The sequence below is a fragment of the Pleurodeles waltl genome, chromosome 3_1 (assembly GCF_031143425.1).
Source record: "Pleurodeles waltl isolate 20211129_DDA chromosome 3_1, aPleWal1.hap1.20221129, whole genome shotgun sequence".
Lineage (NCBI taxonomy): Eukaryota > Metazoa > Chordata > Amphibia > Caudata > Salamandridae > Pleurodeles > Pleurodeles waltl.
The window spans coordinates 1,824,637,625-1,824,709,713 of NC_090440.1; positions in this window are offsets into that span (position 1 = coordinate 1,824,637,625).

Below are 72,089 nucleotides of genomic sequence, written 5' to 3' on the forward strand. Positions count from 1 at the left end.
CCACTGCAATGGTATGTTGGCGGTCTTCAGCACGGCGGAAACCGGGATTTACCGCAGGGTTGTAATGAGGGCCATAATGTTAAAATGTGATACAATCTCTTCAAAAATCAAAAAGTGTATTTCTTTAACATACTGAAGCATTTTCCATTAAAACAACAGATTATATTACTACATAGGCAGTCATTTCTTAGAAGTGAAACATTCGTAGCTCGCCTCTCAATGAAAATGCCATTAGTGAACTAAGAAGCAAGCCTGTAGTCACATAAACCCTAAACAGGGCCTAGATTATTATTATAGATGAAGCAACATTACAGTCTATTAAACAAATATAAGTTGTGTTTGTACACCCCATATCCTAAACTCAAATATTTAAAAGTGCACTTATATGGATAATAATAAAGAGAAAGGAGGCTCTGTGAAAGAAAATATTTTCATAGAATGACACAATTTGGGTAAGCAGGGAAGCTGGTATTGATTCCAGGTTATCTGGATTCACATTGTGAAATTCAACCACCAGAAGGTTCTCTCTACCTCTTTCTATCTTGTTTGCATCAAAGATCACTGTTTTGTCTTAGATTCTTGGCTCATATTGAGAAAAACCAACACAGAGATTACAGACCTGATTTAGGACCCCCAGTCCCAAATGCCAGGCCAATAATTCTTTCATTTGGGATGTGTCACGCCCCAAACACCCACTATGAAGCCATGCCCTGCCTAACCCATAACCTTCTGCAGTGCCAGTGGCAGCTACTGGGCAAAAGGTGGGTGCCAGCACGTATTAGTTTACAAATTAAGCACTGGGAATTGGTAATGTGACCAAGTAACGCACGAGATTCCTAGTATTACCACAGGAAACGTATGACTGGTACGGCTTTCCGGAAGTATTACTGGCCATGTTTGTGAAAGACAAAACATAGGAAATATTCATCCATTAGTTGGTGTAATAGTTTGAGCTCATAATTCACTATTTTGTTAGTGAATCTGGCCGTTGGCTTCTCTTTTGAAAAACTTCAGTCTTCAGTATTATTTTAAAGGGGTCATTTGAATCAATGTAATCATTAAATATGTGTAAATGATATATGTGTATTTGTGTATATTTTAGGATAAGCAACTTTTAGGAGTTGAGCACAGACTGTACACATACTGCACTCACTCCAGTTTGTCTAAGCATTATTAAGGGATTTAATATTGGTGACTGCTAATGTAAAATGTAACTGTGCAGCAATAATGAAGGAAATGAGGAAAAACATTTAGGTGCATTACCCCATTTCTTTTATTTATTTAGTTTAACATTCAGTCGTCCCCTGGAAAAACGGCATAAGCCGAGGGCCTCTTGTGTATGTAGGAGAAACGGGAGTGGGGACCTCCAACTCCACCACAGCAAAAAGATGCATTGCAGCAGTGCATACATGTCATGTGGAGCAGGAACTCATGCGCTCCCCCATCACTGTCGTGTGCTGGGTCGTCCCCCAGGTCTTTTTGACAGTGACGCACAATCGGCATGTAGTGAGGATGGGGACACACAAGTACCTAACTATTCCTTTATTGTCAATCAGAGTTTTGTCTACTTCCTTTTCCTTGTAAATATAAAACACGCTGGACGGGTGAAAATGTTACATTTGCCATTTGTTTTACAGCCATGAGATACAAATATATAAATTAGTCCATAAATCACATCAATCTATTTTCAATGTAACTTGATCGTTTTGGGGCGGCTTGTGAGCAGTATGTGGCATCTAAAAAATCACCAATAAATATATTGAAATTATATATTTCTCTTTATTTTAGGCAAGTGCTTAGCATTTGCATTTCTATCACGCTGGCTTCGAGTCTGAGAAACGCAGGGCACAGTACGAGATATTTACTGTAATACTAAAAGTAATCCAAGTCACTAAACCACCCTGTTTTTCTCAGCTGGAGGAATGTTGTGCTTTATCCAACTTCCTATGCTCAGCAAGCCCTCAAATGATTAAAAAGCAAGCACTGGCAAAGTCACTAGGCCTGGCCTTGGCAGCCTGGAGAAATTATTACATTTTATTGTATTGGATAAGGAGTTATACGAATAGAAAAAAACACTGCTTATACGTGGCAGCCATATAATTGAATACATATTTTTTCAATTGAATGGATCAGAGATCGTGCTTCATGGCAAACCAGAATGCTTAAAACAGGTATAAAACACCCCTTAGTTTGGATGCACATCACAGGAAAAATATCATTCTTATTGGCACAAAGAAAATGTGTTGTTTGCTTTAGATAAGTTTAAAGCGATGATATAGTGTAAGAACACAAGGCTGATTTAAAATTTGAAAAATATAAAGAATGGAAAGAAAACAAACATTTGTTTGTTCAGGCCCATGAGCGATGGCAAAGACATGCACTTCTTTTTAGGTGGATGTGTACATGTTATCAGAAAAAGATTATGTCACTCACAGTACAAGAAAGCCACTAGATGAAGTAGGATGACCTGTTGCTCCAAGCCATAGGCCTGGTGATGTACTAAAGACCGCTCCAAAAGGAATCACAATGATACTGAGCATGTACTTTAAATGGCTATTTCTGGACAAACTTGTGGATAATATATGTGTACATGAGATAAGCAGTGCCATCAGAGGATGATGTATGTAGAAGGTGGAGAAGGGTAACGGAGAAGGAAGGGGAAATTCAAAGTGAATACAATGAAAAGACAGATTCACACGCAGGAGGATGATGTGTTGCAGAAGCACATAAAACAGCATCAGGTGGCATACACATAGAACAAGAGGAAGAACAGGTATTTGCAATGCAGTGGGTCTCGCATTTGCTCGAGTTAGAGCTATTGGCGTTGTAAATTCCTAACTGGACATTTCTTTCCACATGAATTGAAAATGAAAAGTAAAAGAGTTGACATAAGGGAGCCAATTGAAAGCGCCACGGCCTCCATGAGCATGAGCGCAAAGGAAAGACACACAAAAGGAATAAGAAGTTCACTCGCAGTCAAACGTATCAGCAAACATGCAATTATCCATGTAACAGAGTCAGTGTCCAAGGCGGTAACAAAACCGCCCCAAGGAGGGACAAATGCAAATTATTTACCAATGATAACAAAGGACTTTTGAAAGGCAAGTCCACGAACAAGTGAAAGTGATGGGCGTGCAGTGGGCGTGGTTAAAAGCCAACAAGACTTACAACAGGTCAAAGCACTTGCGCGCTCGACCTAAAGAGAAGGGCAGGCAAGAGAGATGAAGTGAGTCAAGGCAGAAAAATGTGGAAGAAGAAGAGAGACAGAAATTGAGAAAGACAAGAGGAATGTGGAGGTAAATCCATATTAGGACAGGACAGAAAGAGAAGCTAAAGGAAGGAAGATGAAAAAGGAAAGCCACAAGGGTGCAAGGGGAAAAGCAAAGAAGTAGAAAGGAACTTGAAGGTATATAGACAAACAAGAGAAAATAGAAAGGAAGGGACTCATATGCGATAGCATGCAAAAGATATGCAAAAAAGAAAAGCAGGTCGCCTGCAATATAAAACATAAAGACAGCATTACACAGACAAGAGGGTTACGGGTAGAGTCTGCAAAGAGACAAAGGAAATTAAAAGTTAGTAGCAAAATTCACTTGATATATATACTAGTGAGAGAAAGAGGAAAAGAAGACAAACTGGCACAATGTAAAATAACGTAAGTGGATGGCGGAAAGACAGGTAAAAGAGAGTGGGACAGAAATGAAGGGCAACAGAAAGACAAGCAGGAGGTGATAAATAGGACAAGTAAGTGGCAAAGGGGAGAAATTATGCAAGTACAAAGGCAGGGACTAAGGGAACTATGAGAGGCAAGCAAAACGCAAAGGCATTTAGAGAGTAAGCCACGTTTAAGAAGAAACACACCGAGACATGTCAGTTGAAGGAAGAAGAGTAAGACTGAGAGGAAAGGCAGAGAAACAACCAATAGAAAACAATAAGGCTGTAAAACAAGGACGAGAGCGAGTAAATGCCTGCAAAACACGGACAGGATTGCATGGGAGGGACAGGTGAATTGCTCAAACTGATGAAAGCAATACAACATAAATTAGAGACAACAAGAAAAGGTTAGAAAATAATATGATATGAGAGTGAGTGGAGAGCGGGGGGAGCAAATGCAAACGGACGTCAACTAGAAATTGGCAAAGTCAATATACCTGGCATGAAAGTGGAAGTGCTTCTTCATTAATTGAGTGAGTGACTGAGGTAGACAGGAACGTCACGTCCTGTCCACCACAACCACACAAGCAAACAGTCGATACAAAAGCACTTCCAAACTATAACCCAGATCGTTTGGCTTCAGAAAGACCTCCTCTTTCTCCAGTCAGACAAACCACCCATTCAGCTAGTCATCACCGGGGGCCACGCCCACGAAAGCATTACGGGTCGTTATAGAACATGAAACAGTAAATAGTGCTAAAATTGGATAAGTAAAAAATTAGGTCACTGCATCTCTTTCCTCATCGTTTTACACAAATCATTCACACCTTTTCAAATCCTTAATCTAAACCTTGTATCTTTCATCGAGGGTCAAAAGTTTACAAAAGGTTCTGTGGGGGAATGAGAAGAGGTATTATAGAGAATAGTCTTAAATGTTTTTTATTTTTTTTTATTTGAGTTTATATATATATATATATTTTTTTTTAATTTAGAACACACAGCGGGTTACATGTTTGCAACATAAAAGCAGAGAAACAAAAATAAATAAAAAGTCGTAAGTACATCAATGTTGTCATACAGGGGAAACATACATTCTATTCTAAATCAATAGTCATAGTTTCTGCTTTTAAAGATCTCATATAAGATTACTTATTTAATTAACATATTCTCGAGGCCCCGAGAGCCATGCAGAAAAGGGTGCCCAAACTCTAGTGAGTCTTTTACCGGCCGCTGCTCCTTTTAGTTCATACAGGCTATTCTCCAAGTGATACATAGATAAAAGTCGCGAAAACCATTGATTAAATCGTGGGGGATCTACATCACGCCACAGAGATGCTATACAGCTGCGAAATACCGACATTGCTATGAACATGAAATATCTATCTCGACTATTACAGACTGCATGATCAACTCCCAGCAAAACCATTTGAGGTGCCATATAGATAGTCTGTTTCAAGATTTTCTTCAATATATTGGATATCCCGGTAATCAGACTTTCCAGTTTTACACATTGAAAAAACATATGACAGAGATCTGCATTCGGGCAGCCACATCGTGGACACATGATTCCCATCATTTTACCCCAGCTCGCAATCTTAGCAGGTGTATAATATAAATTATACAATACCATAAAATGTTGAGCTTGCGGGCTCGCAGACAATAAAACAGTCCGTGCCATTTCCATAGATTCACAAACCTCTATCTCTTTAGCTCCAACCCGTCCTTCCCATTTTTTAACAAGTAAAACCCGGTCGTCCAATATAGCATTTAGAAGCAACGGATACAGGTTTTTAATGCCGCAGCTAGTGGGGTGTCGTGAAACTTCCATTAGTTTAATCTTGTCTATGTGCCAACCTTGGGTCCATACTAGTTAGTAGAAAAGCTCTAATCTGTAAAAATTTTAAAAAAAGTCTGTTTTTTCCAGCGCAAATTCCACACTCAGTTCCTCAAATGATTTGAAGTGGCTGCCGGAATGAAAAAGGTCCCCGACTTTATGAATGCCCCGGTTACTCCACCTCAAACAATAGTGGTCTTTAAATATCGCCGGAAACGTGGGAGTAATCCACAAGGGAGTGTAGTAGCAGATTCGTCCTATACCTATCTTGCACTTAACCTGGGTCCATGCCTTAAATGCAGCATAGATTACCTTAAATTTAACCTTTTTGTAGTAGCTGGGTTCCAGGATCCGCAGAAAGACTGCATCTGCTTCTTTGCCCAAAATCAGGGTATATATCGAAGGGAGAGCATCTTGCCCGGATCTATCTGTGACATAAAGTGTCTGTGCATACTGAAGCACTGCTGCCAGATAATAAAGTTTAAAGTTGGGAAGTGCCCACCCCCCTTTCTCTCTAGGAAGAGTCATATAGTGGAAAGCCCGGCGCGGCTTTGTATAGGACCAAATGAAACTATTAACCAATCCCTCTATAAGTTTGAACCAGTCTTGCCCAATCTCTAGGGGGATTGTTCTAAAGAGATAGAGTATTTTGGGTAGAAATACCATTTTTATCACGTTGCAACGTCCCATAAGTGACAAATGTAGATTGTTAATGCGAGCAAGATCTTTCCTAGTCTTTGTTAAAATCGGGCCCATGTTTATTTTCACAACTTCGTCAAGGTTTACTGTGAGTTTAACACCTCAATATTGTACCTGTGTCAGCGCCCGCTCATCCTTAAAATCTATTGAGTCGTTCACCAACATTTGGCATTTACTTTTGTTCAGCAAATAGCCAGATCTTTTCCCAAACTGCAGGGCTTCCTGCTCTATTTCCAATATAGCAGTCCTGGGGTCCGTGGTCACCACCGCAATATCATCTGCGTATGCTAAAATCTTAGTACACCCTCCTTTCAATGAAACTGGAATGATCCGATCATTCCTGATCATTCTCCTGATCAAGGGGTCAATATATAGCACGAAAAGCAGTGGTGAACACGGGCACCCTTGTCGCGTACCTCTCTGGATACTGATTGAGGTCGACTTTAGCCCGGCAACTTGTATCGTAGCCGTTGGTTTATGGTAAAGCTGTTGAATTGCTTTAACAAACCCGGGACCGATGTTATTTTTACACAAGACAGACCATAAAAAGGGCCAGTGAAGCCGATCGAAAGCTTTTTCCGCATCTAGCAAGATTACTGCCATGGGAAGCTTGGCTGTTGCACTAACATCAAGTAACGTGATGACTCGTCTTATATGATCTGCCGTGCTCTTCCCCGGGATGAAGCCATGCTGCCATGGAGATAATAAACCTGAGATTACCAAACTCAGGCAACTGGCAAGTATTTTAGCATAAATTTTGGCATAGCTGTTAATTAGAGAAATTGGGTGATATGAACCAGGCTGCGTGGGTTCCTTGTCCTTTTTCAAAAAGACTACTATCTTAGCCTCCCCCCAGGAGGCCAGTTGAGGAGCCCCTGCTTGTACTTCAATAAATAAATTAAGCAACTGTTTACATATCTCCACAAAAAAAACTTTGTAGAATTCCAGTGGAATTAAATCCCCCCCTGCCGCCTTCCCGCTTGCCAAGGCGCGAGTTGCTATCTCCAATTCTTCCAATGTCATAGGTGCTTCTAAAGCTGCCTTATCTTCCTCTCTTAACTGATCTGATATCTCATTGCCCGTAGCATCAATCCCTTCCTCTTCTTGGGGCTGTTCTTCCTGGGTATATAATTTTTGATAGAATCGTCTAAAAACTTCCATAATCTCTGGACCGTTGTGTACCATCCGCCCCTCTTCATTCACTAAACTTTTAATGCTCCCAAATACCTGCTTTTGTCTTATTCTTAAGGCCAGCTGTTGGCCCACTTTCCCACTATACTCATAGCATTTCTGGCGATATACTAAAAATTTTGCAGCAGCCTTAGCCATAAAAATCTTAGTGGCTTCTGCCTTAATGATATTCACCTCACACAGAATGTCTGCGATCTCTACTCCGCTGCGGATCACTTCCCCTAGTCGCTGCTCTGCTTTAACCAGTTTTGTCTGAACTAATTTTAACTGATCCATGCGTATTTTTTCCTTTCTTAACCCATAGCTCAGGGTTTCTCCTCTGACAGCAGCTTTGAATGTATCCCAAACTGTCTGGCAAGAAGCAGAGTCCTGATTTATCTTAAAGAATTCCGGGATCCATTCCTTCATTTTTTGGACATACCCTGGATCGGCTAATAGTGCCCTATCAAATGTCCAAGATCTAGGCTGCGGGCCATTTCTCCCAATCTCTAAAGCCAAAACCAATGGGTTGTGGTCTGATATGATTCTAGGAAGTCTGTTGATCCTTATTTGGTTTTGTAGAAAGGCTGTCACAAAAAAGTAGTCTAACCTGACTAATTTCTTATGCGGGGCAGAGAAAAAGGTGAACCCTGAGTCCTGCGGGCAACACAGCTGCCAGACGTCGATCAAGCCATGATTAATGGCCAATGATTGAAGTGCCCTAAAAACTTTATTCTTTCTACCCAGGTAGAGTGTTTGTTCCTGAATGGGTTCTTTATTATCTAAATGTATATTGAAATCTCCACACATTATGATAGGTGTTGCCCAGGTCGCAAGTTCTAAATTAAGCCAATCCAGTATCTCTGGATCATCTGTGTTGGATCCATAAATAGAACATAGAGTGAACCTTAGCCCCTTAGCAGAACATTCCAACAGAACCAGCCTGCCGAGTTTATCAGCGAATTGTTTATGTATAACCAAAGTACTGATCCGAGTTAATATCGCGACCCCTCTAGTGGTTGTGTGTTGTCGTGTAAAAACCGCTAGCTTCCAGCCATAAAACTCCATTAGTTGCTTTTGTGTAACTGGGATATGTGTTTCCTGCATACAAATAATATCGACATTCCATGACTTGAAAACCTCTCCTACAAGCTGCCGTTTTTTGTTATTATTGAGCCCACAAACATTCACTGTGGCAATACGTATTTCACTTAACTGTCCCATTTTCATGGATGTTGGTCCTTCTGGCTCCCCTGTATGCCCCATTCAAATTTGCTGCTTTCACACCCTGTCCCTTTTTCCACTAATAAGAGCCATCCCCACTCCCCCTGCTGTGTGTCCCATTATCCTTTTTGTCCCTGTGACCCCCCCACCCTCCTTTAACCCACCCCCCAACCCTTACCCCTACAAATGGAATCGCCAGGCTCCTGAGCCTGTAAGATGGTATTTGCCAGTCCCGCTCCCGTTAGCCCACCCATTCGTAAAAAAAACAAAAAAAAAAAAAACATCTATTACCAATCCTTACCCGCGGCCCCTCTTCTTCACCCTCCCGATCGAAACCCTTGACCAACAAACAATTAAAAACAAAAAAAAAAGGCCAAAAAGAGATACATGAAAAGAAAAAAAATGGGAGAGTAGAGAGCGGAGTGAGGGGGGAGTTTACCTACCCCCAATCAGTATCACATACATTTACATATAAACGGCTATTTACGGCAAACCCTCCCCCCCCTTCTCCCGTACCCCCTGCACTTGACCAGTTTTCAGTTGCTGTACATATTCCCCTGCCTTAATCTCTGAGAGGAAAAATCTTATAGTTGTTTTATAGACAACTTTTAGACGTGCAGGGCTTAACAAGTAGGCTTCCGCCCCCAACTCTTGGAATTGAGCAATCATCTGCCTGAGTCGCCACCGTCTCTCTACAGTGGCATGTGCAAAGTCTGGCCTACTAAAGAATGATACACCTTCCACCATCACCTTTGAATTGGGGCGAGCTTTTTCAAACACAGCCTGTCTCAATAAAAAATTACCAAAATACACTATAATAGCCCGTGGATAGCTCTGGTCTCTACCGGCAGAGGTCAAGGCTTGTTTTTTCCTCATTAACGGAAAACGGTGTGCTCTCTGAATCTCCTTTTCCCAATCCCACCCAATCAGGTCTGGGAATGCTTTCTTAAAAAGTAAAGCTATGTAGGCCCTAGTATCCTGCCCCTCAAGGTCCTCTGCTATACCCAAAATCCTCAAGTTATTCCGCCGCTGGCGGTTTTCCGCCTCTTCCAGTTTCCATTGAATATCCGAGATCTGCTGTCCTTGTGTCGTCGTCTGCGCTGTTGCTGCTTTAACTTCGATTTCCAGCTCCTCAGTTCGAGTCTCTATGGTGGCGATGCGTGCACCAATGTCCTGGCAAGATTTGCCCACTTTTTTAATGGAAAATTGTAGCTGTCTGTTTGCTGCTTTAATTTTCCTGCTCTCCCTCTGTGCCTGTTCATGATTCTGAAACATTGTCCTATAGATAAGATCCAACGAGGGAGGCTCTGCAGGGCCACCCATGGAAGGGGGCACTAGAGTACTGAAGGCCGAATCACTTTTTGAAAAGGCCTGTTGGGTGGCCGTATAGTCCCACTGCATTTCACCATCCTCCTCTTGAGGCTTAAGCGGGTCTCTCCTAAGCTTGGCCCCTGAACTACTCCTAACATCAGTTTGCTCGACTGATTTTCTTCTACATGTTGAGTAGTTGGATACCCAGATACTTGCTGCAGAGCTACTCTCAATATCTGAGTCTGTTAAAGGGATTTCTTCGTCTAAGTCTGAGTCTCTAGACTGATCGGAGAGAGAAAAAATGTTTTCTGCTGTATCGAATGGCCCCTGATCAATGTTTACTGGTTTCGCCTCTTTCCCCATCTGGACTGGAGCTGGGGGGGTAGTCTCATATGTTGTTGGGGACTTGGCCATACCCTCAGCTTGTTGCGAGTTTAACTTGCAGCTTAACGTACAAGGTTGTATTTCACATTTCTCTGGATTAGATTCCTGAGGCCCCTGATTTGTATCTTTGGGTTCCTGCTCAGATAATTTCTCACACCCCATTGGGGGGAGGGGGGCCACCACCTCCCCGCTCTTTCCTGGACTTGTACTGTCAGTCTCTCGACTGGGTGGCTCCCTCCCCCCTGCATTGCATATAGGAGTGAGTACTTCAAGAAATGTAGATGCAACAGGTACCTGCTCATCATTGACTCCTGGCATGTTAGATTGCGAATCACATACTGCCTTTTCCGTGGACCTTTGCTTAAGCCGCATCGCGCTAGTAAACATTGTTGGAACAGAGTACCTGGTGTCTTTTTCCATGTCGGTTGTTTTATGCAGGCCCCCTTTCACTTGAGGATTGCTGTGCTCCTTCAATCCGGGGACCGGTAGCTTTTTGTCCTTTCTGGTTCCTCCTGGATCTTGGTTCTGCCGTGCCCATAAGGAGCGCGGGGTCCTGTTTAACTTCGGCGCCATCAGGGCATCCCACACACCCCACAAGCCAGCCAATGTTGCCAAGAAACGGCGGGGGTCGCGCTCGGTGGAGAGGAACAGGAGCGCGGGTCTAGGGCGAGCGCCGCGCTCGCATCTTCTTGCGGGTCCCTCTGGTGCTTGCCGACGCAGCCCCGATCCTAGCGGGGGCCGCCAGAAAGCCGTGAAGCGCCCGCAGCGGTCCGTGCTGCAGGCGCACAGCGTCCGCGGCATCCGCGGCTTTCGCGGGTGAATGGGAGCCGCGTGTGATCTGGAGATGGGCTAGAGCGGTAGTGGCGATCAGCCTGGAAATTCGGCCGCCATCTTGGATTTTGAGTTTATATTTAATGTAATGTTGAATTACCAACGAAAACATTGGTCACCTCTTCCTTTTAAAACTCTGCTGCGTCTGCTGTATCTATTCTGTGCATCCATGCTGTGGCTTTGCTCTGTTAATATTGCCCAGCTTAGGGTTATAGTGCTTGGAAACTAGTTGCTGGATTGCAAAACATTTATGACTGGTCCTATTTATGGTAAGAAAGTCCCTGGTGCAAAATCTTTTATTACCTTATTACAACGCTCTGGGTTACTAATGTGTGACTAGAATGTCTACACATATATGTTGGGTTGCATTTTGTTTGTTCGTGTTCTGTTGTTTATAGTGCTGTTGTGGTTTTGTGTTGCATTATTGCAATATACTGTTATAGTAATATGTTGCGCTATTTTTGAGCTGATGTTTTTTTGTAGCATTATTACATTGTGTTGGTGTGTCGTTTATTGTGTTCTGTTTTGACTCTTTTGTTGTGTCGGGCCCTGTTGTGTTTTAATTGTGTTATGTTGCCTGTTGTGTTTTATGCCTACTGCTTATTTTAGAGATACCCACAAATGCTGCTGCATTTCAAGCAAAAAATTGTGGCAGAGACTCGTCTTAAAGTCACTGTTCCAGGGCTCACTTTACGTGATAAGGTAGTAGGAGCGCCGCATGTACAAAGAGACAGGTTGAAAAAACTGGTCGCAAACTGCTCTGATTTTATTATGAGACCTATCTGCTAATAGGCAGTGTCAGTTTTTCACATATTTAAACAGATAACTCCCACCAGATAATCTAACTAGCTTGCTGAAGTCGCATCCAATTTTGAAAAGTAGAAAATTAATTTCTTCTGGTAGCTCCCTGCCCCCTCGGGACTGCACTTCCAAATGGTACATTTCCCTATGCCAGACACTTCTTGCAGGAAGAGAGGTGAAGGTTCACATCCTATAATTGAGGCTGGTATAGCCATTCCTTCCCAGGGCTCCATACACTGTTAGTAGTACTCAGGGATACCTTTCCTCATCATTCAAAAAGTGAGTGTTGTCCCGCCCCCCTTGGAAGTGATGTCACATCTGTTACCAGCACTTCTGGAACTGACATAGGTGTAGGTGAGTGTGTTGTAACATGGTGTGATGATGTGTTAGTCACGTACCCTGTTGCTGTCCCTAGTGTCTAGGTTTATATGTTGTGGTGGCCGTGCAGGTGTGCGCCATGTTTCTGTGCCTAAGAGGACAAGTCTGGGCATGTTCATACCACCAGGATGGTTGGGCTGCAGTGTAGCTCCTCAGAGGGAGGTGCGGTGGAACTACAGAGCCCCCACCCACCCTCCCTGAGCATTGCATAACAGCCCCAGGAACTGACATAGGTGTAGGAGGGTAAGAGGGATTGTGACATAGGCTGAACACGTGTTAGGCATATGGCTAGGTTGTAATACAGGTGGCAGGGTTATGCACCATCCCCCCAAGGAACAAGAGTACCTTGGGAGAGCATGTGTCATATTGTAGAGGAATATACACTTTCTGACCCATAGAATGCATATAAGGGGCCATCTAAGCGATCTGAGCTAAACCCGGAGCATCTAGCTGAAAGAGATTATTCTGTCATTATGAAGAGGTACAACACCCTCATCAAAAAGGCAGCCTTGGAGGGTGGCTTGAATACTATTGACAAATATTATTGAACCTTCGGTATTGGATGAGAATGTGCAGCAGGGCACTCCTAAAGACAAGGGGTGCGATGTTACGGGATTTCAAGAGGATCTCTGCCACCGGCATGAACAGCTCAGCCTCAAGGATTTGCTGCAGCTGATATCCCCTATTAAGTGCGACAGTAGTGGCAGCGATGTATCGAGAGAAGAGTTAAATGTTTGAAACATTTTCACCGACGTTGATGATGTAGAAGAATCTATCAAAAGCAAAAACAACAGAGGATGGATGGAATGCAGAGCAAATCAAACGTTCACCTCCAGTCACAGATCTGGGTTTAATCCATCAGTTTTTTTGCTTGCCATGCCATTCCAGTTTGGACCCAGCCACATGCAAATCAGTCTTGACCTGTTCCCCATAGGAACAGTCCAGCCCGAACTGCCACGCCAGGTCCTCTTTGGATCAGAAAATAGCATCCTAGGACCGATTTCAGGGTATCACCCTTCATCAGATAGGCTAGCTTGAATCTAGTGGCTCAGTGAGCACGGGACCCACGTCTCGGCTATGGCTGGGTCCAAACTGGGTGGCGTGGAGAGCAAAAAGAACAATGGATTAAATCCAGATCTTTGTGACTGGGGGTGAATGTTTACACTGTTCAGCATTCCATCCATCATCTGTTCTTTTTGTAGAAGAATCTATAGAGCCTCATAATTCCCCTGTCTATGAAGATATGGGGTTTCTGGAGGAAAAGGCATCAGAGGCAGTTATCGTGCAGCAGCTGCGACGTCAGTTATGCATCAATGGATCTGTGCGATTCTCAAGATTTCAGAGGCGCAACCAAGTGTCAAGAAAATGAAGAGGTTAGTAAAAAATATGATAAAAACACTTAACGCATATATGTGTATATTTTGTTACCTTTAACTAATACTATGTTTTTGTTTCTGATTGAACCGTAGAAAACATAATTCCGTCATGGGATAAGGGTCATCATCAAAGGTTAACAATGTCAATTTTTACTGCTTTGCTCAAAACAGTCTGAAAGTTCCATAAGCCAGAACAAAGAGGCGCGTAAGAATTGTGTTTGTACCTATAATGGTGGCGTTTTTGAAAAGGAAAATATTGGCATCCCGCAAGACGCACTATGGCCTGTTAAAAGTTTTGCAGCAACTGATGAGAACACGTGTGTGAAATGCGACTATTATAACCTTTGTTATGGTCATAAAATTAACAAAGTGCAACAGGAGGCTCACAAGTGTCTATATAAGTCGTACACATCAAGAACAATTTAACATATGTAGCAGGCTAGATCCATACAAGGTGTATAAAATGTTAAGAGTTGTGTATGGGATGTCTGAGGAAAAGCAAAATGTACACCCTGTTACTCTGCATTATTTGAACATTTCTGGGCCGCCCGCTATGATGATGTGTGACAGTCCTGAATGTATAACCAAATGATGTATCAATGCGTGGATGCCCACAACTGATAAATATTGGAGCATGTACAAAAGGCATATGCGCAAATTAAGTCCTTTGCCGACGATCGCATTACACACAGCCTTGGAGGTTCTGACAGATGGTTATTTCACAAAGAAATGAACCAGTAAACAGCGCACGGGTGAAGACGTGGTTATTGGGGAAGATGCGTATTCACTCCAAAGGCCCTCCGGGAAACGTTTTAAGAGAAGACCTACCATTGTTAATGCACAAGTAGATTGTCAATGGCAGGTGGACATAATCAGTCTTCAAGATTTAGCAAAGCATAATAACGGTGCTCGATACAAATTAACGGTTATAGATTTATTGTCCAAGTACACCTATGCAGAAGCGCTAAGTGATAAAAGTGGTTCCAGTTTAACTGAAGCCTTTAAAGCAATCTTCAGGAAAGAGCGAACCCCTCAAAACCTACAAACAAACACAGGAAAATAATTTTTAAACAAAGCGTTTCAGAAATTATAAAAACAGCATAATTTTAAACATTTTGTTAAGCACACAGAGGTAAAAGCATCTGTTATGGAACATTTTAACAGAACCCTAAAGTCTAAGATGTGGAGATATACAGGTAAGTGGATGTTCTCCAGGCTTTTATAGACATTTATAATGCAACTTACCACAGAACCATCAAAATGGCACCTGTAGACATAACGGCTGATCATTCATTAAAGGTGGGGAGGACTGTGTATGGGAGTCGAATTGTTGCAGATGTAAAGAAGCCCTTTTTAAAAGAAGGTGACCATGTTAGGGTTTAAAATTGAAAGGGGTATTTACGAAAGGCTACCAACAGACTTTTAGTGACAAGATACATATAGTAGAAAGTGTGGAGCTCAAGAGGATGTATATATTTACAAGCTAAAGGACTATGACAGGAAAAAAGTTTCAGGTGTCTTTTACAAGGAGGAGCCACAGAAGGTACCTAAAGATCTGCACAGAGTGTACACGGTTGAAAAGATTCTGAAAAGGAAAGTTAGCTGAGCTAACCGCCAGGATTTAGTCAAATGGCGGGGGTGGCCCGAGAAATTTTGCCAGTTGGGTGTTGGTCAGTTCAGTGCAAGTTGTGCGAGTATGACGGAGTCTTGTTGTAGATGCCAACATGGCTACAGCGCCATTTTATATCACTGTGTCGTCCAACGCTTCAAAGGACATGTTCTGTGACAATAGAATTTCTAATTATACAGTGAAATTGGCTAAACCCATAGACCTGAAAGGGGATTGAGAGGTAGCATTAACAGAAATCCAATATCCCAGAACATGGAATACGTTTTCAATGCTCGAGACGAAATTTAATATAACGCGTGAGCAGGACCCTTTGAGCATCCACACTGGATTTCCTCATGGTTTTTACCCATCTGTGGCCACGTGGTCGAAGCCATCAACAAATCCATAGCCAGCATTAAGACATATGAAAATATTCAGTTAGGGCTAGATAACGTTAGACGGAAGGTGTTTAATAAAGCTCCAAATGGCAATACGGTGTTTAACTGTTCGGGTAAATTAAAAAGGGTTTTAGGAACAGTGCAGCATATCAGAAGTCAAGTAGAACTGGACCAGTCGTGCCCCGATATTAATGGAGGTTTCTATACACTCTACATGTATAGCAACATCTCAGAGTCACAGAGGATAGGGGATAGTAATTCACCATTGCTAAGATGGATCCAGGTGAAGGGTGAAAATAACACAATGGTTAATATACAATACAACAAACCTGGCTACGTATCAATTTCTAAAAAACATTTTGACACCATTACGATCATGATCTACGACGATCAGGCTGAGCCGGTGTCCTTTAAATACGGGGAAGTTATTGTTAAGCTTCATTTAAGACCGCGACGCGAGAGCGACTATTAATGAGTCATCATGGTGATTATGAAAACATACGGCGACCCCTGTATGTATACGGATTATTACAGAAACAAGGCTGGATATGGAGCCCTGCCACTGTACTTTCAAGGGGCTCTGCTTATGTTCGGGGCCGGTTTGGGTGGTTCAGAAGAGCTGTGCCGTTCTTGAGAAGAGGCTCTGAAATTGTAAAAACGCACGTTAAAGTGGCTGCTACAAAAATTGCGCAGAACATGGTGGGTTCCATGACATCTGCAAATGTTGAACATATAAATAAGCAACCTCAAGAAAGGGCGGGGCTGATGTACAAGTCTGGCACACCTGTTAAAAGGAAGCGCGGTGCTTCAAAGCGTATGGGCCCACAGGCCCCCTATAAAAAAAGACGTTGATCTTCAAAAAGCGCTCACAAATGAAGATCAGTAAGTCGGAAAACAGCTTCGAAGAAGAAGAAGAGAAGGGTCGCTAACGTAAATATTTTTTTTTAAAAGCCGATCAACCTGCAAACATGGCCTTTGTACATTGCGCATCGGGTGAATGCGCTAAATCAGAGTTAGACCTGTTTTCTCTAAAACCGATGCAGACTAGCATCGAAAACAGTTTTTTAATGGCAGTATCAGCGCTAACCACTTTAACACCCTTGGCACCAATAGAGTTTTATGTGTCAGGGTCCACAAATATGTATTTGGATTTCAACAACACGCTGCTGCACCTCATCTGTAATATTGTAAAAGCTGATGGTTCCAATATAGCTAACAACGCTAAAGTGGCAACGATCGCTTATCCCGTAGCAACCATGTTTAATCAGGTGGACATTACCCTCGGTGATCACATTATAACGCAAAGTGATAACATGTATGTATATAGTGCATACATTGAGGGTATTTTTAATTACAGCAGCGATGCCCTGGACACACAGCTTTCAGCGGGGCTCTTCTCCAAGGATACTTAAGGTAATTTTGAAGCTACTGCTCTGGAGGGTCGCAATCAGGGGTTTGTAAAAAGAGCACGCTTCGCCGCCGGCAGTAGACATTTTGACCACCTAGGCCGCATGCACTCGGACCTTTTCTACCAAGATAAACTACGCGTCAACTGAATCAATCTTAAGATCAAACTAACCGGCAACAAGGACTCATTCTGTCTCATCAGTGGGAATGCAGAACAGTATAAACTTGTTATACTATCCGCCAGTTTGTTTGTAAAGAGAGTGAAGGTGTCACTAAGCGTCAGACTGGCTCACGCCGAGGCCTTACGACTTTCGAACGCTCTGAAGATATATAGCATTCCAACTGGTACCAGATTAAAACAGCAACAAAATGTATTTCTGGGACAGCTAACGAAACATATTATTATAGGGTTTGTTGCAAAATTCCAGCTTTTAGCAGTCAGTATAGCTCAAATCCATTCAATTTTCAACACTATAACATCAACTACGTGGCGCTGGTACATGAGGGGACTGTGATTCCTGAGAAATCATACACACATAGTTTTGGAACATCTAATTTTATCAGGGAATATCTTGGACTGGTGTTGATAACCGGAAAACATCTGAGGGGCTCAGGAGTCGTCGTATCAAGAGAAGGATATGGGGCCAGCTACAGGCTGTTCACTTTCGATCTAAGGCCTGACAAGGAAGACGGTGATCATTATAATCTGATAAAAAATGGAAATCTAAAAGCTGAAATACGTTTTAGTCAACCCTTGACTACCAATGAGAAGATGATTGTATTTGCAGTGTTCAACAGCATCATCCAGGTCAACCATGCCCACCAAATCACGTTTGACTATCTTTAAAATATTGTACAATGGACACTGTGCAGATATGCAAGTTCTTAAAGAGGTATAAATACACAAGGAAATACTTTTTACATGTTCTTCCGAGCGACGGACTACCCCAGGAAGCTGGTGTAGAAAGACCGCACTCCCTAGTCTAACACAGATCCGCATTACAAGGGTGGAACACACCGGGTGGGAATGTTTTTGGATAGTGACAATGTTGCATTGTTTGACAGTTCAGCAGCGTTTCCTGAGCATAGCATCTATACAAAATCCATATTCAAGTATATAAGAAAAGCTGCTGGTAGGGTCGAGTATAACAAGATGCGGGTGCAGGGTTCTTTATCAGCCACATGTGGGGAACTCTGTATATATTTTATTAGTAAAATGTCTGAGGGTATGACGTTTAGAAGTTTTCTAAATCTATATTTGAGCAATCTAGTAAATAACGACCGTATGGTTGTGAAGTATGAAAAAGAAAATGCGGGGTCTACGGCGACCCTTGTTAAAACAGAATACGATGTTTGTCAAAAGTGTAAGGCCATGTAATGCTTACATACGTGCAACTATAATTGTCTACAATAAAAGAATTTAAACTCAAAATCAGACTATACATTTTCATTGTTCCGACAGGTCACACGTTAAAAGATGACAGAAGAGTGGTGAAACGGTTAAAAAGTGTTTATTGCACATAATTTTACTACAAGCATTAAGCAACCAAACATACTAAAGAAAATAAATGATGAAATAAATCCATTAATCAACGTAAAACTATACATGCAGACAGTGTAAAACAGATACATAGGTTCAAAAGGTAGAAGTATCAAACATTTAACCAAGTGTTCCTTTTGGACAATGGCCCTCATTTCAACTTTCCGCCCGCCAAGTTGAAACCGCTGCGCGGCCGCACTCCCGCAGTGGCTATTTGGAGATCCCCGCTGGGCCGGTGGGCGGAAACTAGGCGGGGATCTCGGCCGCAACACGGGAGCCGGCTCCAAATGGAGCCGGAGGTGTTGCGGGGATGCGACGGGTGCAGTTGCACCCATCACGCTTTTCACTGTCTGCTACGCAGGCAGTGAAAAGCTCCAAGAGGCCGTGGCAGGGGGCACCTGCACTGCCCATGCCAGAGGCCCCGCGACTCCCCTTTCCACCAGCCTTTTCATGGCAGATTACAACCGCCGGGACCAATGTGGCGGGAAACTGCCGGTCCCGACGGTGCAACCGTGGCGCTACCACCGCGGTCGTAATCCCATGTGAAGCACCGCCAGCCTGTTGGCGGTGCTTCCGTCAAAACAGCCCTGGCGGTCTTTGACCGCCAGGGTTGTAATGAGGGCCAATATCTTTTTAGGTTCCAAAGGCAGAGGTGATGTGTTCCATGAGGGGGATAGCAGGGGGATGAGCAGGGCAGCAGGCACTGTAGGGCCGGATTTAAAAACAACAGGCGTTGGAGTACTTGGAGGGCTGTAAGTAGGATGTTTCAAACTTTCAAACAGCAGTCTGTGTTCATCATTACCAAAGATCATAGAAGGAACGCTGAGTTCTGCAGCAGCCTGTAGAAACTGGTCCCAACCTCTAGGCACTTTCTGAAATGATAAGGTTTTGGGGTGTGTGAAACCTTTGACGAGGTCGTACATATGAGACCCAACAATCGTCTGTCCTTTGTTGAGGAATTCAACCTGATCATTCCACGAGGTTAGATCTTTAGAAGCAGCCATTTTACTTAGTAACATTTGTGCCGCACCTCTGTACCTCTGACTTATATTTTTTTAAAGTTCTACAACAAAGATGAGTGTGGACTTTGGAGTAAAGATCGGTTTTGTCATAAGGTTTTAAATCAGTCCATTTCAAAATGTTTTCAATTTCGGCATCTAGGCGTAGTGCTTCATTTTTTCGTATATCCCAAGCGTTGCTCGTAGAAGAGCCCAACTGTTCTAGCTGTTGGTGTGGTACCAAGTACATCTTTTGGGCGTAATCCATTAGTTCCCGGTTAGGAGGTTTGTAATTAAAGAAATCGTTATTCCTGGAAGTGCTCCTATAAAGCCGCCCGAAATGAAGGAAGCCCTTTTATTACTAAGCTTTTTGATAAGGTTAAGCTTCTTCTTCAGCATGCGGAATTGACTCTCTGATATAGGGACATTGCCTCTTACGGTGTGTAGGGCGATTTCTGAAGTAGCAGCCACTAATTCGTCCGAAGCTGAGCAAAGGATGGGCTTTCTTTGTTGGCGGCTAGCTGTGACCAGCATTTTTAGGAGGGCTTAGAGTGTAAATGTTACAAGTCTTTTTAACAATTCTTTTTATATGATTTGGGTTTGGTTTTAGGTATGTAAGCGACAGGGAGGTGGGGTGGCAAAATATCAGCACGTAGTCTGTAGTCTTCTAGAGTGTTGGGTTTCGAGTCTACCAACAGGTAGCCATGAAGTTTACTGGAAGCATTGTTAAAGGCTTCCAAGAAAAACTGGGTGTTACCGGAGTAAATCTGTTTAGTGATGATAGATATCTGCTGTTTGTCATGGGGCTTTTTAAATAGGACGATGTATGAGGCGTTTAGAGCTATAGAACGACTGCTCTTACCCTTGTAAAACAAGTTCTGCACGATGTAGCAGATGCTTAGATTACGGTGGTGTGAGTATTGGGTAAAAGCTTTTACTATTTTGGGATGATCCCCACCTTCGCACATGAGATCATCTACAATCACCATGTTTGTAAGGTGTTTAGGTAACAAGGCACCGTCGTTGAGAGTGTCGGGACGCCTTCTATAAATTTGATGTGGTGGGAATCTTAGGGATAGTTCCATACAAAGATCTTGCCAGCATGAATAAAGCCATACAATGTTTTTCGGGGTCTGGGATAAAAACCCCGGAGCGTTTTCTAACAAGTTCTTTATAAAATAACTTTTTCTGCAATTTGAGGGGCCGGCTAAAACGCAGGAGAATGGGTGTTGCAATCTTGTGTCCATAGTCGTGGGGATTCGAGATTCTTATGCACCTTTAATAACCGTACGTTAGGGTTTTGTAGTCTTCAGTAAGGACCCTTTTATCAAACACTACACCCAAGGTTTTATGTAAAGGCTGGGTTGTAATTTCCCACCGCTTTTTGGACCACACAATGCCAGGCTGTTGTACAACAATGGTTTTATTATTTTCGCCATCTTTCGATATAGCGTATTCATTCACCAAAGCCTTTAAACTGTCAAAATTGATGTTGACTGTGTTATTAACATTTAAGGTGATACCTTTCACTTTCATACACACTGCTTTGTTTGCTGTTTTGTAGGACTAGGGCTTGGGTCCCGATGAAGTGAATTCTACTATGTAGTCGTCCTTATCTAATTTGCTGGTCAAATCTCCTAGATAATCATCTAGGGGTGGGTCTTCATCACCATGCTTACTCACAAAAATAGTCGGTATCCTGATACAGACAGCGCTCCTGAAGTTTATCCAACACCCTGTAAAGCTCTATATGAGCATAAGCCATTGTGAAACAGGCTATACAAATATTTATATTGTTACATGCTGTGGGGTACTCCTTTGCTTATTTTGAGAAGAGAGCGGCGGTCTCATCAACGATAAACTTGCAGCTCGACACATCATAACTAGGTGAAAAAAGGTACTTAAACAACTCATCAGGATCTGGTATTATGGCAGTGTTTGGTAGGTTTGTACGTTGGGCAAATTTTCCCCATAAGGAGTTTAGGCAGAGCTTGGCTAACTGTCGCCTGGCAGTGTTGACTTCGATCAACTCAAGTCTCAATCTAATTCCTTCGTGAGCATGGTGATTGTCGATGTACTTTTGCTTAGAGGACGGATCGGCTCACCATTCAGGAAAGCCCGAAGCCTTCTGTTTGTCTCTCAGAAACAAGTTGATATACTTAGAAAAGAGACATGTTAAAGTTCTTTCAAAGTGCCATACCTCCACCATTTTACACAGTCTGTAGCCTTTCTCGAGGGCTGTTTGTACCTCAATGCTACACCAGGTACTGATGAGCATCCTCTGCCCATCGCTGTGTCTACACACGTTAGTCTCTTTACTTTCACCGCAGGTTCGACACAATGGGATCATGAGCTTGCCGTTGATTCTGTACGGTAACACCGGAAAGTAAAGCCGCCGTGGCAGGTAGATATGGCACTTAATGACCCCAAAATATTCACCTATGGGCTTAAAGTCCCTGTAGATGATGGTGGGGTGGCCTACAGGGTATAACATCTGTTTGTTCACAAACGGGCACAAGCTTGTGAAGTCATTATAGTGTATTTTTTTGCACTCACCCACAACCCTGTACAACTAATGCGTCACGGGGTTCCAAAGGCTTGAGTAACTGTCGCCTCTTAATAAAAGACGCGAGTTCCGCACCAAAAGCTAGCATGTCTAGGCACTCATGTTGCCATAGGGATCTCATCACAAAGCCACGTCTTTCAACATATTCAGTCTTCATCAGAGTACGGCGGTGTAAGTGTTCAAAAATGGTGCCCAACAGTCTGTTAAACTTGTGGGCCTTGTAACAGTGGGTACAACTGTGGTAAAAACAACCTTTGTACTTGAAAGCCATAGGCACACCGTTAATTATAGCGCAAGCATCTAGATAACAAAGCCCCACTCGGTATTCACCGCCCTGTAAGGCGTGTTGAATGAAGATGTTTTCCTTGTCAGAGACGTACATGAGCCATTGGATGGAGGGGGTTGAATAGTGCTTCTGTTTGCCATTATAGAGGTCGAGCGGTACTAGAGCTATGGTGCAGGGCTTCAGAAACATGTGTTTGTAGATAGACATACACATGGAAGCCAACGTTATATTTTGGAAAGGGTCTATGTCGTGTATGGTCTTTTTCACTGTTCGGGTATTGTACTTCAAGACCTTAATCCTTTTGGTCATTTCCACCACCATGTCTCTGAAAAGGTTGCAGGCTTTTCATAAGATCATTACATCCGTGTGGCAGTATGCTTTCAACTCTGTTTGAAAATGAAAGTGGTTTACACGGTTTTCATCGTACCACTGTAGAAAGCTCTCTTTCTCAGCTGGCATCATATACTCTACACTGTAACTGTCGGGTGGTGCCAAGGACCTTCATAATTCTGATTAGCTCAGGTGTTGAAAAACTGGGGGAAATAGCCTTTGCACCCTGAGAAAACAAAGGTTTTGGTAATTTGCTCAATTTCATGGGTAGAAAATTTAGGGTACCGATAAACCTTATTTGAAAAGGCACCGCCTTTAACATCAGTTTGGAACCATGGGTGATGAGTTCTATGGCCATCTTTTCACCAATCATGGTCTGCAACATAACGAAGGAGTCGAACGCTTTTGAGTTATGAGCCAGCATAGTTTACGTGTAGAATTTCGGTTGCATGAAAGTGGTGAGGAAATCGTTCTCACACCTATGCCCTTCAAACCCCTAGCTGTCATCGGAAGTTAGATCATGAGCATAAACATAATTAGACTGATGTACACCGATCTTCTGTGTGCTCTTTATATCGAACTCTATGTAGTCTTCGGTTTTGGTCTGAGGAAGCCCTTTAACCATGTAATGCTTGTGTTCTGTCCCCATGTGACAATATACCTTACACCTGGGACATTTCATACCTTTGCATTTATACTCATCTCCTGCAGTCTGCTTTAGAAAGACAGCGAACAAGTCTGTTATGTATGCTCAAGCAGTTTTGCGAGCGACAAAACATATTACACGTTCAGCACTGTATCTTCTGCCCGGCGATCTCAATACACCCGTCTCTCTGGCACATATTACAGTGCATTTCACATTGGTGAGCTGCCTGTGTGTTGTAGATATGGTCGCACATGTATTTGGTTCCTAGAAAACCCCTCAGGTTCAAAATACCATTAAAGTGATTTTCATGATGGAGAACATACACCGTCTTTTTCGTTCGCTCCCCAGTCGTGAAGTACTTCCAGGAACCAATGTCGTAAAGAACTTTTACTGTCACGGCAAAATAGTTCTCAAAAAGCCCTAGGTCCCCAAAACCGACCATTCTGTTGTGTGGTATTTCAAGTGCCCTATCGGCTTTAGCCCTTCTAGAAATAATGTGAGCATCGGTGTAGTGTGATCCATCAGTAACCCCGCTATGCTAGCAGCCAGACAAGTGGTGGATTGTGTTGGATGGCCCTGTGTTAAAGTTGAGCAACCATATTTGTTTCTTACCAATGATCTTACTATACAAGATGCTCTTTAATGATCTGGAAACACCACCCGCGCGACCCCTGACAACAAGGATGATGGCTCTGAAGGTGCCATATGCTACTATTTCAGCCTTACCCTGTAGCAGGCTAAAGAGGTTTTCTAGACATTCTACAGCGTCAAACAAGTTGCTGGGTGTTCGACGGGTGAACAAGGGACTGTCAATGCCCTGCCCCTGGAAGCATAGTTGGAAGAAATCCTTAGGACCCAGATTGTGTAACAACCTTTCTATGAGCGCTTGCACAGCTTGATGGACAGCTATAATGTCGTGATCAGAGGAATTTATACGATCCAGGTTAACAAAATGGAATTCCTCATAATGCTCTGTAGTGTTAAACCTCTCTACAGTACGACTGTACCCTCTAACACTTTCTAAAAACACTGGTTCTGAATCCTCGACTTGAGGATCGCTGAAGGATGGGGGGGCTCACTGGTGTATCATTCACTGGTAGGTGACTATGGCTCGGTGTTGGCGTATTTTTATACCTCCTTGTACCACTTAGTCTGGTTTTCTTTAAATTCCTTATTAAAAGCTTACAAGCCCTGCTGCTTTTAGATAACCGCCCGCAGCCCATTTAAATAATAGTCGGTGAATTTGCAAACTGTGTTTTTGCCACTTCACCTACTGCAGCAGGAGCTCCTGCAGGATGTTTGGGGGTAACTTGGCTCTGAACTCTAACCCCTGAGGTCTTAAAAACCCCTATGTTTGTGATGTCCTCTCCTAAATTTATGTTTTGAGACCTAGCAGGGGTCGTTTTATATGTTACGGGTGGTGATGTTTGGGGTTTTAATCAGTTGCTGGGTAGCTCTTGCCTTTTTCTGATTTTGAGTGCTTGTAAGAACCTTAGAGCTTTAGTGAGTTCATCCAGGGTCTTCTTTTTATATTTAGACCTGTGGACATTGGTTCTTACACTCCTTAGGTGACCCGCACACCTAGTCACACCTGTATATTACTTATGTCTGCAGCGGCTGATTCACATGATTGGGCTACCTCCCTCCTACACCACACCAACCTCTGGGTTAAAGCCCTCAGGACAGCTCTGGAGGACGCAGTATCGCACCCGCTCCCCCAATTTTAAAGGCTTGAGGCTCAGTCTGAATTTTAGCTTTCTGACATATTGGTGTATTTCTGTCATATATGTGTCCAGGACCCTAGTGCAGTCTAAAACACCATATTCTGAGTCATTACTTGAGGTGTTAGATGTGGGGTTTATAATTCCCTGAGCCACACCAGCTTTAGTTTCTCAGTTAACAGCGATACCCGCTTTCTGAATGGCTGGACCAGGACGGGTAAAAAAAACAGGGCCCCAATACGAACCCACGGGTGTTTCAGAGGACTGATCCTCGCTAGACGGGGTTCCAAAACCTGGATTTTGGGAACCGCTACTGCCCGTACTACTATCAGGGTATGTTGAAGAGGGAGAAGACTGAGGAACGTATACACTTGATGGGGGACTTGTGGGATCATACTCTCCCGGAGGTGTGATTGGGGACATCAGATATGGGAAACTTAAATGGTGATCGTAATAGCTTAGGGCTGCAGATGGGTGGGACGCCCAGGGGCTAGGATCGGGTGATTATTGACCTGAAGATTGCTGAGCCTCTGGGTCTACGCTAGAAGGCCCATTGCGCTCAGTGGCTGCTATTGTTTCAGAGCCCTCTACCCCACCCATCAGTTCCCTGAGAAGTCCTATACAGGCAGCATAATGGTCCTCTACGGGGTGATCATTTTCAAACCTAGTCTAAAATAGTTATAGGAGTTTTGGGGACTGATCCTTTGGGAACCGCCTCTACATTACCTGTCTCAGCAGTAAAACACCTAGACTGCGGGGATTAAGGGGTCCTGTCAGAGGCGTAACTGTGTTTTTAACTGAGAGATCTAGAGGAACCGTTTGTAGGTGAGGGACTAGTTGCTTCTTCATTCAATTCTTTAAGGAAAGATGGTTTAATTTAGGGTTGTTGCACTGTTTGGGATCCCCTTCAACGGTTTTATACAGTACATGATGTTGTGTGTCTGCGGGTGTAACGGCTCCATCACCTGTGTGTCCCTGTCCTTGCAGAAATGTACTTTCCTTAAAAGTACTTGATGATCCGGTGGCGGTACTTATTGCGGTACTTGCAGTGGTTAAGGGCTGTACCTGGTCTATGATGACTATGGGCCTGATTCTAACTTTGGAGGACGGTGTTAAACCGTCCCAAAAGTGGCGGATATACCACCTACCGTATTACAAGTCCATTATATCCTATGGAACTCGTAATACGGTAGGTGGTATATCCGCCACTTTTGGGATGGTTTAACACCGTCCTCCAAAGTTAGAATCAGGCCCTCTGTGTAGACCCGGGTTGTTGTTTGTCCTGACGCCCTGCGCCGATCTCCACAGCTGTTGATGACTTTGGGCCTGATTCCAACTTTGGAGGAGGTGTTAATCCGTCCCAAAAGTGACGGATATACCACCAGCCGTATTACGAGTTCCATAGGATATAATGGACTTGTAATACGGCTGGTGGTATATCCGTCACTTTACCGTCACTTTTGGGACGGATTAACACCTCCTCCAAAGTTGGAATCAGGCCCTTTGTGTTTTATGAGACTCCTGTGGCATCCTATAAAGGCAACACGAACTGCTTGGTCTTACGGCGGACACCTTCTGAGATCTTTTGTGATGGTTCTACGATGTGAAAGATAAAAAATAAATCTTAGTTATTGCTAGAACCACTATATCCTAGAGGGAGAAAAAAGTAGGTATAGAGAGAGAGAGGGAGTGAGAGAGTGAGAGAGTGAGAGAGAGAGAGACAGAGAGAGAGAGATAGAGAGAAAGAGGTTAGGATTCTTTTGGCTCTATATTTTTTAAACACACCTAATGTGTTCCCACGGTTGGGACTTTTCTTTATAAGAGGTCCTTGTTTAGGCGATGTAGACTTCCTTTTCTAACCAGCCTTTTTAATGCCCCCTTCTACCTTTTGCTCAGATGACGTGCAGCTCGAGTGCGCCCGAGGGGCTCTGTACAGAAGAGGGGAAAAAAAATGTCACACTTACAATATAACACAGTGACTATTAGTGTTCTCTGAGGCATCGGATAATTTTATTTACCCGTGAGAGCTGTATCTTGCTGCACTGAAGACTTTGCGTCTTGAGCCTCCAGGATCCGCTGTAGAGCTTTGACAGTTTGACAGCCGTCTGTACTTCAGCGTCATATCCTGTACAAAGAAAGAAAAGTATCAGAAAAAAATATTAGAAATAAAGCAAAATAAAAAAAACTAAGGCTAGTTGGTTACCAAGGTTCTCTAACTATAAAAGTATAGATAGCTATACCTTGCTGAAAGGCATCCATTTCCTCATGGGACGGCGTTTGCTCTTGGGGATCCTACGTACAAAAAAGAGACATACTTGATTTTAGACAGCCATTCATTTTTATGGTAACGTCATAACACAATCCTAAGGATACCATAAGGCTGTAAAACTGCTTAATCAAATAATTAAGAGTTGCAACATTACCCCAGGCTAACAGCTGTTATCTTTATTAAATAGCAGGGATATACGTACTCTCAGAGGTATATGCTAAGACAAGTGTCAAATTTCCCCATGAATTTTTACATATACAATTAAACAATCTCACTGAGGATGTCAGCTATTAAGTACACTATCAGCCCCTACATGGTTCCTATGGTACAATACACAAAGGCCCTCATTATGACCCTGGCAGTGAGTGATAAAGTGGCTGTAGTACCGCCAACAGGCTGGCAGTAATTACCGCCAAATCATGACCATGGTGGTGAGAACTCTCATAGACAGCCAATGTACCACACCATCTGCCAGGGTGAAAACACCACGGACGTCGGCGGTCGTAATCAACAGCCAGGCGGGAGACAAGGTACTGCCCACCATATTATGACACAGCACACCGGCACGTTTTCCGTGGCAGTACCAACGCCATCCACAGGCTGGCGGAAATACATCACTGAAGAGAAAAGACTCACGATCGGAGACACAGGGAAGAACAATGTCACCATGGAACCCGAACTGCAAGTCTTTCCGATGATCTTCTATGTTATGCTCCACCTGGAACACCAACGCCAACGAAGACGATGACGGTGAGTACAGCCGCCTAGCACACAAAGGAGGGAGGGAGGAAAATGAGAGTAGCAAACACACGCACAACACACACCAGAACCACACACACACCATAAACACAACAGCTGCAGACGAAAAACAATCTGCACCCAATACCCTGCAGAATAATGCAAGGACAACAGGAATGCACGAAGGTGAATGTATTAATATCAACAGCTAATAAATAATTGAATTGTCGGTGAAACAGATATGTACAAATGTACACAAAGGAGCACTGCCTAGTCCAATGTTCAAAGGGCCCACATGGCCACAGGACACAGTCCAAGGCCCAACTCGAATCCTGACTTCATCTGGATAGAACTCTGTAGGGGCATCAGTTTGCAAGTGGGCAGGCACCTCAGAGGTGTGATGGAGCACCTCAGCTGAAGTCGGGAACAAGCCCACTGGTTCTGGAGGGGGCTCCATGCCCATTTCTCTTTGCTGGGGAGTGCAAGGCCACAGTCTCTCAGGTGGGTGTCTTTCCCACTGGTTCTGGAGGGGGCTCCATGCCCATTTCTCTTTGCTGGGGAGCGCAAGGCCACAGTCTCTGAAGTGGGTGACTTGCCCACTGGTTCTGGAGGGGGCCCCTCGTACAGCAGCCCCTGGAGGCTGGCCTACATGGCTTCCGCTGGTGGTGATGGCTGCAGGGTGGTGGCAGATGGGGTGCCTCCTAGGAAGCCTCTGCAGGTGGTGATGGCTGCAGTGTGGTGGCAGATGGAGGTGCCTCCTGGGCAGCCTCTGCAGGTGGTGAATGCTGCACTTCCTCAGCTGGTGGTGGGGGTGCTGTGACAGCTGGTGGTGGTGGAGGTGTCAACCTGACAGCCTCCACTGGAGTAGAGGGCTTCGTCCTCTCCATGAAATGGGGCGTGGATTCCTTACCATTCCTGGAAGGGGTTGATGGCTTCTTCCCCTTCATGACAGGTTGCAGGTGGTCCTTAGCCTTCCGGGCAGGAGTCGAGGGCTTCTTCCCCTTCAAAGCAGGAGGTGCAGGCTCCTTTCCCTTCTCAGCTGGATGTGCAGGCTCCTTCCCCTTCTTGCCTGGACGTGCAGGCTCCTTCTCTTTCCTGCCTGGAAGAGCAGGCTCCTTCCCCTTCTTGCCTGGAGGTGTGGTATCCTTCCCACCACGACTAGGTGGTGCCACCACTGTCCCCGTGGACTGTTTGGCTGAGATGATGGGCTGGGTTGTTGGGACCCTGCTCTTACGGGCAGGACAGGGGATCAGGGCGAGGGAAGAGGTCAGGTTGGGCAAGGAAAAGCTTCTTAGGGACGGTGGGGCGGGAGGAGGGAGGAATGATGGGAGTGGAGGTTGAGGGAGTGGTTGTAGGAGGTGTATGTCTGCTGGATTTGGGAGCAAGTGCATGGGCAGTATGCTGATGTGAGGTGAATGGCTGTTGGGTGTGTGAGTGCTTGCGTTTGTGTCCTTTAGGAGGGGGGACAGACAAGGTGGGAGAGGACACAGGGGTCGCGTGCATGGATGTTGTGGAGGTGTCTCCTATTGAGGTGTGTGTGCTGCTTCGTGTGGTGATGCTGGTGGTGGATGTTGATGTAATGCATGCAGGTGTGAGTATAGACATGACTGGGAGGGAGGTAGAGGAGGAGGAGGAGGGGGGAGACAGTGGAGGCAGTGGATGTTGCTGTGTCTGCAACTGTCTGGTGTTTGTGTGAGTGCTTGTGGGATGAAGTGTGGTGCTTGTATTTGCCTGTGCCACTCTTGGGTATTGTCTTGAGTGCATGCTCGTCGGTTTGAGTGCCTGGGATGGGTTGGGGTTGAGGAGAATGGGGATGGGAAGTGGTAGTTTGAAGGGGGGACGGTAGAAACAGGGACAATGGCTGCCATCAGAGAGGAGGCCAGAGCCTGAATCGATCTCTGTTGGGCCGCCAATCCACTGTGAATGCCCTCCAGGAATGCATTGCATTGCTGCATCTGGGATGCCAGCCCCTGGATGGCATTCACAATGGTTGATTGCCCTACAGAGATGGATCTCAAGAGGTCAATAGCCTCCTCACTCAGGGCAGCAGGGCTCACTGGGACAGGGCCTGAGGTGCCTGGGGCGAAGGAGATGCCCACCCTAATGGGTGAGCGGGCACGGGCAACTCACTGAGGTGCTGCTGGGAGAGCAGTGCTGGTAGGGGGAGTGGTGGCTGTACCTGTAGCTGGGGTGGTCACAGAGGTGTCCGCCACCACCAGGGAACTTCCATTGGAGGAGGTATCTGAGTCTGTGTTGTCACCTCCTGTCTCCGCTGTGGTGCTCCCCTCGCCCTCCAGCCCACTGGTTCCCTCGGCGTCGGTGGACTCTGCCTCCTGGGTCCTGTGGGATGCAGCCCCCTCTGTCACTGGTGCCCCTGTTTCTCCACCAGATGATGCTAATGCACACAAAGACAGGATGACAGAATAAAACAGGGGGGGAGAGAGACAAAGGAGACACTGGGTCAATGACTGAACCAACACCACAGTAGGCATGCCCAGCACCACCACACACAGGGAACAGGCTTAAGAACTATGCATGGCACTGTCAGTGATATGCCTAGATGTTAAGGCAAGATGAGGGCCACACACCACCAACTGCACCCCTCTTGGGACCCACGATGTCCTGCCTGAAATGAACTGCTAACAAGCTAGGTTACCTGTATTTGATATACACCCATTACCCTAAAGTTGACTCATGCTGCAATGTTTGGCCTGGCCGTAGGGACTCCCACTACCTCACATCCACTAACCAGGATCCCACCCCTCTGCCAAAATTTGTAATTATACCCACTGTACTCACCCCCTTGTGGCTTCTCTGATGCCCTCAAGTGCCCATCCAGCTCAGGGTAGGCTACGGCCAGTATGAGGGCCATCAGGGGGGTCAGGTTCCGACGGGCACCCCTTCCTCATTGGGAGGCCATCCCCAGCTGGTCCTCCGCAGTCTTCCGTGCCCAGCGTCTCAGGTCCTCCCACTGTTTCCGACAGTGGGTCCTTCGCCTGCCATAGAGCCTCAGGGTCCGCACGTCGTTGGTGATGGCAGGCCATAATCCCTTCTTTTGATGGGTGCTGACCTGCAGAGGCAATACAGACAGGAGAACACAATTAAACAAACAGTCCAGCCTGTCACACAAATGGCCCACCATACTAATTTCCATCACCATTGGCACACACATCGCCCGGTGCACACCACGTACACCACCACAAGACATGACCCCCGCCCCCGCATTGACTCGATGCTTGCACACACATCCCCATGCATCCTTCCCACATGTATCGTGACCAATGTGTACTCACCTGTCGGTCTGGAGGCCCATACAGCAGTTCGAGCTGGGGTAGGATTCCATCCACCAGTTGCTCCAGCTCCTCCGAAGTGAAGGCAGGTGCCCTTTCCCTGGCCACTCGGGCCATGGTGAGTTCTAGACACAGGTCACAGCAGCACATGCAGCGTAGGTGTTCTCCTGTTTAAGGTCAGAAAACAAGTGAGGAATCAAATAGAAATTGGCTGTCACGTCTGTGGCGGTGTACACCTTCACCGCTGGTAGAGATCCCATTGGTCACTGTACTCCATAGAGCCCCATATTATCCAATGAGGAATTGCACGGCGGTGCAAGACCGCCTTCCGCCATGACGCCCAACGTCTGCGGAATTACCTCACTTACACCTGTCCCTACATACAGGACAGGCGGTCGCCTTTTCAGGGGGAGGAAACAGTTGATTGTCATTAACCACGTCCCAGATTAGATTGGCACATACCTCGTCATTAACACTGTCCCATTACATAAGTGCACCAAGAATACTGAAGTTGTGGTTCCATTGTTCCAATTGTGACAGCCTACTCCCTCTTGTGTCCCTTAGATACCTACTGCTGCAGATGAGGTGGAGACACACCCCGTGTACAGACCCATTGTGGGCTTAGCTACACTGAAAGACAGGCACATTATCCTCACCTATAGACTGAACAGGGCCACAATAACAGAGCTGTGTGCCCAATTGGAGCCAGACCAGATCTCATCTCTCCGTCATCTGACTGGGATCCCCCCTCTTGCGCAAGTGCTATCAGTGCTCCATTTCTTGGCAACTGGTTCTTTCCAAGTGACAGTGGGCTTGGCAGCAGGAATGTCACAGCCAATGTTCTCAATCGTGCTGACAAGAGTGTTGTCTGCCCTGGTAAAACAACTGTGCAGCTACATTTCTTTCCCCCAGGTGGAAGAATCGGCCACTGTGACATATCCCCAATATTATTGGGGCAATTGACGGTATACATATTGTGTTTGTGTCCCCCCCGCCAGAATGAACAGGTGTTCAGGAATTGTAAGCGTTTCCACTCACTGAATTTGCAGATGGTGTGCCTGGCAGACCAGTACATCTCCCACGTCAATGCTAAGGGGGTCATTACGACTTTGGCGGGCGGCGGAGGCCGCCCGCCAAAGTACCGCCGTCAGAATACCGCTGGGCGGTCAAAAGACCGCCGCAGTAATTCTGAGTTTCCCGCTGGGCTGGCGCTCGACCGCCAGAAGGCCGCCCGCCAGCCCAGCGGGAAACCCCCTTCCACGAGGATGCCGGCTCCGAATGGAGCCGGCGGAGTGGAAAGGGTGCGACGGGTGCGACGGGTGCAGTTGCACCCGTCGCGATTTTCAGTGTCTGCTATGCAGACACTGAAAATCTTGGTGGGGCCCTGTTAGGGGGCCCCTGCAGTGCCCATGTCATTGGCATGGGCACTGCAGGGGCCCCCAGGGGCCCCACGACACCCGTTACCGCCAACCAGGTTCTGGCGGTCAAAACCGCCAGAACCAGGCTGGCGGTAAGGGGGTCGTAATCCCCATGGCGGCTCTGCCTGCAGCGCCGCCATGGAGGATTCCTCAGGCCAGGGGAAAACCGGCGGGAAACCGGCGGGAAACTGGCGGGAAACCGCCGGTTTCCCTTTTCTGACCGCGGCTTTACCGCCGCGGTCAGAATAGGCCTGGATGCACCGCCAGCCTGTTGGCGGTGCATCCGCGGTCCCCGGCCCTGGCGGTCATGGACCGTAATGACCCCCTAAGTCTCCTGGACCAGTGCATGATGCCTTTGTTCTGAGGAATAGCAGCATCCACAATGAGATGGCCCAACTACAGAGGCACAGGGTGAGGCTAATAGGTGAGCCTTGGTCCCTACCCACTGTATGTTAGTGTATGCCTTCTGGGGTTAACCCCATAGGATTGTGTTAGGCTAAATGTGGTCCCTCAATACTTGCAGGTGACTCTGGCTACCCAAACCTAACATGGCTGCTGAACCCTGTGAGGAATGCCAGGACAGGGGCTGAGGAACGTTATAATGAGGCACATGGGTGAACCAGACGGATCATTGAGAGGTCCTTCGGCCTCCTGAAAGCCAAGTTCAGGTGCCTCCATTTGACAGGTGGATCCCTGTGCTATTCACCCAAAAGGTCTGTCAGATAGTAGTGTCATGCTGCATGTTGCACAACCTGGCCCTCAGACGCCATGTCCCTTTACCTTTTCTGGAGGAGGAGGAGACTGGAGATGCCCCTGTGGCAGCTGTAGACCCTGAGGACAGTGAGGATGAAGAGGCTGAGGATGAGGATGAGGACAACAGAACATCAGTTATCCGTCAGTACTTCCAGTGACACACAGGTGAGACAGTGCAACTGCACAATCCTATGACTATTGGTGTATTCTGTGTGGCTGTAGCATGATGGAATTAACTTCCTTTGCATCTCAACTTACTGTGACCTATGGTTTGTCATTTTACAGATGTTGGTAATATAAAAACTGTGTACTGATGTGCTGGCTACAGACAGTTACATAGCATTATTTCTACACTCTCACAGTGTACAGTTCATTTGCACTAGTTGTGACTCTTTCCATAAATACACATTTTCAAAAGATAAAATACTAGTAGTCAAGTTGTGTTCAAGGGTGTTTATTGTAATGCTAAGAAATTGAGGGGAAAGTGCAATGGAATGGGGTGAAGATGGAGGAAAGTCCAGGGTATTGTTACAGTCTGTTTGTAGCACAGGTGCAGTGTCCAAGGGGCCATAGGAAGGGGAGCAAAGGAAGTTCAAAGCTGACAAGGTGACTGAGTGGAACACATGGGAGACAATCAGGAGAGTCTATTTTCCTGGCGGTGGTCTCGGCAAGTGTCTCTGGCTTCTGTCTAGTTCGCAGGGAACATTTGCGGGGTAGTTCACCTTCTGCAGGGGGAGGGGTGCTAGTGGCCTGTGGGTCCTATGGCGGGGCCTCCTGCCCACTAGCTGCAGCGGAAGTGGAGGGCTGGTCAATGGACTGGCTAGTGGTAGGGGCCCGCAGTTGTGATGTTGCCTCCCTCATGATGTTAGCCGTGTCTGCCAGCACCCCTGCTATGGAGATCAGGGTGGTATTAATGGCCTGCAGCTCCTCTCTGATCCCCTGATGCTGTCCCTCCCGCAGCCGCCTGTTCTCCTGCACGTTGTCAAGGATCTGGCCCATCGTGTCCTGGGAATGTTGGTAGGACCGTTCCCTGGTCCTGTCCTCCCCCAGGCGCACAGCAGTCTTCCCAGTGTCCCTGTTGGCCTGTGCCTCTGTCCCCTGAACGGTCTGCCCACTGCCACTGACCCCAAGTCCCTGATTGTCTTGGGTATGAGGTGTGGCCTGGGGTCCCTGTACAGGTGGGTACACTGCTGATTGACGTGTCCTGGGGACAGAGGTGTGGGTACACTGGGTGGGTGGGTGCTGTGGTGTTGGATACTGATAGGGAAGGCTCTGTAGTGGACTGTGATTGGGCTTGGGTGACCGGCTGTCCAGTGGTACCTGATGGGCCAGGTAGGTCATCGAGATCCTGAAGTTCAAAGTTACTGTCATCACTGGGGGCATCTTCTGTTGGGGGACTGGATAGTCGTGACACCTCTTCTCAACTGACATTGGCTGGGGTACCTGTGGGGATGTAAGTGATGTATTATGCTTCATGTCTGTGACATATTGTACATCCCTGGCTTCCCCTCTATTGTTGCTGTTGCCCTGCCACCTTTGTGTATGATGATGTATTGTATGATTGTTAGTTCTCCATGCTCTGCATGCTTTGGTGATGGATGTCCATGCAGGGTTGGGAGGGCTGTCCATGCATTTGTATGGCATGAATGGCTTGGCATTGTGGTTAGTCATATGTGTAGGTGTAGTGTGTGGGATGGAGTAGAGTGATGTGAGTGAGGTGAGGGGATGTGATGGCATGCAGGTATGGGGGTGATAAGTAGTAAATGTTGACTTACCAGTGGCCAGTCCTCCGGCTACTCCAGTGAGTCCCTCAGGATGCAGTAATGGCAAGACTTGCTCCTCCCCTGCTGTGATCTGCGGAGGGAGAAGGTGGGGGTCCACCGCCAGTCCTCTGTATGGCGAGCTGGTGCCTTGCTGCTATGGAACGTACCTTCCCCGTTGGTCGTTCCACCTCTTCCTAATGTCGTCCCTTGTTCTTGGATGCTGTCCCACGGCCTTCACCCTGTCCACGATTCTCCGTCATAGCTCCATATTCCTTGCAATGGATATCTGCTGTACCTGTGCTCCAAACAGCTGTGGCTCTACCTTGACAACTTCCTCCACCATGAACCTTAACTCCTCATCAGTCAAACGGGGGTGCCTTTGTGGGGACATGGGTGTGGTGTGGTGTGTATTGGTGAGAGTGTTTTGAGTAATGTGGAGGGGTGTGTGATGCGGGGTGTGTGAGGGATACATGGGTGTAAGTGGTATGTGTGTGAAGTTGTCGCAGTGGTCTTGGTGTCAGTCTGGTGGCAATGATTTCTATTCGTAAAGGGTTGTGGGTAATGTGGGTCTGTGTTTTATAGTACTGTGAGTGTGGTGTGTGTGTATGAGCGTCAGGTGTGTGTTTTTAGTATTGGCCAATGTGGTGTTGTTTAGCATGTGGGTGTCCATTCTGAGCACGGCGGTATGTACCGCCAATGGTTTACCGCCGTTAAATGTCCGCCGTGGTGATTCATGGGTCATATTGTGATGGGCGTTGTTCTGTTGGCGTAACGGTATAGGTGTCCGTACTGCCACTTTGTCACTGACCTTTGGGCTGGCGGATTTGTGTATGTGGCTGTATTCTGTCGGATTGGTGTGTGTGTGTCATAGTATGCCGAACGGATATTTGCCACCGCGGCGGCATGTTGGTGGCCGTCACAATGTCATAATGAGGCCTAAAGTCTCTTGTTCACATTTCTCTAAAACCATACACTGTTTATTTAAAAGTCCACAGAGTGGCGCTTCTGCACAACATAAGATCTAGTAGTCTCTCAATAAGGCATTTTTTATATGGTTCCACGGCCTTCACGGCCTTATTTTATCGATAATACAAGGCTGCCTCCAGTCCTTTTAATGTCACATAGTTACACTAATTATAAAAATATATAACTCAAACTATTTCAAACACTACAGTTCATTGCATATGTACATGTACAATAGAATTGCAGCCTGATCCTGGCATCCATTTCTGTATTTTTGTCCTAGCTCCCCCTTGCTCTGGACCAAGTGCAGGGGCAGAGCTCACTCTAAGCTCCATCCTAGAGGGTGGAGCAGATAGGCAAAGCCAGCTCCACCACTTTGGACACAGTCTTTTGAAAAATTGCAGCCTGTGGAGGGAGCATGGGGGGCCCCTGTGTCGTGCTCAACATTTCCCCAGGACATCATGAGCCCAACCACAGGTGAGTGGAATGCCACCCAACCCTGGATGTGCTTTGATTTTTTTTTTACTTAATTTTTTATTTTATTATTTTTCTTTGATGCATTTATTATTATTTGTTTAACTTTATTTTTTATTTTATTATTTTTATTTTATTTATTTATTATTAGTCATTTTTTAAACTTTGCTACCATGGCACCTGGGGTCCCGAGCCTCGTGCTCGGGGCCCAAGGGCTCCCGCTGTTTTGGGGGGCTGCAGGATATCATGAAGGGCCTGAGGGCCCAAGCGTGTGAGGCTAGGGCCTTCAGGTCTGTACGTCGCACCATGCACGTCCTCCTCCATAGGGTGGCAGGAGGTCGCGCACCTCGTGCTAGACACCATCTAACCCCAAGGGGCTGGAGGGTATCTAGCACAAGGTACACGGCCTCCGCCACTAACTTAACAGGCCTGCTCTCAGGGGGCTGCAGGCTCATCAAAAAAACAACAACAGGAGGGGCGAAATGGGGGATATTCGGAGGATAGACTCCTGGTCCCGTGTGTGGAGCTCCCAATACTGTATAAACCAAAAAATTACACACACGGTTCCAAAAAGCGTGGAATTGTATCTACCGGTTCTGCATATCAGGGAAACCAAAAGGTTGTAAGCACGAGCCCTCACTCACCTTTCGGTGACATGCTTCACCATGGGGCTATGCTCCTCGTCAGGCCGGCGCTGCAATGCCTGACGGGCCCCACCCGGGGGCTCTTTGCCGGAGATCTTTTTGAGCAAAATGCACACCGGTCAAAAGTAGGAATCGAGGATTGGAATGGAAAGGGTTAAAAATGTCTAGAGGTAAAAAATGTTCATATCTTTAATTAAATGTTAGTACCTCTGGCGAGATTAAAAACAAAAAATAGGGATATAGTAAAATAATGTCTACACTCCCCATAAAACGCAGAAACGCTATTTATAGTCACCGACTCTCATACTAGAGAGTAGTGTAAATGAAAAGAGGTGAACACAGGATCCCCTGTGTTACTCTTCATCACAGGTCAACATGTTTCTCGCTATGCGATTCGTCAGGACCTCAAAGACGTACCTAATCCTTCAAACACTTGGGCTGCCCATACTAGGGAGAGCAGAATTCTCCAAATACTAAATGCAGGGCCTCATCGGGGGACAAACATCGAGTTGAGAAAAATCCTCTGTGGTTTTTCTCAGGTTGTGGTGCAATCTGTAGACCTACGCTCGTTGTGGTTCCCCGGAACTGGGTTCCTGCCATGCAGTTCTTGAGAGCAGGTCTGTTAGGTTAATGACAAGATCACCGAGCCACAAAACGCTTGGCAATCTCTGCCATTAACTTAGCAGACTTGCTTTCAGAGGCCGTGCAGCGTGATCCTGCAGTCTCTGAGAGCAGGTGTGTTAAATTAATAACGCAGGTCGCTGAGCATTTTGTGGCTCGGTGACCCAGCAATTAATGTAACAGAACAACTCTAAGGGGATGCAGGCTCATGCAGGTTTGTTAGGCTAATAAGAGAGGTCGTCGAGCCGCAAAGCGCTCAACGACCCGTGTTAATAACTTAACAGATCAGCTCTCAGGGACCGCAGCCTATGAGCCTGGGGTCCCTGAGAGCAGGCATTGTTAGGTTAATAACGGAGGGCGCCGAGCCTCAAGTGCTCGGTGCCCCCCCAGCCTATAACTTTGCATGCTTGCTCTCAGAGAGCCCCAGGCTCATAGCCTGTGGCCCCGTGCAACAGTCTTTTTGGCACCACCCTACCCCACCCCACCAATAAAAACAATGTGCCCCACATCTCTCCATAGTCCTCCTTCCACATACATTGGTATTATTTTAAAGAGCATTTGAAGGTATGCTTTACCTATCCTGGCAGCTATCCACAAATATAGTTCTGTTCTTTGCAGCATACGTATTAACTCTCAGTGCTACTTTATGGAGAGTCAAAACTAGCGCTCACTAGTAGCCACATTAATTATAAGTGGTATATTGACAATTTTATTGTTTCCTAAAGGCTGCATGCACTAGAAACTTTTCAGCATGGCTTTTAAACGGTAAGCTTCCTCAGTTAGCACCCCTATCCAGGGTTGTGCACAGTGTGCCCAGAACGCCGGACACCCCTATGTCCCCACCTTTAAGGTAATGGCCACTTGGGGTGGGAGTGCTTGGTTGGGGTGCTGAGGGATGCAAGGGTTCGCTGTGGGTGCCCCAAGCACATTTTATCATACTTATAACACATTATGCGTGCCACATAAATAGAATATAGCAATAATAAATAAATAAAACATGCCCTTAGATAATAGTGTTCAAAGTACATGGCACATATTATGCTCTGTGTGTCCTAGGGAAAGGGGCTAGTTTGCATTACCAGTTTGCGCTCTGCCTCTCATATTTTTCTCCTTGATGGTCAGTGGGGAAGCCCTGCTCTCCACAAGCTTCAATACGCCACTCACAAAAAGTAAGATTCTTGTGTGTATGATACCTTTGGTGGGCTTTTATACTTGCTACGCATGGCTAATTATGCATAGACATTGTGAAGGGGTGGGCTCAGAAACATATTATGTTTAGAATTGTATAACCTGTCACCTGTGGGCTACCACTTTCTACGTTGACATCTGCTAAGCATGTATGGGTCACTCTGACTTGCAAAAACATAGGTTGAAAGCAGTAACAAGCAGGTCTGATAAGATAATAGGGTGGGGGGGCAGCAGCTCCTCTAGAAACTACGTATCGGCCTGAAGACCCCCACGTGGCCTGTTAGGCCTCACTTATCTTCCCCTTAGAAACAGCTACCCTCCTTAGGTAACTATGACTTGTGTTTTTTAAAGGTCATGCTCTATGTCCGTATATACCCTGGTTGACCCTTTCTGTGCCTGTGGGCTTGAAGATTATTATTATTTTTTTTAAAGTCACCATCGTACATTCCCTCTAGGTTATGCAACGCCAGGGGAGGGTGGGTGGAGGCTCTGTAGTTTGACCTCACCTCCCTCTGAGGAGCCACACTCCAGCCCAGCTACCCCGATGGCATGAACATGCCCTGACTTATCCTCTTAGGTGCAGAAACACGGCACACACCTGCACGGCTGCCATTTTACACAACACATACACGTAGACACTAGGGACAGTAACGGGGCACAAGACTAAAAAGTCAATACACCATGTCACAACACACGTGACTCACATACACTGACGTCAGTTCCGGGGTGGGCTCCCAGGGGTCACCGGAAGTCCCGGTAACGGATGTGACGTCACTTCTGAGGGGGCGACAACTGTCACTTTTTGAATTATGAGGAAAGGTATCCCCGAATACTACTACTGTTTGTTGGCTCTCCTGTAAACTCTCACAACTTACAGACTCAACAAGCCTGCTGGAGGAATGCAAAATCAGACACCTGTTGCTATCATACTATACAAACACATAGGAAAATGTCACCATCAGGATCACTGACAGCCCCGAAGAGTGTCAACACAGTTCACACTCGCTGACACAAGAGTAAATGTGTAGCTGCTGGAGCGGTCAGTGAGAAACACCTCTCTGTCATAAAACCTCAAAAATTTTAAGTTTCCTTTGATTTTGACCAGAGACATTGGTCTTCATATATAAGCTTATAATTACCACTGCAAGAGAATAAGATAATGGAGCTGTGGGGTGGAGGAAAATTGCAACAAGAGAGTGGAAGGAAGGGTTGTGTAGCATCTTACCCAGCCTGGTACCCGCTGAATAACTAGGCCATGAAGAGAGCTGTAAATCAAATGTCTTTATTCCTCTGCATGTACCTGTGAACTCAAACATTCTAAACCAAGCTTTCATTACATTCTATTCTAGCTATTACTTCACACTGATACAAAGTCCTCGGGGAGTCAGAAAGGTTCTGCTCTAAATCATGCAAAACACTACATCTCCCTGTCTGTTAAATGAAAAATTGCAAATTTTTAGAAAATCATGAGACACACACAATTATCTACATATATAGAATCATATACAACTATAGCTCTCCAATAAATCTTCTTGGCGCTTTGATCTGTTGACCAGATCTGGTTACTAGAAGCTGTAAACAGTCCTCTTCAATGTCGGAGATTGTCAATGATGGTAAGGATTTAGCAACAATCATTGAGTATTCAGATTCAGTCTTTCTTTCAGCACCTGGAGTTGAAGACTGATAAAACAGAGGACTGAAGTGAGAAGAGTCTCTGTAAGAGACTTCCCAGGTCGTTGGACAGTCACCCTGTGTCCTTTGGTAAAGACTACTTGAAAAGGTTCAGCATCATAAGGAGCATCAGATATTCTTTTCCTTTTTGGAAGGATAGGTCTTTTGCATGCTGCCTCTTGTCTCCATACACTTTCATTCTCTGCTTTTGAATAAAGTCCCTTGTACAAATCAGGTTTTAATTACCATCTCTTTCTGTAGTCCATTGAAGTAGCTTGGTTGCCATTGCTGTCCCAAACATCAAAGTCACAGGACTTGTGCCCATGGTCAAATGGGGTGTTGAACTATGAGCTTGTGATGTAGAGTTGAGTACTGTTTTTAGTCTGAGCTTCCCAAGTGTTTCACGTGCACTGCCTTCTTTAGCATACTCATAAAACACCCAACAAGTCTTTTGGACTGTGGCCATAAGGGGGTTCTCTTTTGATGATTTACGTTCAAATGCTCCAGAAATTCTTTAAATTCTTTGCTATTGGAGGGTGGACCACTGTTAGACTTCACAATGGCTGGTAAGCCATATGTGGGAACGATACCATCATGTTTCTCAATAACTCGCTCATGTGCCATGGATGAGAGATCTTCAACCAAAGGAAAATCTGAATATTTATCTACAATCACCATTAAGTGATGTCCATTGTCAAGTGGACTAAAGAAATCATTGACTATTCTCTCCTAGGCATGTTTAGAGAGTTCTGACATGTTCAGAGTATGTTGAGAAACTTTGGTTCACAGGCAGTTGCATATGTGACAGGCTTTGAGTTCTTTTTCAACTCTTTCATCTAGGTATGGACACCAAACTCGGTCTCAGAGAGCTTTCTTTGTAGCAACAATACCACAATGTCCTTCGTGAGCCACTTACATCACCTTTTGTCATAGACTCTCCTGAATCAGGATCCTTGATCCTCACAGTATAACTCCTTCCTGAGTTATGGACAATTCATCTTTAACATTCTTATAGTTTTGATATTCACCATCAATACTGCAATGTCGAACATCTTTGTTCCACAACTGATGTGTAATTGTTGTTTAAGTTTAGCAGATCAGTATCATGACTTGTAGCAGTTACAATCTTGGCTAACAATACAGGAGCTGGTGTATTTGACTTCACAATGAAATTAAAAAAGGCCTCAGCCGTTTTGGATGGAGTACCATGACCTTGAATAGGCACTCTCGAAAATTAGTCAGCAGGATTCTGATCCTTGCTGGTCAATGTACAATTGTATAATCATACTCTTGCAATCATAGTCCCCATCGTTCAATTCGAGACGGCATCTTGGATTTTGATTGCAAAGATGGTCAGCAAAGCTTGATGATCAGTCACCAGCATAAAAGGCTTTCCACACAGGAATACATGGAAATGTTCACAAGCCCATATTACAGCCAAACTCTCCTTTTCAGGCTGTAAGTAAGCATCTTATGTTTGAGATAAATTTCTACTAGCATAGGCCACAATATATAGTCTTGCATCTGGGCGTCCACTTTGCTATGCAAGTATAGTAACTAACCCAATAGGGCTAGTATCAACTACAATCTCAGTGTGGAGCTTTGGATTGAAGTACGAGATTTCTATTGCATTTTCTGTGGCGTATTTGATTCTCTTGAAACTCTTTTCACATTCTTGTGACCATTTAAAAGAAATGTTTTCTTTGTTAACTCTCGCAATGGATCACAGATAGTGGCAAAGTCCTTTATTTATTGTGAACAGTAGATGACCATTCCAAGGGAAGAACGTACCATTGAACCACCTTGTGGGGGGTTCAGCATTTGTGAAGACTTGGACTCTTGCAGACTCTGGCATCATGGCCCCATCAGAAAAGATATGGCCACAGAATTTCAGGTTTGGTTAAGTCAAGCCTGCATCATTGAGTAATTGACATACTTGTGAGGGCTCCATCATGCTCTTTCTGGGTAGCTCCAAAAACAAATGTAATCGCTATAGTAAATGCATTCAAATAGGTTGTATGATGTCTTAGAAAGGGTCTGCAGTCAATGACACAGCAAAACTAAGCTTCTTCTTCTAAACAAACCAACATGTGTAGCAAAAGTTGTAATATAGCTGCAGCTTTCCTCCAGTTCTAACTGATGATAACCTTTATTCAAATCAAGTCTAAATAAGATTTTGGCACCTTTCAATTGTGTGATCACATCAGCAATGTGCAGCCCTGGATGTCACTCTCATTCAATCACTTTGTTCGCTGGGTGCATGTCAACACATATGCACACAGCTCCTTCATGGTCCTTTTTAGGCACTACTAGTATGGGAGAGACCCATGGCGTTGGCCCAGTGGAACGTTCAAAAATGTCATGCTTAATTGGTGATTCAAGTTCTTTTTCATCTGCTTCTGGTAAAGAAAAAGTAACTTGTTTATGTCTCTGAGCAACAGGACGGACATCCTCACTAATATGCAGTTTTACTTTCATAGTCTTTAACTTTCTTGAACCATGAAACAATTAAGGGAATTGACTCATTATTTTGTGATGGGCATTCACCTAAATCAGTCCCATGTCATCAGCTGTGTTGAAACTGATCAAGCAGGCGCTTGCGGCTGTATCTTGAAGCACATGGATCAATGTTTTTGCCTTTGTTTTGTTATGTTTCTCTGTCGCTAAAAACAAACCTTTACTTTTCATGGGTGTCGATGCAGCCCAAGTGTTCACTTTGTTCTTTGACAGCATAAGCCACAGGTAACGGAGACAGTTCATTGTACTTTTCTTCAGGCATTATATTTATGAAGGCACCACTATCAATAATGAAAGGTATTGAACATCTATTTATTTTAAATGTAACTATTGCAGTGTCTGTATGATTTTGTTGCTTTGACATGTTGACTTTTCTTTGATTGACTTTTCTCCTCACAGGCAACCAGTCCGACATGTGCATACTTTTCTGAGGTAAACACTGGCACAAGGCACTCACTTTCTTCAGTTTCACTTATTATTGAGGCTGAAGAATTGTTTGATGATGATTTAGATGATGATCGACTTCATTTAGTATGTATTTGCCTCAACTGATGTTCGTGCTTGGCTTTATGGGCATGCACAAAATGTTGCTTCTGGAACATTCTGGACGGCCATTTTGTTTTTGCGGCATGACATACTTACTTTTTCCTTTGCTCTGCACATTGTCACAAAATGGTTCTCCTTACCACAGCCTTTGCATATCTGACCAATGGTGGTACACTTACTTTTCTGTGGAAATGCAAAACCATACTGAAACACAACTTCTTTTTGCATGTAGATATCAATTTGTGTTTATCAGTCTTTTATTTTGAACTATTTTTCACACTCATCGCTGACTTGCTCTGGGCACCACCAACCTCCAGGTCGGCAGTTTGTCTCTCAGCACGTTCCTCAGATTTGGCAGCCATCAACACTCGCTCTGGACTAAGAGTTTCCCTCAGTTTTCATCATTTGAATGAACCGGGCACGCATCCATTGATCACTCCGAGCCTCATTGCTTCTTCATTATTAAATTCATTGAACTTACAGTGTTTGATGAGTGTGTCAAGCCTTTCCAAGAATCCCACCAACTTTCTCACAAATTTCACCAATTCTTTGATGTTTTTGAATGAAAACATATTATTCATAGTAGACCTTTGGTACTGGATTAAATTTGAGAATTGAATGCATTCCTAATCTGATAGTATGTGACTTCTTTGTCAGTTCTTGGCATTTTCTTTATGGCCTCTTTCAATCACCAGCAAGACTTTTCAGATATCTGATAATCTTCCTGTTATAAGTTTCTTCAAGTGCATCTATGAAATCTTCAAATGTCTCTATCCATGCAGTCGATCTATCTCTGATATTTTGCTTTATGACTGTATCAAATGGTGGTGGTGGTTTGAGGAAGGTGGCAGCATTGTGGACTATTATGGAATTCATTGACGTTGAAATCGGAGTTGTCCCCGGTCTCTCTGACTGGAAATCAGGATCATTTCCATTCATGCCCCAGCCCTGCGCAGGGCCTGCCTCTGGGTCATCCATGATGGGCTCCTACCAAGTCTTTGGCTGCAGTAAATATGGACTACTCCTTTAGCACAAACCAGGGCACTTTTTGGGGGGCTTCCGTCTACTTTCCTTGACTTAGAGCATTGACTGCTGAGAGGGAGAAATGCATGATGCTGTTTGTGGAGAGCCCACTGATATGCATGCTTTGGAAGGCCCATCCGCACTTCCTTGCTGGCTCTAGACAGGCAGTGGCAAGTGAGACCTGCCAGAGATTCCACATTCTACCTCCTGGAGGAGAAAAGAGCAAGAATGGAGCAGATCCTTAAATACAAATAACCCCATTGGTTGTTTGGACATTAAGGGCCTCATTACAACCCTGGCGGTCGGTGATATAGTGGCGGTAATACCGCCAACAGGCCAGCAGTAATAAATATGAAATTATGACCACGGCGGAAACCGCTCAGACAGACAGACACTTTAACACACCGACCGACAGGGCGAAATCAACAGGCACCACGGCGGTAACTGCCTACAGCCAGGCGGAAGACAATGTTCCGCCCACTGTATAATGACGCACCAATCCGCCACCTTTTCCGGGGCGGTACCAACGACATCAAAAGCCTGGCAGAAACAATGCACAGAAGGGAAACGACTCACCTTTGGAGACTCCAGGAAGAATCACACCACCATGGAGCCTGAGTTGCATGTGTTCCCCATGCTCTTCTACGTTCTGCTCCACTACGAACACCAACACTGGCGAAGACCACCACAGTGAGTACTGCTGCTTAGCACGCAGGGGAGGAAAAAGAGAGTGACACACACACACGCAATACACAACACCCCCACCACCATACACACAGGCAGATGCACTAACGTTACATATTCACCCCGTACACCTCAGGAATAATGCAAGGACAACTACAATCGAGTGAAAAGAGTGTAATAAGATAAATATAATAGTAATATGTGCATCAAAATCAAAAAGTATATACATATTCACAAATCAAGGGACAGTCCTCAATGTTCGTGGGCAACAGGGCCACATTACAAAGTCCAAGGCTCCACCTCACTCCTGCAACAACACGGACAGAACACTGCAGGGGCATCAGGTCGAAAATAGCCGGGCACCTCAGGGGGACGGGGAATGGGGGGGCATCTCAGCTGGAAGATGGTATAACGTGACTGGTCCTGGAGGGGGTAACATGCCCATCGCTCTGTCCTGGGAAGTGCAAGGCCACAGTCTCTCAAGTGGGTGACTTGCCCACTGACTTGTCCTGGGGAGCGCAAGGCCACAGTCTCTCAAGTGGGTGACTTGCCCACATGCTCTGGAGGGGGCAACATGTCCATTGCTCTGTCCTGGGGAGTGCAAGGCCACAGTATCTCAAGTGGGTGACTTGCCCACTGGTTCTGGAGGGGACATTGTGCCCTGTGAGCTTCATCCTGGGGAGGATGGGGTGAGTGGATGGCTTCTCCAGTGGTTCTGGAGGGGACATGGTGCCCAGTGAGCTTCATCCTGGGGAGGATGGGTGAGTGGATGGCTTCTCCACTGGTTCTGGTGGGGGCATCGTGCCCTGTGAACTTCATCCTGTGGAGGATGGCTTCTCCACTGGTTCTGGAGTGGGCATGCTGCCCTGTGAACTTCATCCTGGGGAGGATGGGGAGAGTGGATGGCTTCTCCACTGGTTCTGGAAGGGGCATTTTGCCCTGTGAGCTTCCTCCTGGGGAGGATGGGGTGAGTCGATGGCTTCTCCACTGGTTTTGGAGGGGGCATCGTGCCCTGTGATGCTGATCTTGGGGAGTGCAAGGTCACAGTCTCTCACCTGGGTGTCATACCCCCAGGATTTGCAGGGGCCAGGCTGCACAACAGCCCATGGACGTAGGACTACACACTGCCCACCGGCGATGACTGTTGCTCAGTGATGGCAGTGGTGGTGCTGCTGGTGGAGCTGGCAGTGGTGGAGGGAAGCCCCAGCCCATCCCCTGCAGCCTCGGACGGATGCCCACTGGGGCTGCTGCTGCTGGTGGCAGTGCTGGCAGTGGTGGGGGGAGGCTCCAGCCCATCCCCTGCAGCCTCCGACAGCTGCCCACTGGGGCTGCTGCTGCTGGTGGCGGTGCTGGCAGTGGTGGGGGGGAGGCTCCAGCCCATCCCCTGCAGCCTCGGACGGCTGCACCACCATGGTTGGTGGTAGGGGCTCTGACTGAGTCCCAGCACCAGGCCCCTTCTCTTTACTGCCTGCTGTTGCAGGCCCCTTGCCCTTCCTTCCTGCAGCTGGGGCTGCCTCCTTGCCCTTACTTGACGCACTTGGGGCAGGCACCCTTTCCGTCTGGCTGGATGGTGTCTGGGGTCCTTTCCCACCTGGAGTAGCTGGGGACACTACTGTGCCTTTGGACTGGGTGGCTGAGGTGCTTGCCTAGGTTTTGACCACCCTGGCCTGACGTGAGGGATGAGGGGAGGGCTAGGGAAGAGATCAATGTTGGCGAGGAAAAGCTTGTTAGGGACATTGGGGCGGGAAGAGGGAGATGGTTTTGGAGTGGAGGAAGAGGGAGTGGTGGTAGGAGGTGTCAGTCTGCTGTGTTTGGGTGCAGGTGGATGGCTGTTGGGTGTCTGAGTGCCTGCGTTTGTGTACTTTGGGAGGAGGGGGCACAGACACAGTGGGATAGGACACAGGGGACGTGTGCATGGATGTGGGAGTGGTGACTTCCAGTGAGGGGCGTGTACTGACAGGTGTGCTGGGGATGGTGGTAATGGATAAGGATGTGGTGCATGCAGGTGTGAGTGTAGACACAACTGGGAGGGAGGTGGAGGACGAGGAGGAGGGGGACACAGTGGAAATTGTGGATGTTGGTATGTCTGATTCTGGATGTTGTTTGTGTGAGTGCCTGTGGGATGAAGTGTGGTGCTTGTGTTTGCATTGTCCACTTGTGTGTGTTGTTCTGGGTGCCTGCTTGTCTGCCTGTGTGCTTGGGATAGGTTGGGGTTGAGGGGAATGGGATTGGGTGGAGGACGTTGGAGGGGGGAGGGTGGAAACAGTGACAATGGCTGCCATCAGAGAGGAGGCCAGAGCCTGGATTGCTCTCTGTTGGGCTGCCAAGCCAGTGTGAATGCCCTCCAGAAATGCATTTGACTGCTGCATTTGGGCTGCCAGCCCTTGGATCGCATTCACAATGGTTGACTGCCCAACAGAGATGGATTGCAGGAGGTCAATAGCCTCCTCACTCAGGGCAGCAGGGCTAACTGGGGCAGGGCCTGAGGTGCCTGGGGTGAAGGAGATGCCCACCCTCCTGGGTGAGCGGGCACTGGAAACTCCCTGAGGGGCTGCTGAGAGGGCGGTGCTGGTACGGGGGTGGCGGCTGTACCTGTAGCTGGGGTGGGCACAGAGGTGTCCACCACCACCAGGGAGCTTCCATCGGAGGAGGAGTCCGTGTCCGAACTGTCCCATCCAGTCTCCGCCGTGGTGCTCCCCTCACCCTCCGTCCCACTGATGCTAATGCACATAAGGACAGGGTGACAAAAGAAAAGGGGGGGGGGAGGAGACAAAGGAGATACTTGGTCAGTGGTAGCAACAACACCACCGTTGGCGTACACAACACACACACAGGGAACAGCCCTATGCATTAGGCAATGCATTACCAGTCACAATGCTAGTCACCAGCCCATGAATAGGGACATCTAATGCAAATTGCAGCATACCTGAGACCCACAGGCCCCTGCCCAGTAGTGGATGTCTACTAGCTTGGTTGGAGGACTTTCACATCAAAATCCTGCACAACATGGGACCTACTCAGCAATGCCAGGCCTGGCCTAGGGGCACCCACAGGGCCCCTACCCCCCACCTGGATACAACCCCACCAGGCTTAAGTTGTGAATTAGGCCACTGTACTCAACCCCTTGTTGATGCTGTGATGCCCCCAAGTGCCCATCTAGCTCTGGATAGGCCACCAACAGTATGCAGGCCATCAGGGGGGTCAGGGTTCGACAGGCACCCCTTTCTCGTTGGGAGGCCATCCCCAGCTGGACCTCCACTGTCTTCCGCGCCCAGCATCTCAGGTCCTCCCACCGTTTCCGACAGTGGGTGCTCCGCCTGACCTAGACTCCCAGGGTCTGCACGTCCTTGGTGATAGCACGCCACATACCCTTCTTTTGAAGGGCGCTGACCTGCAGGGAAATAGACACAGGGAAAGGTATTAGTCCAACTGTCCTGCCTGTTACACTCATGGTCCACCATGCCCCTTCCCATCCCCATTATCTCAGACATGGCCCACCATACATGCTCTACACTGTCCAGGGCCCATCCACCAACCCCCCCCCACTTGAGGCCTTCACACACAGCACTCCATGCATTCACGCCCCATGCATCGTACTCAGGGTGTACTCACCTGTTGGTCTGGAGGCCCATACAGCAGTCGGTACTGGGGTAGGACCCCATCCGCCAGTCACTCCAACTCCACTGAGGTGAAGGCAGGGGCCCTTTCCCCAGTAACACGAGCCATGGTCTGTTCCAGACACAGGTCACAGCAGCACTTGCAGTGTAGGTCCTCCCCTGATGAAGGTCAGGTAGCAAGTGAGTGCACAGATAGAAAATGGCAGTCACGTCCGTGGCGGTGCGTACCGTCACCGCTGGCATACATCACCATTGGTCACTGTACCCCATAGGGCCCAATGATAACCAATGAGGAGTTGCACGGCGGTTTTCGACAGCCTCCCGCAACGGCGCACAATGTCAGCGGAATTACCTCATTTCCACCTTTCCCTCCATACAGGACAGGCGGACGCCATTTCAGGGGGGGTGCAGGCCATGGATCCTAACTGCGTCACAGTAAACATATGCACTATTTTGGACATCTCCAACAAAATAATGTTACAATCACAATATGCATTGTACTGTAGTGGTTGGAATGTACAGACAATGACCAGCTGCTCACTCTTTTGCCCCATAGATTGCAACTGCTGCGGATGAATAGGAGAAGGAGACATCCCCCCATGTACAGACCCCTGGTGTACTTGGGCAACAATAGAGGACAGGCGCATTATCCCCACCTATGGACTTGACAGGGCCACAATCACAGATATCTGTGCCCAATTGGAGCCTGACCTAATATCTGCAATCCGTCTCCCCACCGGGATCCCCCTCTTGTACAAGTCCTATTAGTGCTCCATTTCGTGGCAAGTGGCTCTTTCCAAGTGACAGTGGGCTTGGCAGCAGAAATGTCACAGCCAATGTTCTCAATAGAGCTGACCAGAGTGTTGTCTGCCCTGATTAAACACATGTGCAGCTACATCGTTTTCCCCCAGGTGGATGATTTGGCCACAGTGAAAGCTGACTTCTATGCAATGGGACATATCCCCAACATCATTGGGGCAATAGATGGAAATCATATTGAATTTGTGTCCCCTCGGCGAAATGAACAGGTGTTCAGAAATCGAAAGAGTTTTCACTCCATGAATGTCCAGATGGTGTGCCTGGCGGACCAGTGCATCTCCCACATCAGTGCAAAGTGTCTTGGGTCTGTGCATGATGCCTTTATCCAGAGGAACAGCAGCATTTCAAATGTGATGGCCCAACTCCAAAGGCACAGAGTATGGCTAATAGGTGAGCCCTGGTTCCCACTCAGTGGATGTTGGTGTATGGGTATGATGTGAGCCCTAAGAGTGAGTGTGTGGCTAACAGTTTTCCCTCGATATTTGCAGGCGACTCTGTTACCCCAACCTCTCATGGCTCCTGACCCCTGTGAGGAATGCCAGGACAAGGGCAGAGGAACGTTACAATGCGGCACTTAGGCCAACAAGAAGGATTATAGAGAGGACCTTCTGCCTCCTGAAGGCCAGGTTTCGTTGCCTCCATCTAACAGGTGGATCTCTGTGCTACTTACCCAAGAAGGTCTGCAAGATCATCGTGGCATGCTCTGTGTTGCACAACCTTGCCTTGTGTCGCCAGGTGCCTTTTCTGTAGAAGGAGGAGGCTGTGTGGCAGCAGTGGATCCTGTGGACAGTGAAGATGAGGAGGCACAGGATGAGGATGAGGACAACAGAAGTGCAATTATTCGTCAATACTTCCAATGAGACACAGGTAAGACAGTGTTAGTACACATATAATTAACAGTTTGATGTGTGACATTGTAACTGTCAGGCTGTGTATTCCTACTTCTCTGCCCACTCACTGTACCATTTGGCATCTCTTTCTGCAGATGTTGGTGCCCCACTATTGCTCCTGGTGTGGTCAGTGCAGCCAACTACAGGTTTTTCCAAAGTAAACATTACTGTACAGTTGAATTGCGATGTTTGAACCTGGTTAAACGAATAAATTTTGAAAAATTTGACATACACCATAATTGTATTTTATCAAAGTGTGTTCATTGCAGTGCTCTCAACAAGAGGGGGTAGTGCAATGGGCTGGGTTGATGATGGAGGAAAGTCCAGGGTAGAGTCCAGTCTAATGGCAGTTGAAGGTGGACAGGGTGGCAGAGTGGGACACAAGAGTGACAATCTGGAGAGTCTTATTTCCTGGCAGAGTCTTGGCAATAGTCTCTGGCTTCTGCCTGGATCGTAGGGAATGTTTGTGGGGTGGTTCTCCTTCTGCAGGGGGAGGGGTGCTGGTTGCCTGTTGGTCCAGTGCGGGCCCTCCTGTCCACTAGCGGCAGCAGAGGTAGAGGGCTGTTCAGTGGTTTGGCTAGTGTCAGGGGCCCGGTGGTGTGCCACTGCCTCCCTCACACTGTTGGCCATGTCTGCCAGCTCCCCTGCAATGGAGACCAGGGTGGTGTTGATGGCCATCAAGTCCTCCCTGATCCCTAGGTACTGTCCCTCCTGCAGCCGCATGTTCTCCTGCGACTTGTCCAGAATCTGGCCCAGCGTATCCTGGAAATGTAGGTATGCTCCCAGGATTGTGGTGAGTGCCTCCTGGAGGGTCGGTTCCCTGGGACTGTCCTCCCCCTGTCGCACAGCAGTCCTCCCAGCTTCCCTGTTGTCCTGTGCCTCTGTCCCCTGAACCGTGTGCCCACTGACCCCAGGTCCCTGATTGTCCTGTGTTAGTGGGGTGGCCTGGGGTCCCTGTAGTGGTGGACACACCGCTGATTGACGTGTTCTGGGGACAGAGGTATGGGCCCGCTCGGTGGGTGCTGTGGTGGTGTTTCCTGAGGGGGGAGGCTCTGTGGTGGTGTGAGAGTGTGCCTGGGTAATCGACTGTCCGGAGGTCCCAGATGGGCCAGGTTGGTCATCGAGATCCAGGCGAGCAGAGCTGCTGTCACCACTGTGGGCCTCTTCTGTGGGGGGATTGGATGTTGCTGTCACCTCTTCGCCAGTGACATTGGCTGGGTTACCTGTGGGGATGTAAATGCAGTGTTATTGTTTCTTTGTGTGACATATTGTGCATGGGTGTGTTGTCATCTTTGGTTGGATTTGCCCTGGCAGCTTTTCCTTGTGTGAGTTGTTATTTGGTGGGCTAAGTGATTCTCTCTGGTGTGCATGCTGTGGTGATAGGTGTCCATGCAGGTCTGTGAGGGGTGTCCATGCATAGGTGTTGCATGCAGGGCTTGGCATTGGGATGTGTGGGTTGTGATGGTGGGGTGTGTGGGAGGTGGTGGTGTGATGGGAGTGAGGGTGAGGGTGGGGTATGTGATAGCATGCAGGTAGGGGGGTGGTAGTAATAGGAATTGACTTACCAGAGTCCAGTCCTCCTGCTACTCCTGCCAGGCCCTCAGGATGCATGATTGCGAAGACTTGCTCCTCCCATGTTGTTAGTTGTGGAGGAGGAGGCGGGGTCCACCGTCAGTCCTCTGTACAACTATTTGGTGTCTTGCTGCAATGGAACGTACCTTCCCCCGTAGATCATTCCACCTCTTCGTGATGTAATCCCTTGTTCTGGGGTGCTGTCCCACGGCGTTGACCTTGTCCACAATCCTCTGCCATAGCTCCATATTCCTAGCAATGGATATCTGCTGCACCTGTGATCCAAATAGCGGTGGCTCTACCTAGATCATTTCCTCCACCATGACCCTTAGCTTCTCCTCAGAGAACCTGGGGTGCTGTTGTGGTGCCATGAGTGTGGTGTGAGTGGTGTGTGTGAGGGGAGGTAGGGTGATGTGTTGGGGTGTGTGTTGTGAGATGCGTGGGTGGTGTATAGGTGATGGTAGTATGTGGCAATGGTTGTTTAGGTGCTCTTGCTGTCTCTCTCTCTGTTGGCAATGGTTCGTAGTCATAAAGACTTGTGGCTAATGTGGGTGTGTGTTTTATAGTGGTGTGGGTGTGTGGGTGTGGTATGTGCATAGGTGTCAGGTGTGTGTTATTTAAATTGACCAATGTGGTTGTGTTTTGTATCTGTGTGTGTATTTTGAGCGCAGCGGTATGTACCGCCAACGGGTTACCAACATTGAATGTCCGCCACAGTGATTTGTGGGTAATAATGTTGTGGGTGTTGTTCTGTTGGCGTAATGGTGTGGGTTTGGATACCGCCAGTTTATCACTGACCTTTGGGCTGTTGGACTTGTGTGTGGGGCTGTATAGTGACGGATTGGTGTGTGTGTGTGTCATAATATGTTTGCAGGATATCCGCGGTGGCGGCGGTATGTTGGTGGCAGTCGGCATGGCGGTAAGTGGAGTTTACCGCCAATGTCATAATGAGGGCCTAATTGTCTTAGAAGTGTCTTCAGACTCTGTCCCTTCATTTAGTATTGAATATTCAAGCAGCTCCTGTTCTTTCCTCCAGAGCAGTGAGCAAGAGCACAGCAGAACATTTGCTGTCAAAAGCTACGGCTACTCCAGAAGGGATAATCATAGCACCAAAGCATAAGGAGCTTCAATGCTGTCACACCCTTTAGCACATTGCTGCCACGTCAGGGTGACTGGGACACCTATGATTTTTCTAGATCAGAATCTGTGGGAAATGCATAATTCTGGTAGGAAAGGTCAGCTCTTTAATGCGATCACTTCAGGTGTTTAACTGGAAGGCCATTTTTATGAATTCTTATTGGTGCACTGAGGAACAATGACTTTTGCATTTATAGTACTATGAGATTCTAGCCTGTGAAAGAAAACAATTTGAATACATTAGTCATTATTTAAAAAAAATGTTTTACATACATTGTAAGATACGCTGCCACAAAACATGGAAAGATTTCACATTCTAGTGTTGACAATGCATTAAATATTTAGATTTTTTGAAATTCCATTAAAACCACACATTCCAAGCTGATAACACTTTGTCCCCACAAAGCTTCAACTGATTCTATAAATTAAAGCCTCTACAGGCTCCCGAGCAGCCTTTGGATATGGGAGTTAACAGTTTTAACAAATTCACATTTCCTTCAGGTATGGGGCATCTGGGAGAGGAGGCTTGTGTTCATTTTAGCAGCCTGTTCCTGCTGTTCCTTCACAGTACAGGAGAGCCCACTCCTTCCCTTTCAACAAGAGGCAACTCAAGGCCAGCATTACCCAAAAGATATAGTTGTTGTTTAGCAAAAAGTATGGTAGCAGTTTTGATACAAATAAAGAGCTTGCAAATGTTATTCCCAATAGATCCTGATGATTTTGGCTTCTAATTGGAATCACAGCCATGACTTATGAAGTCTCATGTGGATGCAAAGGCACCATATTTGTTAGGCCTACAATAATACTAGCCTGGGGATGAGAAAACTACTGTTTTAATCTAGGGGTGGGCGATAAACTCCGCTCCGCCGGCAGAGTTCACTGAGTTTTGGCCACTCCGCATTATGCATGGCCAAATCTCACCAACTGCTGCGTGGCTGAGGTTTTTCTCGAGTGCGGCTCACCAACTGAGCGAGAATTGGCATCCCCTAGTGCAATTGTAGGGTGCTAGGAGGGCATCCAGCAAACTGTGGGCAGTCTTGGCCAGTCACATTGAGAAAGCTGCTGCTCGAGTAGAAAATATACTTGAGTGGCAGTAAAACCAACTCGAGCAGCAGCACCCTCTGGTGTGCCACATGGCTGCCGGCCGCAATGATTTCTCAGTGCGGAACAAGCTCCTGGTGCTAAAAATCAGCACAGCGTACCCATTTCCACCCACTCACGGAACTCCACAGAATCTCACTGAGTTGCTGTGTAACCTTGTGGAATTCCCTGAGTGAAACTCTGTGAGTTCCGCCCACCCTTATTTTAAACCAAACAGAAATACATGACCAAGAGACAGACCACATTGCTCATTAGTCACAAATGAAAATCCACATACACTAAATGTAAACATCTGCAAAATGCTGTGGGCTGATATCAAAATATGATGAACAATTCTTTGAGCCAATGACTGGAGAGCGCTTACCCAAACATGCTAATACCCAATGAAGGTGACAGGCCCAAGCATCCTCTCTGTACGTTTTATATTGTGTGTTACACTGAGATGAGCTCAGACAGGCAGTTAAATTGGTCTATAGCTATACCCAACAATAAAATCAAATGAAAAGATGGATGTGGTAAAACTGCTGGATGTAGAGAAGAGGCATGCCTGATATGCGTATGCAGTGCATGTTTCCACTGTGATTGCCAGTTTAAGCTACATGTCTGTATCATGCATCAATACTAATAACTACACTGATTTCAATATTACTACTGTGTACAGAGTACTAGGAAGTATATTAACTTTGCAAAATGGTACCCTGCGGATAGTCAATGACAATTTAAGACTGATAGCTTCTAAAATACAAAGCATTGAGCACAGGCTGAGTTTGACGGCTCACAGCCTCATTGAAGTGATGCTCTGTTGCAATGTGTCTCTTTTGAATAGTTAAGTTAGAACATTGTGGGCTTCTTATAGGGGGCATCGGTGTAGGTTCTAGGGTGAGTGAAGGAGGGGGAGAGACAAAAGTTATTTGTCACGAGGACATGACGTGACCTGAAGTGTGTGTGGACAGGTGCGGCAGCTGAACACATCCCACGATCAATTCAGATAATGGCAGAGAAAATAGGCCCTTGGTCGATTGCTTTCTGTCACCCTTTTAGGCCATAACCATAACTGTGATTAGACTCGAGTGAAACGAGCATCTTCATGCGTTTAATCTGCGAAAAAGGAGGGGGTGTTTGGATGAGTAACAAGAAAATTACTGCAGTAATTAAGATTAATGCTTTGGTTTTTGGGCACAGCAGGGCAGTTAGCAGAGCAGAAAGGAAGTGTCTTTAGGCCCTTACGAAATTTAGACACTTAAAAGTTTTCTTAAGGGAGGCCTGTTAAGTAAATCTAAAGTTTGACTTATAGATGACTAACCATGGTTGCTGGACTTTGTGCATCAGGTTGGCTGGTAAAAGATGGAGGATTTTGGTGAGATATTACTGATGTGTGACCTGCGGCTTTCATTATGAGGTCCTACTAGCTCCTCAGTTAACTCATTCTCCTTGGAGTAGCCAATACCAGGGAAATTGGTTACTCTTGGGGGTTGGAGTTACTGTACATTTTATAATCCCAATTCATTTGGTAACTCCTATGATCATTCAATGTAGGACTACAAACTCCTCGTAATGAGGCAGTAGCTGTTTTTCATTTAGATTTTGCTGGAAGCCCTTTTATAGATGAAATTACAATAGTCTCCTCATGCCACTGTGAGACAAGTTCAATCATAGGATGTAGGATTTGTGGAAGTGGCCCTTATAGGTGATTTCTTTTTTATATAGGTAGGATATGTGTGGTTGGTCAGGAATAGTGAAACCCAAGCTAGTTCTTTCCCTCTAATTAATGCAGACTCTGCAAAATGACTGAGCAGCACCTGGCATTTAATGGCTTTGAAGGTTACACTGAATAGTGTCAAGGACATGCTGAGCAACAAGATTCAGTTAAAGCACTGTGGTGAACTTGCAAAAGGAGCATTGTGGATGTGGCACTGCTTTATTTGTTTTGTGGAGAGGCTGACAAGCAGGCCTGATGTTAATAGCAAGAGGCTGCCTGAATAAGCAAACTTTGTTTTCTCCTGAAATGCATTTTCGAGTTTGAGAGCCATTTAGAAATTGGGTCTCTAGTTGGCAGAGTTATGCACCCTGCATGGACACCCATCACAAAAGCATGCACAGCATGGAGAACTAACAATCCCACACACAAAGGTGGCAGGGCAATAGCAACGATATAAGGGAAGCCAGGGATGTACAATTTGTCACAATAGATCACTTACATCGCCACAGGTGCACAGTAACTCTGGACTTCAGGATCTGGATGAACTACCTGGCCCATCAGGGACCACTGGTCAGTCGGACAACCCAGACCACTTACAGTCAACCACAGAGCCACCCCCATCAGTATCCAACACCACAGCACCCACCCAACGTCCCCACACCTCTGTCCCCAGGACACGTCAATCAGCAGTATGCCTACCTGTACAGGGACCCCAGTCCACACCTCACCCACAAGACAATCAGGGTCCTGGGGTCAGCAGCAGTTGCCACGCCGTTCGGGGGACAGAGTCCCAGGGGTACAGGGACACTGGGAAGTCAGTTGTGCGCCAGGGGGAATACAGGCCCAGGGAACCGACTCTCCAGGAGGCACTCACTCATGTCCTGGGGGCTTCAACAATCCCAGGACAAGATGGGCCAGATTCTTACCAGAATGCAGGAGAACAAGAAGCTGAAGGAGGAATACCATCAGGAGATCAAGGAGCAGGGATCAGGCCCTCAACACCACCATAATCTCCATAGCAGGGGTGCTGGCAGACATGGCCAACATCATGAGGGAATGGACAGCACATCAGCGGGCCCCTACCATTAGCCAGCCTACTGATCAGCCATTCACTTCTTCTGCCGCTAGTGGGCAGGAGCCCCTGCCACGGGACCCACAGGCCACCAGCACCCCTCCCCCTGCAGAAGGTGAAGCCAGAGACACTTGCCAAGACCAAGACCACCACCAGGAAATAAGACCCTCCTGAGTGTCCCCCTTGTGTCCCACCCTGTCACCTTGTCCATTTTGACCTGTCTTTGCTCCCCTTCCTATGGCCATTGGACAGTGGACCTAGGCTACAAACAGAATGGAACCATACCTTGGACTTTCCTCTACCATCACCCCATTCCATTTCACTTTCCCGTCAATTATTTGCACTACAATAAACAACCTTGAACACAACTTGACTGATAGTGTTTCATGTTAAGAAAATGTGCATTTATGGAAACAGTCACATCATGTGCAAATGATCTGAAAACTGTGATAGCATACAATTAATGACCTGTAGCTGTCTCTAGCCATCACATCAGTACACTGCCACATCAGTACACTGTTATAATATCACAAACATCTGCAAAATTAGAAGCCATTGGTGACAGTAAGTAGAGATGCAAAGGAAGTGAATGCCATCCTGCTACAACCACACAGATAAAACAATAGTCAGAGGAATGGTCAGATCCACTGTCTCACCTTTGTGTCATTGGAAGTATTGACGTATAACTGATGTTCTGTTGTCCACATCCTCATCCTCTGCCTCCTCATCCTCACTGTCCTCAGGGTCCACAGCTGCCACAGGAGCATTTCCAGTCTCCTCGTCCTGCACATAAGGCACATGTCGTCTGAGGGCCAGGTTGTGCAACATGCAGCATGCCACTACTATCTGGCAGACCTTCTCGGGTGAGTAGCACAGGGATCCACCTGTCAGATGCAGGCATCTGAACCTGGCTTTCAGGAGGCCAAAGTTCCTTTCAATAATTCTCCTGGTGCGACCCATGTGCATCATTGTAACGATTCTCAGCCACTGTCCTGGCATTCCTCACAGGGGTCAGGAACCACGATAGGTTTGGGTAGCCTGAGTCACCTGCAAGTACTGAGGGACAAACATTAGCCTTAGACAATGGTATGGGGTTAACACCAGAAGGCACACACTGACATACAATGGGTGGGAACTCAGGCTCACCTATTAGCCACACTCTGTGCCTCTGTAGTTGTGCCATTAGATTTGGGATGCTGCTATTCCTCAGAACAAAGGCATCATACACCAACCCAGGATACTTGGCAGTGACTTGGGAGATGTACTGGTCCGCCAGGCACAACATTTGCACATTCTGGCGGGGGGGACAAACGCAGTATGTGTTCCGTCAGTCGCCCCAACAATATTTGGTATATGTCCCATTGCATAGAATCCTTTCTTTAGTGTGGCCCAATCTTCCACCCGGGGGAAAACGATGAAGCTGCACATGTGTTGGACCAAGGCAGACAGAACCCTTGCCAGCACGATTGAGAACATTGGCTGCGACATTTCTGCTGCCAAGCCCACTGCCACTTGGAAAGAACCAGTTGCCAGGAAATGGAGGACTGATAGGACTTGCACAAGATGGTGGATCCCAGTGGGATGACAGATAGCTGATATCAGATCAGGCTCCAATTGGGCACACAGCTCTGTGATTGTGGCCCTGTCCAGTCTATAGGTCAGTATTATGTGCCTGTCCTCCAGTGTAGCCAAGTCCACAAGGGGTCTGTACAAGGGGGCTTGTCTCCTCCTCCCTATTCATTCACAGAGGTAGGTATCTAAGGGACACAAGAGTGAGTAGGCTGTCACAATTTGCACAATGGAACCACCACCTCAGTGTACATAGAGCATTAATGTGATGGGACAGTGGGAATGGCAATGTACGTTCAATTGTCAGCAATGACGTAGTTATGAATTATCTGAATGTTGTCCACCACTATTAAATGGCGCCCACCTGTCCTGTATGTAACTCCGCCGACATTGGGCGTTGTGGCAGAAGATGGTCTCGCACTGTTGTGCAATTCCTCATTGGCTAATATGGAGCTCTATGGAGTACAGGGGCCAATGGGGATCAGTGGCGGTGTACACCGCCGCGGACGTAAATGCCATTTTCTATCTAAATCCTCACTTGATTCCTGACTTTCCACACTGCGTGTGCTGCTGTGACCTGTGTCTGGATCCTGCCATGTCAGTGTGACAGGGGAAAGGGCCCCTGCCTTCACTTCAGAGGAGTTGGAGCGTTTGGTGGAAGGGGTCCTACCCCGGTATGGACTGCTGTATGGGCCTCCAGATTAACAGGTGAGTACACCTTGGGCACAATGTATGTGGCAAGGTTGCATGGGGATGTGTGTGCAAGCATTGTGTCATTTGGAGGGGTGGTATGTCTGTTGGCAGTGTACATGATGGGCGCCAGGTGATGTGTGTGCCAATGGGCATGGAAATGGTATTTGTGGGCCATATGTGTGACAGGCTGGATTGTATGTGTAATGGTGTCCTTCCATCTGTATTACCTCTGCAGGTCAGCGCGCCCATCAGACAAAGGGATTGTGGCGGGCTATTGCCAAGGATGTGCAGACCCTGGGGGTCTACAGCAGGCAGAGTACCCACTGTCAGAAAAGGTGGGAGGACCTGAAACGCTGGGCACGGAAGACTGCGGAGGCCTAGCTGGGAATGGCCTCCCAATGAGGAAGGGGTGCCCGTCGGAACCTGACCCCCTGATGGCTCACATACTGGCAGTGGCCTACCCTGAGCTGGATGGGTGCTTGAGGGCATAACAGCAGCCTCAAGGGGGTGAGTACAGTGGACGTAACTACAATTATTGGGAGGTGGCATGGGATCCAGGTGGGGGTTGTGAGTTAGTGGGTGCCCCTTAATGCCAGGTCAGACATTGACGCCTGACCAAGTTCAAGGTAATGGGTGTATAGCAAATTCAGGAAACCTAGTTTCTATGTCAGACAGGCCTTAGTGGGTCCCAGGAGGGCTGCAGTTGGCAGTGTTTGGCCCTCATCTTGCTGTGGCAACTAGCCAATTGATTGCCAGTGCAATGCATGGTGCTCAATCCTGAACCCTGTGTGTGTGATGGTAATGTGAATGCCAAATGTAGTGTTGGTGCTGTAATTGACCCAGTGTTCCCTTTCTCTCTCTCCCCCCCTTTTTTCTTCTGTCATTAGCATCATCTGGTGGAGGAGCAGGGCACTGGCGACTGAGGGAGCTGCATCAATGCGGAGGGAACCAATGAGGCGGAGGGTGAGGGCAGCACCACGGCAGAGACAGGAGGTGACAACACTAACTCTGATTCCTCCTCTGATGGGAGCTCCCTAGTGGTGGCGGACAACTCTGGGACCAGCCCAGCTCCAGGTACAGTTGCCAACCCCTGTACCAACACCGCCCTCCCAGTTACCTCTCACCAAGTTGCCTGTGCCCACTCACCCAGGAGAGTGGCCATTTCCTTTGCCCCAGGCACCTCAGCCCTGCCCCAGTGAGCCCTGCTGCCCTGAATGAGGAAGCTATTGACCTCCTGAAAACCATCTCTGTAGGGCAGTCATCCATAGTGAATGCCATCCAAGGGCTGGCATCCTAGATGCAGCAATGCAATGCATTACTGGAGGGCATCCACAGTGGATTGGCAGTCCAATAGAGATCGTTCCAGGCCCTGGCCTCCTCTCTGATGGCAACCATTGTCCCTGTTCCTGTTCCTACCATCCCCCCTCCAACTAATACTTCCCAGTCACAGTCTCCTCAACCCCAACCCATCCCATGCACACATACAAACAAGCATGCACACAAAACATCAGACAAGAGTACCACAGTCAAACACAGGCAGCACACTCCAGGCCACAAGCACTCACACAAACACCAGACAGTTGCACACACAACAACATCCACTGCCTTCACTGACTCCCCCTCCTCCTCCCTCACAGTCACACCTGCATTCACTGTTTCAACAGCCAGCACCACCATCACCACACCAAGCAGCACACACGCCTCACTAGCAGACTCCTCCATAACATCTACCCACGCGTCCCCTGTGTCCTCTCCCACCCTGTCTGTTCCCCCCTCCTAAGGGACACAAATGCAGTCACTCAGACACTCAACAGCCATCCACCTCACATCAGCACACTGCCCATGCACCCAAGTCCAGCAGACGTACTCCTCCAACAACCACTCCCTCAACCTCCACTCCCATCCCCCCCCTCCACCCTCCCATCCAGCCTGTAAGAGCAGGGTCCCAACGACCCAGCCCAGCACCTCATCCAAACAGTCCATGGGGACAGTGGAGGCACCTCCTAGTCGTGGATGCAAGAAAGTGAAGGATCCCACTCCACCAGCCATGAAAGGGAAGGATCCCACTCCACAAGCCAGGAAAGGGAAGGATCCTACTCCACCAGCCAGGAAAGGGAAGGATCCCACTCCACCATCCAGGGAAGGGAAGGATCACACTTCACCAGCCAGGAAGGGTAAGGTTCCCACTCAACCACCAATGACAGCAGCGGTTCTCACTCAACCACCAATGACAGAAGAGGTTCCCATTCAACCACTGAAGACAGAAGAGGTACCCACTCAACCACCAATGACAGTAATGGTTCCCACTCAACCACCAATTACACTAATGGTTTCTGCTCAACCACCAATGAAAGACAAAAAGCCATCACCTCCAGCAGAGGCTGCCCAGGAGACACCTCCCCCAGCAGAGACAATGCAGTCCTCACCTCCAGCAGAGGCTGCCCCGGAGACACCTCCCCCAGCAGAGACAATGAAGCCCTCACCTCCAGCAGAGGCTACCCAGGAGACACCTCCCCCAGCAGAGACAATGCAGCCCTCACCTCCAGCAGAGGACATGTAGGCCACCCTCCAGGGACTGTTGTACAAGGAGCCCCCTCTAGAAGCAGTGGGCAAGTTCCCCACTTCAGAGACTGTGACCTTGCACTCCTCAGCATTGGGAAATGGGCATGGAGCCTACTCAAGAACCAGTGGGCAACTTCCCCACTTCAGCTGAGGTGCCCCCAACCCCCCTTTACCCTGAGGTGCCTGCCCACTTCCAACATGTGACCCTTGCACAGTTTGGTGCGGTGAATGTCAGGATCAAGTTGGGGCTTAGACGATGCCCTGTGGCCATGTGGGCCTTTTGTACTTTCAACTGGGCATTGCCCTTTCTGGACAATGGTTCATGTATAATATTTGTCACTTCGGTACTAATGGTGGTTGTTGTCATGCGAATACATTTTCAATTCTGCCTTACTGTTGTCCTTGCATTATTATGACGTGTGTTCTGTGACATTGTTTTTCGTCTTCAGCTGGTTGTGTGTATGGTGTGTGTGTGGATGGTGTGTGTTGTGCGTGTGTCACTCTCATTTTCCTCCCTTCCTCCCGTGTGTGCTAGGCGGCTGTACTCACCGTCGTCAGCGGAATTGGTGTTCCAGGTTGAACATGGAGTAGAAAAGCATCGGGAAGACCTGTAGTTCTGGTTTCATGGGCGCGTTGATCTTCTTTATGTCTCTAAAGGTGAGTCTTTGGTCATCTGTGTTCTGTTTCTGCCAGGCTTTTGATGGCATTGGTACCGCCACGGAAATCGTGGCGGTGTGCTGTATCAGAATATGGTGGGTGGTACCTTGTCTTCCGCCTGGTTGTTGATGGCTAGCGCCGTGGTCAGTGGTGTTAACACCCTGGTGGTAGGTGTGGTACATTGGCTGTCAATGGGAGTTGTCACCGCCATGGTCATAATTTGGCGGGAATTACCGCCAGCCTGTTGGTGGTATTACTGCCACTTTATCACTCACCGCCAATATCATAATAACCACCTAAATGTGAAATAGTGCTTAGAAGTCACTAACGGTCAAAAAGTTACTAGAGGTCGTGCGGAACCAGTGTACATCCAAAGTTCAGGCTGACCCTGATGGAGGGTAGGCCAGCTACAGAACCCACGCAGGGTCTGCCGAAACAGTATCTTTGATGGAGGAAAGCATTGACGTTGGGGGCATGATGTGTCAGTATTTTTCACACAGCTGGATCACCTCGTCATCATCCAGCTCCGTTGAAGTGAATGTGATGCGTTGCCGTCAAGCCGCGTGGAGCATCATCATCAAGTGGTGCAGGCTGTGAGTCGCTGGCATCGAGCAGCCTCTGCATTGGAGTCAAAGGAGGACAATTTTACAAGCATTTGAGGTCATGTGTTGGTTTTTGCAGGATTCGGCTGCAGAACCCACGTCTGAGGCCCAGGACTGGAGAGGGGAACCTCAGTCAAGGGTAGGACTCAAAGATGGTAGAATCCAGCAGCACCAGGAGAGTTGCAAGCAGTCTATAATGTTCCTGAGACTGTGGAAGAACAGCAAGCCAGCCAGAGCTTGGAGATAGTCTGGTCAGCAAGATGGGTTCAGTCTTTGTCCTCAGCAGGGCAGAGATCAGCAGGCAGCAGGGCAACTCAACAGTGCAGAGAAGCAGATCCTTGGGACAGTCAGTATGGGCAGAGTGGGAATCCTTAACGCACAGCAGTCTTTACTTCAGCACAGTTCTTCCAAAGACCAGTAGTGATCTGATCTGACTTCAGGGGGTCAGGGCCCCAGCACTTATACCTAAAAGTGCCTTAGATGTGGGGAATGTCTTTAAAGGATCTCACTGAAGTGCATAGGTCCCCCTTACGTCCCAGCCCTGGCTCCAAACCAGCACTTGGGGGTACTCAGCCCTTTGTGTGGGGCTCAGACCACTACCCTTTAAAGTGTGAGCCTTTCCCATCCACCCTGCCCTGCAAGACTCATCAGTATGCAGATGACTGCAGATACAATTGAGTGTCCTGTGTTGTGGGTGTCTGGAGGGAAATGATAAATGAAGCTGTCACCCAGACCAGACATGTATTGAAGACAGGCTATCAGGTACACAGAGCGGAGAGAGCAGAGAAATGCCCACTTTCTAGAAGTGCCATTTCTAAAATAGTAATAATAAATCTGACTTTTCCAGTAAAGAGGATTTATCATTACCATTATAATTATATGAAACATGAGGCAGCTACTCCTCTCTGAAGGATGCTGGCCTGGCTTGTAGTGGGTACCAGAGGTACTTACACCTTGTGCCAGGTCCAGTTATCCCTTATTAGTGTAGAAGAGGTGTTTCTAGCAGCTTAGACTGATAGAAGGTAGCTATGGCAAAGCAGCTTAGGCTGAACTAGGAGACATGCAAAGCTCCTACTATACCACTTATATCATATGCACAATATCATAAGAAAACACAATACACAGAGGGGGTCATTCTAACTCTGACGGGCGGGGGAGGCCGCCCGCCAGAGTTCCCCCCTCCAGAATACCGCACCGCGGTCAGAAGACCGCTGCGGTTATTCTGTGTTTCCCGCTGGGCTGGCGGGCGACCGCCAGAAGGCAGCCCGCCAGCCCAGCGGGAAACCCCCTTCCCACGAGGAAGCCGGCTCTGAATGGAGCCGGCGGAGTGGGAAGGTGCGACGGGTGCAGTTGCACCCATCGCGAATTTTAGTGTCTGCTGAGCAGACACTGAAATTCTTTGTGGGGCCCTCTTACGGGGGCCCCTGCAGTGCCCATGCGATAGGCATGGGCACTGCAGGGGCCCCCAGGGGCCCCACGACACCCCATACCACCATGCTGTTCCTGGCGGGCGAACCGCCAGGAACAGGATGGCGGTATGGGGTGTCTGAATCCCCATGGCGGCGCAGCAAGCTGCGCCGCCATGGAGGATTCAGCAGGGCAGCGGAAAACCGGCGGGAGACCGCCGGTTTTCCTGTTCTGACCGCGGCCAAACCGCCGCGGTCAGAATGCCCTGCGGGGCACCGCCAGCCTGTTGGCGGTGCTCCCGCCGACCCTGGACCGCCGGGGTCAGAATGACCCCCAGAGTTACTAAAAATAAAGGTACTTTATTTTTATTACAATATGACAAAAGTGTCTCAGTGAGTACCCTCAGTAAGAAGGTAAGTACTATACACAAGTTATATGTACACAAACCAAAATTAGGTAAGTAAGAGCAAGAAAAGTAATGCAAACAGTGTAGAATTACAATAGGTTGCAATAGGAACACATAGGTATAGGGGCAACACAAACCATATACTCCAAAAGTGGAATGCGAACCACGAATGGACCCCAGACCTATGTGAGCTTGTAGGGGGTCGCTGGGACTGTAAGAAAACAGTGAGGGTTAGAAAAATACCCCACCCCAAGACCCTGAAAAGTAGGGGTAAAGTACACCTACTACCCCCAGAGAACACAGAAGTCGTGATAGGGGGATTCTGCAGGAAGAACAAACACCAGCAGTGCACTGACAACGGATTTCCGGACCTGAGTACCTGTAAGACAAGGGGACCAAGTCCAATAGTGGCGAAAGTGTCCAGGGGGGGCAGGAGCCCAGGGAACCCCAGCTGAAGGTGCAAGGAAGCTGCCACCGGTTGGAAGAAGCTTTGAGTTCTGCAAGAAAGAAGAGGACTAGGAACTTCTCCTTGGGAAGACAGATGTCCCACGTCGCGATGAAGCAAGGAAAGGTGCTCCCATGCAGAAAGACCGCAAACAAGCCTTGCTGGCTGCAAGGGTCGCGTTAGAGGTTTTTGGGTGCTGCTGAGGACCAGGAGGGACCAGGATGTCGCTTTTTGGAGGAGGAGACAGAGGGGGCGCTCAGCAACTCAGAGAGCCCTCACAGAAGCAGGCAGCACCCGCAGAAGTACCCCAACAGGCACTTGGAAGAAGAGTGAACCGGAGTCCACACGAAGTTACAAAAGGGGGTCCCATGACGTCGGAGGACAACTCAGAAGGTTGTGCACTGCAGGACAGAGTGCTGGGGACCCAGGCTTGGCTGTGCACAAAGGAAATCCTGGAAGAGTGCACAGGAGCCGGAGCAGCTGCAAATCACGCGGTACACAGCATTGCAGTCTAGCATGGGGAGGCAAGGACTTACCTCCACCAAACTTGGACTGCAGAGTCACTGGACTGTGGGAGTCACTTGGACAGAGTTGCTGTGTTCCAGGGACCACGCTCATCAGGATGAGAGGGGACCTAGAGGACCAGTGATGCAGTCTTTTGGTGCCTGCATTAGCAGGGGGAAGATTCCGTCGACCCACAGGAGATTTCTTCGGAGCTTCTGGTGCAGGGTGAAGGCAGGCTACCCCCAGAGCATGCACCACCTGGACACAGTCGAGAAAGCCGGCAGGATTAGGCACTACAATGTTGCTGGTAGTCGTCTTACTACTTTGTTGCGGTTTTGCAGGCGTCCTGGAGCAGTCAGCGGTCGATCCTTTGGTAGAAGGTGAAGAGGGAGATGCAGAGGAACTCTGGTGAGCTCTTGCATTCGTTATCTGAAGAATTCCCCAAAGCAAAGACCCTAAATAGCCAAAAAAGGAGGTTTGGCTACCAAGATAGGAGGATTGGCTACCAAGACAGGTAAGAGCCTATCAGAAGGAGCCTCTGACGTCACCTGCTGGCACTGGCCATTCAGAGCAGTCCAGTGTGCCCCCAACACCTCTGTTTCCAAGATGGCAGAGGTCTGGGACACACTGGAGGAGCTCTGGGCACCTCCCTTGGGAGGTACTGGTCAGGGGAGTGGTCACTCCCCTTTCCTTTGTCCAGTTTCGCATCAGAGCAGGATTGGGGGATCCCTGAACCGGTGTAGACTGGCTTATGCAGAGATGGGCACCATGTGTGCCCATCAAAGCATTTCCAGAGGCTGGGGGAGGCTACTCCTCCCCAGCCCTTCACACCTATTTCCAAAGGGAGAGGGTGTAACACCCTCTCTCAGAGGAAAGCCTTTGTTCTGCCTTCCTGGGCCAGGGCTGCCTGGACCCCAGGAGGGCAGAAACCTGTCTGAGGGGTTGGCAGCAGCAGCAGCTGCAGTGGAGACCCCGGAAAAGCAGTTTGGCAGGACCCGGGTTCTGTGCTAGAGACCCGGGGAATCATGGAATTGTCCCCCCAATACCAGAATGGTACTGGGGTGACAATTTCATGATCTTAGACATGGTACATGGCCATGTTCGGAGTTACCATTGTGACGCTATACATAGGTAGTGACCTATGTATAGTGCACGCGTGTAATGGTGTCCCCGCACTCACAAAGTCCGGGGAATTTGCCCTGAACGATGTGGGGGCACCTTGGCTAGTGCCAGGGTGCCCACACACTAAGTAACTTTGCACCCAACCTTCACCAGGTGGAGGTTAGACATATAGGTGACTTATAAGTTACTTATGTGCACTGGTAAATGGCTGTGAAATAACGTGGACGTTATTTCACGCAGGCTGCAGTGGCAGGCCTGTGTAAGAATTGTCAGAGCTCCCTATGGGTGGCAAAAGAAATGCTGCAGCCCATAGGGATCTCCTGGAACCCCAATACCCTGGGTACCTCAGTACCATATACAAGGGAATTATATGGGTGTACCAGTATGCCAATGTGAATTGGTAAATTTAGTCACTAGCCTGTAGTGACAAATTTGGAAAGCATAGAGAGCATAACCACTGAGGTTCTGGTTAGCAGAACCTCAGTGAGACAGTTAGGCACCACACAGGGAACACATATAGGCCACAAACTTATGAGCACTGGGGTCCTGGCTAGCAGGATCCCAGTGACATAACAAACACACTGACAACATAGGGTTTTCACTATGAGCACTGGGCCCTGGCTAGCAGGATCCCAGTGAGACAGTGAAAAAACCCTGACATATACTCACAAACAGGCCAAAAGTGGGGGTAACAAGGCTAGAAAGAGGCTACCTTCCTACACTCTCTGATCAGGAATTCCAGCTTTAAAGTATATTAAGGAATTCCCAATGCTGGCCTATGAGAGGAGCAGGCCTCACAGTAATGAAAAACTACTTTAGGAGTTTTTCATTACAAGGGCATGTAAAACCTAATAGTGCATGCTTTTTACTGACATAGCACCCTGTAGTATGGGCTACCTAAGGCCTACCTTAGGGATGAATTATTCATAATAAAAGGGGAGTTTAAGGTTTGGCAAGTCGAAGTGGCAGTGAAACTGCACACACAGGCTCTGCAGTGGCATGCCTGAGTCCTGTTTACAGGGCTACTGGAGTGGGTGGCACGATCAGTGCTGCAGGCCCAATAGTAGCATTTAATCTACAGGCCCTGGGTATATGGTATACCGCTTTACAAGGCACTTACAAGTAAATTAAACATGCCAATTGTGTATACACCAATGTTACCATGTTTAGGGGAGAAATACATGCACTTTAGCACTGGTCAGTAGTGGCAAAGTGCTCAAAATCATAAGGCCAACAAAAAGATACAGTGAAAAAAATAGGAAGTGAAAGGCAAAAGTATGGGGTAAGACCACCTTAAGGATGCCAGTTCTAACACCTCATAATTGAAGTGACGTGTTATACTACAGAAAACATAGGCCCAAATGTATACTTTTTTAGCGCCACATTTGCCTTATTTTTTTACGCAAAAACGTCGCAAACTTACCAAATACAATTGTATTTTGCAAGTTTGCGCCGTTTTTGCGTTAAAAAGCGGCGCAAATGCGGCGCTAATAAAGTATGAATATGGGCCATAGTTTTTTGTCAGCGAGGCCAGGATTATCTGCTTGCCAGACAAGTTGTCTGTTAGAGCTAGCATATATATAGTCTCTCACAATGATTATGGAACTACAGGACATGCCCTGGGTCAGTCAAATAAAGCAGTGGTGGCAATATAGTGAGTTTTTGTGAATCATAAATGTCTCCAGACCTTTTTCCCTGTGTCATGGAGAGTGTGGTCTACTAACTCCTCTCGCGAAGTTCTGCTGTTGTGTAAACTCCAAATCCTTGTGCTTATAGTCATAATGCATGCTGAGTGAATGTATGTGCTGTGAGTGTGTGGCACATATATGGTAGCAGTACTCTGTGTGTGGTGAGAGGCTGAGGACTGAGAACAGTTGCATCCATTTTCTTTGGTTCCTAGTTTAGCAGGGCACACGTTGGAGGGTGGATCCAGCTTCCCCAGACAGTGAGTGTGTATTGACTGCATTCCTGTGACTGCAGGCTGAAGACAAACACTGAAGTAAAAGATGAGGGTAACAGGGCTTACATTAGAAATTCAATGAGGTCCTTATAAGCAAAGGACTGCTTAGTATTTCTTCCTGATCACTGCCATTTGTTGGATGGTATGGGAGAGAATGAGACTGCAGTTTTTGTTTTCCAGGCTGAGGAACTTTCTATGTATGATATGCTTAGTATATACATGACATTTTGTCAGTCTCCGATTACTCCTCCAGGAAGTCTGGGGACAACCAGGTGCTTCGGTCTCAAACTTAATTGTGCCCTTAGTTTGAATAGTTATGCCTAAGAGTGATCACCTTGAACAAAAGTTGTGTCTGACACACAGCCAGAAAATGATTTTTAAAAGAGCCCCCTGCCTGGAAAACTTATATAAATATAGAATCGAACCCCTCCCACCCCCCCCCACTTTGTTTCAGTCCGAATTTCTTCATGACCAACTAAGAAAGTGCTCTGCACAGTACTTTAATGACTGCTGTGTGAGCAGGGCTGGTATCTGCATGACAGCCAGTCTCCAAGAGCTGAGGAGACATTACCTGAAATTGGCACTTTCAGCTGGAGGAGCTGATGGTTTGCTTAGAGCCTAGAAGCCTTCCTGTCTACTAAGAGAGGGAAGAAGTGTGCCTGACCATGCAGGAGAAGAGAGATTGTTCAAAAGAGAGTCACAGCATGTTCTTGGTGTGGAGAATAGCCATAAGAAGTAAACCACTGACTGAATGCAGCCAGAAGTGACCCATGTGTGGAGTCCCCTCCCGGTGTCCCTGAGTGGTTCTTGACAGAAACTGCACAAAGACTTTTCAATATTGGCAAGCATCGTGTATGGTCATCATTCCACCACATGATCCAGAGATTGATGCTGCAACTGCCAATATTGGAGTCAGAATTTGTTATTGTTGTGTAGACAGAAGCCTTGACTGCCCCAAAGGCAGCAAATGCTGAAGACATCCACCAGGACACAAGCGTCCTGAAGGCTGCACCTTACATTCAAGCACCCAGGTGCACCCAGTGTTGAAGTCAAAAATGTAATGCATCCTCTCCAAGTAGTGTTTCGCTCAGGTGGTAGCACATATATTGTGGCCGTTGCAGCACTTGACAAGCTTTGCTAATGTGCAGACACAAACCTTCCTCCTGCTTTAATTTTGTTGGCTGCATTAATGGTCTTTGATGACATGATTGTTCTAGTTCGCTTAAAAGTGTTAGGTATCAAGGGCCACACATGAACTTGGTACTTTAATTTTCTGCCTGAGAGGTAATTTAATATACCTGTTGGACCTTTCTCCTCATCTGTGTGATGCCTCTCTTGCGGGGTCCACAGGGCTCAGTTTTGTCCCCACTTTTGTTCATATTGTTTATATCAACTTTGGATTTGTTGATCCAGTCTCATGAGTTCTAATTATTTATTTAGGCAGATGACACTTAGATTGTTTAAAAAATCTCTGTCAAACTGAATACTGTTGCAACTCAATTGCATTCCTACTTCCTACATGTTTAACATTGAATGAACCATCATCATTTAAAGTTGAACAGTAATAGTACCGCAATGCCCTTTCTCCTTTCAGAAGCCTTCTGTTTTGGCCCATTTCGCTGGGAAACACTACTTGGTATGAAACTTGACTTTGCATTATCCATGGCTCACCAAGTTAAGTCTGTAGTCAGTTCTTGTTTTTATTTCATCTGAGAACTCTACAGTGAATTCTGCGGATGTTCTCTTTGTCCCCAAAAGTATTGATCCTGATTCCTGCTTAGTTGAATCATAGGCTCCAGTTGGTTCATAACTATGCTGGTAGACTGGCCCTCTGGCTTGGAACCCAAGATCTGGTATCACATGCTTTGGCTTCTCCTCATTGACTTTCTATTGAAGAGTATATTACTTTCAAGTCTCTTTGCTTGGTGAATAAAGCTCTGTGTTCCTCAAATTGCTCTCTCTTGCTAACTGTTTCCATTGGTACCATACAGCATGTACGCTGGGGAGTGTCAGTTGTTACTTCATAGACAATTACATCAGGAGTCATTAGATCACGGTTTTTACATCGGGCATGACTTTACGTGGCGTCATCACCTCGGGAGTACCTTCTTCATCTCATGCCTTTACATTTGAAGTCCTTTACTTTGTGGGTGAGAATTGCTTTTAACACCTTTATATTTTATGTTTGAACGATAATATCAATTTATCATGTGTATATCAGTTAATTCATAATTATATATGTATGCCCTCTACATGTCTACATATAGTTTTAAATATTTCAATTAATTGTATTAGAATACAAAGCATCGTGTGTGATCGTCAACCCATCACGTGACAGAGAGACTGGTGTCACTGCTGGTGACGTTAGTCAGATGCTTCATCGCGCTCCACGTGGGAACCTCAATCGGCCCAGAGGCCACAACTGCCAGAGACATTAATCTATCTGTTCACTGTCAGCCCGGAGGCTGCACCTGCCGTAGAAGCACCCTGCCTTCACCTGGCCAAGGAAGGCTGCAACTGCTCGAGATAA